This window comes from Salvelinus namaycush, chromosome 7 (assembly GCF_016432855.1).
Source record: "Salvelinus namaycush isolate Seneca chromosome 7, SaNama_1.0, whole genome shotgun sequence".
Lineage (NCBI taxonomy): Eukaryota > Metazoa > Chordata > Actinopteri > Salmoniformes > Salmonidae > Salvelinus > Salvelinus namaycush.
In genome coordinates this window covers 48538703-48607429 of record NC_052313.1, presented here as the reverse complement: position 1 = coordinate 48607429, position 68727 = coordinate 48538703, and the positions used below count along the sequence as shown (strand labels likewise).

Below are 68727 nucleotides of genomic sequence, written 5' to 3'. Positions count from 1 at the left end.
CAAGTTTAATGTCTGTATTGCTTACTTGAATGGGTTTGTTTTGTGTGTCAGTTACCTGGGGCGTTTGGACAGGTTTCTTCCTCGGACTTCTGAGCTTGTGAGCAGGTTCCAAGTGTGTGTCGGTTATTTGTGGAGTTTGAGTGTGTTCTATGTTTGTTTCACTTACTTGAGCAAGTTCCTTCCTTGGCCTGCCTCTTTTGGGCATTTTAATTGGTTCCATGTTTGTCTCGCTCATTACAGACATTTGAGCAGGTTGTACATTTGTCTCACTTATATGAGCACGTTTCTTGTTTGTGTCGCTGAATTGAACGGGTTCCACGTGTGTGTTGTCTACTTGAGACGTTTGAACGGGTTCCACGTGTGTGTTGTCTACTTGAGACGTTTGAACGGGTTCCACGTGTGTGTTGTCTACTTGAGACGTTTGAACGGGTTCCACGTGTGTGTTGTCTACTTGAGACGTTTGAACGGGTTCCACGTGTGTGTTGTCTACTTGAGACGTTTGAACGGGTTCCACGTGTGTGTTGTCTACTTGAGACGTTTGAACGGGTTCCACGTGTGTGTTGTCTACTTGAGACGTTTGAACGGGTTCCACGTGTGTGTTGTCTACTTGAGACGTTTGAACGGGTTCCACGTGTGTGTTGTCTACTTGAGATGTTTGAACGACTTCCATGTTTACCTTACTTATTTGAGAAGTCTCCATGTCTGAACGGTGCGCGCCAGTTGCGTTTACTACTGGAGGCGATTGAGCAGGTTTCTTTTTCGTCATCTTCCTTCTCTTGGGGTTTTGAACAGGTTTTTTCTTTGCCTCCCTTTTGTCCTCACTGTTCTTTGTCCATCGACTCAATGTAGGTCTGTGAAGGCATGAGAGAGATAAGAGCAAATGGTTGAAGTGAAAACCTGTATACACAGGTCCTCAACCGAAATTCATTTTGATTACTACAGCTCCGTAGAGGATCACTTCTATATAACTTACTTCTGAACTTTGTGGTAACCATGTTCTTTGATCAGATTCTGGTACTCCCGGGAGTCAGGCCTCCGAGTAGGGCCTTGGTAGTCGTCGCTCCTGCAGTGGACACGAGAGGGCAAAGGTCAGGGGGCACAAGGAGAGAGGGATCATCATCAAACACAAACGCACACACATCAAAAACACAGACTCTCACCTGGAGTCAGGTCTGGAACTCCGATCGGACCAGGACCTGAGCGCACATAGATAAATAGATGAGAATCTCAAAATTACCTCCAGTCAATACCACCTTCCTGTGCGAGGTAGTTTTATGGACAGACTTTTGTGGTTACCAAAAGAATAGCAACGGACTGCTAATTTTGAGCAACTACACTACTAGAAACCCCTCCCTCCAGGATATGGTTCTTACCCGTCTCTGGAGTGGGATTCGTCCGAGAACGAGTTCAGAGAGTGGGTCGGGGAGGAACTGGAATACTCTTCAGAACAACTCAGAGTCTGACTCTCATCCTCAGATCTACAAAAGGAGTCCTGCAGGGACCACAAATGAATTAGAACCACACCAGAACAAACCAAGGGGAAATTATTTTCAAAGATAATTTAATACACAGACACCAAGAGACATACAAAAGTCAACAAACAGAAGACTTTTTCTGCTGAGGGAATAGAACTTACCCCAGGCTCCTCCACCGCCCCCTCTGTCCGGTCCTGCTGAGTTGGATCAAAGCCGGTTGTCAGCCTCTCTGCGTGTCTCCTGGTAGAGGCAGCACTGGGACACACCCCCAGGGCACTGAGGGCTTTCAACACGCTGAGAGGACAGCCCTGTTTCCAGAACTCGACCCCCAGAGAGGCCTGGATGAAGTTGCACTTCTGCATGGAGGTATAGAGGACGATGGCCAGGATAAGCCCCACCCTCTGGCTGACCATATCACCTGCTGCCTCTTCTGTCCTCGGGCTTCAAAAGAGATCAATGGAGAACATGTTACAACCAATTTATGCCTTCATGCACACAGAGAGCAAGTCATTAATAATGAACAGCAGTCACATAATTCAGCCCTGTGGAACCCTGTTTTCAAGTACAAAACAGAATTTTAAATGTACATTTAAAAAATAAAAATAAACTGTTGTGATCCCCATACAATATAAAACGCTTTGATCATCTGCCTACAATCAATTATTATTAATTGATCATCTCTTATTCTCTCACCATTTCGTTTTCCTTGCTCCCATCATAACCTGTGTCCTGATGGGGTTGGGTTTGGGGAACATGGCCCTAAGACATGCCAGGGTCATAGGGGCCTTTTCTTCCCCCCACGCTAGAACCGCGTCCCAGGAAAATCCACTCACACTCGCCTCAGTCAGCGGCTGACGCAATGGCCCACGTTGGTCCTTCATCAATACCTTACTCTGGTAAATCAGACAAATGGACACATACATTTCTTTGCCAAACACATCTTCAACAACGACACACTCACACCTGATGAGCCATATACTGCTGGTAGCCTATAAACAAATACATTCTTTAAATTAATTATGTTAAAACAACAATTACCTCCTGGGCGATAACCTCTGCGAGGAAAAGGGTCATGGCTTCTCTAGCTTTGGTCTTCATCAGGGACCTGAAGGCCTTCAGGTGCTGGTGGCTGTGCATGTAATGCAGGGCCTTGGCATGAGGTCCAAACCCATAGCTCTGCTTAGTCTTGGAGAAAGAGAGATTCTTCTTCTTGGGCCTTATACCTTTGTCAACGGGGAACGGAGACAGGAGTGTGGAGTGTGTTGTAGATTGGGGTGCCTTCGGACGTCTTTTTGTTGTCCGCTCTCCGAAGGAGAACAGAGAACTGATCTGATTTGAAGTTTGACTTGATAATGTTGAGGAATTTACTTGATTTGATGGTGTTGAAGAGGAGTGTGTGGTTGGGGCTATGGGAGTTTGAGGTCGTCTGATGGTCGTTGAATGGGATTCTGGGGAACGAGAAGTCATGGTGGTCCATTTCTCCCCGTCCCACTGACGAACTGGCCTCCGTTTGTTTTTTTTAGAAGCAATGCACTCCTCTTCTATGGATAAAGAAGATGGGTTGGTTATAATTGGAGTTTGATTGGATAATGTTGTGGATGAGCTTGGTATTTCGGCACTGGGCTTTCGAGGTCTGCCAACTTTTGTTGGCAAATCTGACCAAGTCCAAAGCTTCCCATCCTGCTTGGTTTTCCTTCTGAGCACACCAAGACAGACCCAGCAGAGGAAGGATGAGTCATCAGGAGTGATGTCAAAGACTAGCTGGAAGGTCTTGGGGCTGGTCAGCGTGGTGACTTTCCTCCTGTTGTAACCCTTGGGCCCCCTCACAAACCTCACCCCACAAATGCAACACGTCTCTGACTGAGACATTGTGGTGGAAATGTCAGAGCGCTTCAAAAGGGACAAAAAAGGGCTGATGGTTCTTAATCGAAGAATGATAACCTATTAATAAAATTCACATTGCAATTGTTAAACAATTCTCCTGTGGGGGAGCAGATAAAATGTATGTATGGTTTGAGAAACAAAGCAGACTCACAGCGGATCCTTCCAGTGGGACGATACCATCCAGAAAAAGCCCCGGTGCAAGTACTTTTCTCACATTAATCGACCGTGATTTTCAAAAACAATAAGCGGTGCACGCCCTGGTTAAAAATACACCTTCCATTGGCTAATTGATGAAAATATCGTAAAGAGATAAATATGATAACATTTTCACTTCCCGCCAGCTACACGCCAAATATTGCAAACAAACTACACTACCACAGAACAACGAATTTGCACTAGAGATCACACAAATACGGTCATGTAAAATGACGGCCTTTTGTAAGGTATATCAAACATAGATTAAGGCAAATACATTACATTTCAAACTACTTTAGGTAAGATAACTCTTGAAAGTAATATAGCGTAGAAGTAGGGCTGTTTCGATGGTCCGATTTTTGTGCAGTCACGCATGCGTTGGGCTTCTCCCTCCTACAAACAAATGGTTGACTAGACGTCAAAAGTCACAATACTGCCACCTGTAGGTTTGGAGTATAATGAAACATACCTCTTGGATACGTCTACAAAGGATATACACACACTAAGACAGAACGTCCATTCACACTCATAAATGACATGACAGCGATTAGTCAATAACACAAGCGGATCCATTTCTTTCCTTCTGATCTTTATTACGTACAAAAATATGACTGAGGTTGTCAGCACGGCTCTATGCACACATGAATAACAGCAGCAGAAATACACACAATGTAATGACCAGTGCATAAGCGGTACTAGCCTGGTACCAGATCTGTACGCGCTTTAGCCAACTCAGCTTCTTTTGCCGTCCCATACATGTTAGCTACAGGTTTACCATCACACTGAACACTACAGGGGTGTAATCTAAAGCACATATAGCTTTATGGCCAAGGGCCTTTTGGAAATGGAACCCTATATAGTGTACCACTTTGAGTCATAGGGAGCAATTTCAAAGGCAGACCCAAGCTAAAGCAGTACAGACTCATTAGAAATTCTTCTCTACATGCCTTTTACGAAAACTCACACAATCCAATAGAACTGTTGTAAAGTTCATGGCAAAAACGTCTACACGGATGCTGTTACTGCTGGATTAAATGATATACATGCCATAAAAGAAAAACCTTCCGCATCAAATAAATAAACTATTGTTACACATTTAGGATTTAAATGATTTGTCCCCATCTATTAGTGGTGGTGAAGGATTAAGATGGGGTCCTGCTCTGCTTGAGATGGCACACCTCACACACCAGTCTCTCTTCCAGTTCAGCCAAAATGAAAGCAGCTAAACTCAGCTCCGCGCACCAAAACGTTTGTCAAAAAATATCTATTTACATAAATATAAACGCACACATGCAGCCTTCTTCTGTCTGCCTTCTCCTCGATGATGATTCAACCATAAATTAAGACATTCAATAACACTCATAACATATGCCTCAGTTGTCACTCCACTTTCTACTAGTCATAAAAATAAAGTACCTAATATAGACATATATACACACAACAAACATTACCAAAACACTCTGGTTTCACACAGAAAGCTTGTTTTAAGTTTAAGATAGCATCTACAACAGCAGGGATTTTCAAGTGTGTAACTGCTTCCCCATTTAGTGTTTTCTATAAGTATGACAAGAGACCCTCTCTGGAGTCCAAGGCACTTCAGGATGTATCTGAACACACAATCAATTCCAAACCATTCTTTTGTAACCTCTATTCTTCAGAGAGCACCCACCCTGTCTTCACTACAAGGACTGCACTTCTACCCACTGATAGAGGGTAAGAGGTCCTTCTGTGGTCCATAGCTTTGGTCCTTTAAGTCTTTTTCATTTATTGCTTTTGTGCTTCTTAGTTGTAGTTGTCCTTCCTGTTGTAGTTTGGAGGCTGTGTAGTAGTCATGCCTGATGTCGTTGTTTGTTATCATTTCTGTTGTAATGGTTGTTTTGCAGCTGTAATTTCTTTTTGTGTAGTCCTACAGAAGCCTCTGGTTGAGAATCTCCCAGATCATCAGCTTCCTGAACAGGGGCATGTGACACTGAGAAGAACGAGTGAGAGACATCAGTGTGTGAGTGAAGAAGAGATTGTATGAGTGTACACCGAGTGAGTATGATAGCCTGCGATGGCCTATGTACCTGTCGGAAGTTGAGAGGCCGCCCCTGGGCTATATAGTCAGCATATTTACAGGCAAACACTCCACAATCACTGCCATTCTTCTGTTGAGGGATCTCCTACACACACGAGGGATCCTGGTGAAAAGCAAATCACTAGAGAACGGATGCTATTTCTGACAGCCCTAGACTCTGTATACATTCAAGACAAAATAAGAACGACAAAGATGATTAGATATGTATTTCTGTCTGGGTAATTTACGCTGGCCCTCAAGCTGCCCACTGTCCACTTGCACGCGTCCAGATCTTGGTCCTTCCTGGCCTTGTGCTCCTCTCTCAGGTACAGCCTGGACAGGGTTGGACAAACCAAATACATGTAACAGGATTACAGAATGAAATGACAAAAAAGATGGTCATCAGATTACAGGTAATTTTGTCAAACCAAATGATTACTGGAAGGGGACTGAGGACTCACAGTAAGAGGCTGCAGATGTCATCATGTCTCTGTCCCATAGAGTCATAAGACCTCACGGTCCCCGAGTTAAAGTTTATCACCTAGAGAAGGAGAGAGAAATAAACAAAGTCCACAGGTATCTACAAATGACCACAGAGAAGTACCAGTGGACTTTCTAAAGCAGTGGTCACCAAACTTTGAGTCACGATCACTTTGACTCAAAATACAAGCCAAGATCTACCACTCAGATTTTTAAAATTTTTAACATGACATGAAAAAAAAACGTAAGCCTATGCAACATTAACCAATTAAAAACAATTATGTAGCAATGAGGGTTGTGCTATAGTAGGCTATAGGCCCAACACAACATCACTGCATATTGGCTATGCTTGAATTGCTCTGCCAATGTTCTTCAGATGATTTTTCAATTATCTTTGTTTCAAAACAATCGCATCTACTCACGACCTCTCATGCTGTAAACACAGTCCAGTTCAAAGTGAATGGCACAGATCCATATACGGCAATGGTCTATTTGCATATTGGCCTACTGCATTGCTGATTGGTTATGCCACACCAGTCTGTGTAGAGTATGGGCTGAGTCGTGCATATCAATGCAATAGAATCCTACTACGACGCATTCTGCCTACAACAAAATCACTTGCATAGTTCGTTTTTCCCCCCGGTATGTTGCATTTAAAGTGGCTAGTATTGCATTGATTCAATCACAATTCCCACAGTAAAGGGAAACGTTGATACTGTAAACTCTAGAAAGTTGAGTGAAGTTCAATCTCGTGCTTCTCTGTGCAGGCTGATATTTCAGTGCGCAGCTTAGAGGAAACATTGCCTATAGGTGCACTTGATTTGCTCTATGAGCCTGCCGGGTAGGCGGAGATCTACCTTCAAACACATGAAATGGTTCAAAATGGGAACACAGCCTTCCCAGCGTAGGGCTGCCGAATCAAGTGCAGAAATGTTTGGTGATCGACTAGGAATGCCTTGGAGATCAACCAGTCGGCCGTGATTGACCGGTTGGTGACCACTGTTCTAAAGTGAATGAATCCCCGTCAATTTGGGGCAATTTACAGCCAGTGACCAGTGGACTCCCAGGTGCAGCGGAACCAGGATGATGTCATACTGGAAGAGGTCCACAGCTTTGGTCCATCGCTTCACGGCGACGTGCCCCCCTCCATGTAGTTTGGGGAAGAAGAAAGTATTGAAGGAGTAGACCTTCAGCCCTTGCCCCGCACTACTGCTACGAGTCATTACTAGGGACAGGTAGAAGTTAATCACCTGAGAGACAGAGAGGGAGAGTTTTTTTGTTAAGACTCACACACACACACCAACAACCTCAAACTTAACAGCCAACAATCATACACCTCATCGTTGAGCCAGCTCCCTTCCTGTAGAGTAGCCAGGTCTCTCTGTGTGATGCATAGCTTGAAGGCTGAGCTCAGGACCAGGTTAGGATCCCTCTGGGACAGGGCACGACTCACCTCCACAGCCATCTCCTACACACACACAGTTTGAAATAAACAGAATGAAAACAGACCCATAGAATACATACACTCCTATGTCAACACACTACACAGACATACCATTATAGGGGAAAAAGAACACTCACCTTGCTGAACTTGGGGAGCTCCTCAGCGCTGTTGAGTGTGTCAGTGTGTGTTGGCTTCTCTCTGTCCACCAGGTTGAGTCTTGCTGCTACCTCTGCAGATAGATCCAGCTCTGGCTGCTTCTGCTGGAGGGAGAGAGACTTTATAACGTGCGTTTTGTTGCTGTGCGTTTTGCTGCCAACTTTACTTTGCTAGCTGACAACTTTACGTTTTCTTTTTTTTCTTTTTAATTACCGTTTATATTTTTTGTTTTTCCCTCGCAACTTTTTTCCTCATTCAACTTTTTCACTCCGGACGCTTTATCTGGACATGGTTCGTCAGCACCTTCAACAGCCAAAGCTAAGTAGTAACATTAACATGATGTCTTCTAATTGCAGTCGCTGTACTCATAATATACAGGAGAACGATCGCCTTACGGCGAGGATAGCTGTGCTACAAGCCCAGCTTCAGACGCAATCGTTAGGCAAGGGTAATTTCAGTGTAGGAAAGGAAGAAACAGCGTCTGTGCCACCAGTAAGTACAGATAGTAACGTTAGTATAAATCCCCCCGCACAGTCCCCGCAGCCGGACAACTTTCTCATGGCTCGCGCCCAGGCTCTGTCGCAGCCGGCCGCGACCGGGAGGTCCGTGGGGCGACGCACAATTGGCATAGCGTCGTCCGGGTTAGGGAGGGTTTGGCCGGTAGGGATATCCTTGTCTCATCGCGCTCCAGCGACTCCTGTGGCGGGCCGGGCGCAGTGCGCGCTAACCAAGGGGGCCAGGTACACGGTGTTTCCTCCGACACATTGGTGCGGCTGGCTTCCGGGTTGGAGGCGCGCTGTGTTAAGAAGCAGTGCGGCTTGGTTGGGTTGTGCTTCGGAGGACGCATGGCTTTCGACCTTCGTCTCTCCCGAGCCCGTACGGGAGTTGTAGCGATGAGACAAGATAGTAATTACTAGCGATTGGATACCACGAAAATTGGGGAGAAAATGGGATAAAATTTACAAAAAAAAAAAAAAACTTTCTCATGGCTTCTGGAGGGAAATGCTGTAGGAATGCTCAACTGGTGTCGCTCATTCAGCCGACAGAAACTTTCAACCGGTTCTCCCCATTATGTAGCGAGTCGGAGTCTGAGGCTGAGTCTTCTCTTGTCTCTACTCCTCCCGCTACGGGGTCTGAGACGCCGAAGGCTCCAACCATTAGCTCTGACAAATTGAAAACCCTAGTCATTGGCGACTCCATTACCCGCAGTATTAGACTTAAAACGAATCACCCAGCGATCATACACTGTTTACCAGGGGGCAGGGCTACCGACGTTAAGGCTAATCTAAAGATGGTGCTGGCTAAAGCTAAATCTGGCGAGTGTAGAGAGTATAGAGATATTGTTATCCACGTCGGCACCAACGATGTTAGGATGAAACAGTCAGAGGTCACCAAGTGCAACATAGCTTCAGCGTGTAAATCAGCTAGAAAGATGTGTCGGCATCGAGTAATTGTCTCTGGCCCCCTCCCAGTTAGGGGGAGTGACGAGCTCTACAGCAGAGTCTCACAACTCAATCGCTGGTTGAAAACTGTTTTCTGCCCCTCCCAAAAGATAGAATTTGTAGATAATTGGCCCTCTTTCTGGGACTCACCCACAAACAGGACCAAGCCTGACCTGCTGAGGAGTGACGGACTCCATCCTAGCTGGAGGGGTGCTCTCATCTTATCTACCAACATAGATAGGGCTCTAACTCCTCTAGCCCCACAATGAAATAGGGTGCAGGCCAGGCAGCAGGCTGTTAGCCAACCTGCCAGCTTAGTGGAGTCTGCCAATAGCACAGTCAGTGTAGTCAGCTCAGCCATACCCATTGAGACTGTGTCTGTGCCTCGACCTAGGTTGGGCAAAACTAAACATGGCGGTGTTCGCCTTAGCAATCTTATTAGGATAAAGACCTCCTCCATTCCTGCCATTATTGAAAGAGATCGTGATACCTCACATCTCAAAATAGGGTTACTTAATGTTAGATCCCTCACTTCAAAGGCAGTCATAGTCAATGAACTAATCACTGATCATAATCTTGATGTGATTGGCCTGACTGAAACATGGCTTAAGCCTGATGAATTTACTGTGTTAAATGAGGCCTCACCTCCTGGTTACACTAGTGACCATATCCCCCGTGCATCCCGCAAAGGCGGAGGTGTTGCTAACATTTACGATAGCAAATTTCAATTTACACAAAAAAAAATGACGTTTTCGTCTTTTGAGCTTCTAGTCATGAAATCTATGCAGCCTACTCAATCACTTTTTATAGCTACTGTTTACAGGCCTCCTGGGCCATATACAGCGTTCCTCTCTGAGTTCCCTGAATTCCTATCAGACCTTGTAGTCATAGCAGATCATATTCTAATTTTTGGTGATTTTAATATTCATATGGAGAAGTCCACAGACCCACTCCAAAAGTCTTTCGGAGCCATCATCGACTCAGTGGGTTTTGTCCAACATGTCTCTGGACCTACTCACTGCCACAGTCATACTCTGGACCTAGTTTTGTCCCATGGAATAAATGTTGTAGATCTTAATGTTTTTCCTCATAATCCTGGACTATCGGACCACCATTTTATTATGTTTGCAATCGCAACAAATAATCTGCTCAGACCCCAACCAAGGAGCATCAAAAGTCGTGCTATAAATTCTCAGACAACACAAAAATTCCTTGATGCCCTTCCAGACTCCTTCTGCCTACCCAAGGACGTCAGAGGACAAAAATCAGTTAACCACTTAACTGAGGAACTCAATTTAACCTTGCGCAATACCCTAGATGCAGTTGCACCCCTAAAAACAAAAAACATTTGTCATAAGAAACTAGCTCCCTGGTATACAGAAAATACCCGAGCTTTGAAGCAAGCTTCCAGGAAATTGGAACGGAAATGGCGCCACACCAAACTGGAAGTCTTCCGACTAGCTTGGAAAGACAGTACTGTGCAGTACCGAAGAGCCCTCACTGCTGCTCGATCATCCTACTTTTCCAACTTAATCGAGGAAAATAAGAACAATCCAAAATTTCTTTTTGATACTGTTGCAAAGCTAACTAAAAAGCAGCATTCCCCAAGAGAGGATGGCTTTCACTTCAGCAGTAATAAATTCATGAACTTCTTTGAGGAAAAGATCATGACCATTAGAAAGCAAATTACGGACTCCTCTTTGAATCTGCGTATTCCTCCAGGGCTTAGCTGTCCTGGATCTGCACAGCTCTGTCAGGGCCTGGGATCGGGAGAGACACTTAAGTGTTTTAGTACTATATCTCTTGACACAATGATGAAAATGATCATGGCCTCTAAACCTTCAAGCTGCATACTGGATCCTATTGCTACTAAACTACTGAAAGAGCTGCTTCCTGTGCTTGGCCCTCCTATGTTGAACATAATACACAGCTCTCTATCCACCGGATGTGTACCAAACTCACTAAAAGTGGCAGTGATAAAGCCTCTCTTGAAAAAGCCAAACCTTGACCCGGAAAATATAAAAAACTATCGGCCTATATCGAATCTTCCATTCCTCTCAAAAATTTTAGAAAAAGCTGTTGCGCAGCAACTCACTGCCTTCCTGAAGACAAACAATGTATACGAAATGCTTCAGTCTGGTTTTAGACCCCATCATAGCACTGAGACTGCACTTGTGAAGGTGGTAAATGACCTTTTAATGGCGTCAGACCGAGGCTCTGCATCTGTCCTCGTGCTACTAGACCTTAGTGCTGCCTTTGACACCATCGATCACCACATTCTTTTGGAGAGACTGGAAACCCAAATTGGTCTACACGGACAAGTTCTGGCCTGGTTTAGATCTTACCTGTCGGAAAGATATCAGTTTGTCTCTGTGAATGGTTTGTCCTCTGACAAATCAACTGTACATTTCGGTGTTCCTCAAGGTTCCGTTTTAGGACCACTTGTTTTCACTATATATTTTACCTCTTGGGGATGTTATTCGAAAACATAATGTTAACTTTCACTGCTATGCGGATGACACACAGCTGTACATTTCAATGAAACATGGTGAAGCCCCAAAATTGCCCTCGCTAGAAGCCTGTGTTTCAGACATAAGGAAGTGGATGGCTGAAAACTTCCTACTTTTAAACTAGGACAAAACAGAGATGCTTGTTCTAGGTCCCAAGAAACAAAGAGATCTTCTGTTAAATCTGACAATTCATCTTGATGGTTGTAAAGTCGTCTCAAATAAAACTGTGAAGGACCTCGGCGTTACTCTTGACCCTGATCTCTCTTTTGACGAACATATCAAGACTGTTTCAAGGACAGCTTTTTTCCATCTACGTAACATTGCAAAAATCAGAAATTTTCTGTCCAAAAATGATGCAGAAAAATTAATCCATGCATTTGTTACTTCTAGGTTAGACTACTGCAATGCTCTACTTTCCGGCTACCCGGATAAAGCACTAAATAAACTTCAGTTAGTGCTAAATACGGCTGCTAGAATCCTGACTAGAACCAAGAAATTTGATCATATTACTCCAGTGCTAGCTTCCCTACACTGGCTCCCTGTTAAGGCAAGGGCTGATTTCAAGGTTTTACTGTTAACCTATAAAGCGTTACATGGGCTTGCTCCTACCTATCTTTCCGAGTTGGTCCTGCCGTACATACCAATACGTACGCTACGGTCACAAGACGCAGGCCTCCTAATTGTCCCTAGAATTTCTAAGCAAACAGCGGGAGGCAGGGCTTTCTCCTATAGATCTCCATTTTTATGGAACAGTCTGCCTACACATGTGAGAGACGCAGACTCGGTCTCAACCTTTAAGTCTTTACTGAAGACTTATCTCTTCAGTAGGTCATATGATTGAGTGTAGTCTGGCCCAGGAGTGTGAAGGTGAACGGAAAGGCTCTGGAGCAACGAACCGCCCTTGCTGTCTCTGCCTGGCCGGTTCCCCTCTCTCCACTGGGATTCTCTGCCTCTAACCCTATTACAGGGGCTGAGTCACTGGCTTACTGGTGCTCTTTCATGCCGTCCCTAGGAGGGGTGCGTCACTTGAGTGGGTTGAGTTACTGACGTGATCTTCCTGTCTGGGTTGGCGCCCCCCCTTGGTTTGTGCTGTGGTGGAGATCTTTGTGGGCTATACTCGGCCTTGTCTCAGGATTGTAAGTTGGTGGTTGAAGATATCCCTCTAGTGGTGCGGGGGCTGTGCTTTGGCAAAGTGGGTGGGGTTATATCCTTCCTGTTTGGCCCTGTCCGGGGGTATCTTCGGATGGGGCCACAGTGTCTCCTGACCGCTCCTGTCTCAGCCTCCAGTATTTATGCTGCAGTAGTTTATGTGTCGGGGGGCTAGGGTCAGTTGGTTATACCTGGAGTACTTCTCCTGTCTTATCCAGTGTCCTGTGTGAATTTAAGTATGCTCTCTCTAATTCTCTCGTTCTCTCTTTCTTTCTCTCTCTCTCTCTGAGAACCTGAGCCCTAGGACCATACGTCAGGACTACCGGGCATGATGCCTCCTTGCTGTCCCCAGTCCGCCTGGCCTTGCTGCTATTCCAGTTTCAACTGTTCTGCCTGCGGTTATGGAACCGCCACCTGTCCCAGACCTGTTGTTTTTCAACTCTTAATGATCGGCTATGAAAAGCCAACTGAAAATTATTCATGATTATTATTTGACCATGCTTGTCACTTATGAACATTTTTGAACATCTTGGCATAGTTCTGTTATAATCTCCACCCGGCACAGCCAGAAGAGGACTGGCCACCCCTCATAGCCTGGTTCCTCTCTAGGTTTCTTCCTAGGTTTTGGCCTTTCTAGGGAGTTTTTCCTAGCCACCGTGCTTCTACACCTGCATTGCTAGCTGTTTGGGGTTTTAGGCTGGGTTTCTGTACAGCACTTCGAGATATTAGCTGATGTACGAAGGGCTATATATAAAATAAAATAAACTTGATTGATTGATAACAACCTTATGATGCTTCATAGCAGCCTTATGACTGTTCCTAGCATCCTTACTACAGTTCATAAGTGTGTGTCCTACCGTTGCATTGCTGGCAGGTTGTGTATCCACAGCTGCGCTGAGAGGCTTACTGAGACACAACTCTCCTCTCATGTCTCTGTTTTGTTTGGCTGAGGATGTGTCTCTCCACATATACACACTGGGGTTGGCTGCAGATAGGTGAAGGAGAAAACATTAGCCTAGGACAACAGCTTCCAATACATAAGTAGGGAGGCTGTGATAGTAGTCTACCTCTGAGGGGTCCTGTCTTTGGGGTCACAGACTCATAGGTTCGTCCCAAAATGGCCATTCTATGTCCATCCTGTGTAAATGTTGACCTGTGAGGAAGCGAAGAAACAGAGGTTTGTAAAAGCTAGCTAACCGAACCACTGGAATTAAAACTATAATCTCACACTCACCCCTGGGGTTTGGTGCGTGTGAAGGGCAGCGGTTGGCTCTTGCTGTATTTATCGGACACCATCTCCAGAAGCCGTCTGTAGTGCTCCTTATCACTCTCCTTCAGAGCCTGGAAACAGCACTCACAGAACACCTGACAACTACTGACATACCTGGCGTGGCATTTAATAAAAACCAGGATCAATCACAGGGTTGATTTTAATTTCAAACTCATTCTTAACTCACCTCCTCCACTGCCAAGCACTGTCTGTGGGTGCGGTTAGGGGTGGGCGGGGGTAGGTCTGAGCTGGGGGGTCCTGTCCCAACCCCCACGGTAGGCCGACTGGGCAGGAGCTGGAGGGAGCATCTCTGGGGCTTGTCTCCGTCTCTCCCTCTGTCTGGGTTCCCTGGACCCAGCACTGAGCCACTGAAAACAAGACAGAGGACACAACGTTTAAAGGAAGAACATCTCACATGTAGAACTTTTGTGTTAAAGCCCCAGAACTGAAAGTATGCAGTAGACAGAAGAGGAGATCTACCTGTGTTTTCTCAGAGGGGGTGAGGCTCCCTGGAGGAGGCTCAGCCCCCCTCTCTCCCTCTGTCCTCCTACTGTTGGTTTCTCTGGAGACATGGAAAGAGGGATAAACAAGTTGAAGCAACCACTTGACCTGTCCCCTCTGCTGTTTCACATACATTATATACCATGATGTTGTAATGTACAACACAGCTGTCCTCCTTCCTTATCGATCAAATAATTAGAGGCTTACTCACCCATTTTCCAATCAGAGCTGTTCATCCATGAGGTGTGGAGTTCATCTATTCCCATCAGGCCCACGGGACCCTACATAATAGGAGTGATTTAGGGCGTAAGTCAGATGTGAATATTGTGCAGTTATCGCACAAACATTTTAACGTTTTTGTACTGGTATGTGTCTTTCAGTCAGAGCAGTGGTTTATGAGTGTGTTGCATACGGTACTAGAACGCACGACTGGTACACATTCATACCTGGCTTGCTGTGTACCTTCCGTTTCTCTCACTGGCAGGAGACAGTGGGTTCCTCAGTCTCAGCAGCCCAGCCACCCCTGCTACAGTCTTCTTCACAAAACTAATTATGTCTATGACAATGAGAGAGAGTACAGTACACATGTAGTCAGTTCAAAGCTGACTAACTAGCTAACGTTAGTTACAATGATAATTAATTATAAGAACAGTGGCTAAAAGTTATTGGTAATAAGTTACCATACCCTTTCTCCGTCTCTTGATCACCACGGGTTCACTCTGGCTAACATTTTCTGAAACATGAACGCTGTAACAGAATGTAAACACGTTTACTCAACAACAATTAACAGTAACTAGCCAGGTAAAGTCACATTTTTTAGCAAGTTAGCTACAGTTAGTTTGTTACATTTATTCATTTCTACAGTACCTTACTATTTGGTACGTTAGGAAATAGTTAGCTAATGTCTGGTAAGTGGCGCGATGAAAGAGTTAGCTCGCCTTATTTATTTTTGAAGGAAGCAGCTAACACCAACTGGAATGAATGACAATTGTTGCTAATAATTAGCTAGCTAGGTTAGCGAGCTTGGGTGACAAGTTAGCTGTTAGCAAGTTGACTGGCTAGCGTTTGCCAGCTAGCTTACTAACGCGTTACATAAACAGATACACAGAGCACACTAGCACCAAAGACAGTACATGTGCTAGCACCAAGCCAGTCACCGACCTCTGGTAGTTCCTTTTGGTTGGCCTGGCGTTGCTATCCTGCCGTTGCGAGTCTATCTCCCCGCCAACGTTCAAACCAGGCCAACCGGAATGTTTTTGCCTGGTTATAGGCTCGAAAAGCGACGATAGTCCGTCAACTACCCATCCGTACATCACAGACAGATACGAGAGAATGGAAACGTCCTCGTACGGTCGGGCCAGGACTATCCGCGGTTTAAAATACAAGCTCCGTGGGCACGAATGTTCTACCTGCGCCAAACCACCATTCACCTTCTATCTAGCACAGTTAGCCTAGCATTTAGCTTCGTGTTGAAATGAGTGACGTGATATACACAAACGTGAAGACCGTAAACCGTAGTGGGCGAAACGTCAGAGACTTCCTCGTAGGAACTACTTGGATATCCTACTCTTATGCCGCGTTCCTGTACTAGTTGCAACTAGGAAACTCGGAAATGCTAAGCGGTTGACATAGGCACTTGTATAAATACAATCAGTTAGCAAACATTTCCGAGTTTCCTAGTTCCGACTAGTATTTGAACGCGGCATTAGACTGGATACTGTGGCATGTAAAAACATCGTAGCCAGTTTTTCACTGTCAGTAAGGGCTCCGTTTTGCATATCATGGGTGTTGTGTGATTATGTTTTCGTTGGATTGTCAAACAAATTACTTCAAAAAAGTAGGCTACTTGCGCATTTTGATCCACCATAATAATTGATTTAGCTGATACTCTGTACTGGACCGTAAAGCCTAATGGCTATTTTCACCCCTAATTTAGACAAGTTTCTGTTTAGAATTTCCGACATTGGTAGGCCATATTATAATTTCCAACATTTGGTCTGACCATTTGTTCGTCAACTATAGTTATACATGCAGCTTCTGTCATAACGTGTTGCCCTAGAAGACTAAATAAAATAGTGCTCGCCAGACTCTGACATCGATAGAATGAATGCATTAATCTGGTTAACACCGTTCAAGTTTTCTGTTTCGTTTAGGGACCCGGGGAGAATGCAATAACTCAAAAAATTGGGAATGGTTGGTCCCGTGATGTCCAAATGGCATCAGTTTGACCGGTTTTAATTCAATTAAAAGCTGACAAAACACGTTTCTTTGAAGACTAGTTAGTTTTGGGAGTATATTTGATGTGGTTGAAACACTGTCTGCATGCATAAGTGTCAAAGATAATACATTTGCATTTTCTCAAGAGATGCTGAATAAATCATACACTGTTCATATAAGGAAACAGTTCATATAAGGAAACCAGTCAATTTAAATACATTTATTAGGCCCCCATCTCTGGATTTCACATGACTGGGAATACAGATATACATTTATTGGTCACAGATGCCTTTAAAAAAAAGTAGGGGAGTGGATCAGAAAACCAGCCAGTATCAGGTGTGACCACCATTTGCCTCATGCAACTCTCCTTCACATAGACTTGATCAGGCTGTTGATTATGGCCTGTGGAATGTTGTCCCACTCCTCTTCAATGGCAATGCAAGTTGCTGCATATTGGCGGGAACTAGAACACGCTGATGTACAGGTCGATCCAGAGCATCCCAGACATGCTCAATGGGTGACATGTCTGGTGAGTATGCATGCTATAGAAGAACTAGGACATTTTCCAGGAATTGTGTACAGATCCTTGCGACATGGGCCCGTGCATTATCATGCTGAAACGTGGTAATTGCGGCGGATGAATGGCACGACAATGGGCCATTCCAATTGACAACGATAAAATGCAATGGTGTTCATTACCTGTAGCTTATGTCTGCCCATACCATAACCCCACCACGGGGCATTCTGTTCACAACGTTGACATCAGCAAACCGCTCGCCAACACAACACCATACACTCAACTCAACTCAGTCTGCCCGGAAATTGAAACCGGGATTATGTGCACAATTCTCCAGCGTGCAAGTGTTCTTCGAAGTTGAGTATTTGCCCACTGAAGACGGTTACAACGCTGAACTGCAGACAGTTCAAGACCCCGGTGAGGAGGATGAGCTTCCCTTAGACGTCTTCTAACAGTTTGTGCAGAAATTGTTCGGTTGTGCTAACCCAGTTTCACGGTCTCAGACGATCCCGTAGGCGAAGAAGCCGAATGTGTAGGTCCTGGACTGGCGTGGTTACACGTGGTCTGCGGTTGTGAGGCCGGTTGGACTTCTCGAAAACATAGTTGGAGGCTTATGTTAGATAAATTAATACCAGTTCTCTGGCAACAGCTCTGGTGGACGTTCCCGCAGTCAGAATGCCAACTGCACACTCATTCAAAACTCGAGACATCTGTGGCATTTTGTGGCAAAACTGCTAATTTTAGAGTGGCTTTTTATTGTCCTATGCACAAGGTGCACTAGTGTAATGATCATGCTGTTTAATCAGCTTCTTGATATGCCACACCTGTCAAGTGGGTGGATTATTTTGGCAAAGGAGAAATGCTCACTAACAGGGATATAAACAAATTTGTGCACAAAACTCAGGAAAAATACACTGTGTGTATGGAACATTTCTGGGATCTTTTATTTCAGCTCATGAAACATGAGACCAACACTTTACATGTTGCGTTTATATTTTAAGTATAGTTCTCCACTCCTGTTCGAGGCAAATGTAACATTTCTAATGCAAGACATGCATCATTCTGCAGGAGTTCATATTATGGCACATGTGAGGTTATATGCAGTCAGTGTCCAGATTTCAATTACTCTATTTAAACCATATTAATTTAAATTAGGAATATTCTGCTTATTCATGTCTACAGGGTTACTCGTGAACGGGAAATCAAATGTGCATGTAAACAGTTTATACGGGATGAGTTACCATCTGGAAAACTGTGCTCATGTAAATGGTACCAGTTCCACACTCAACTAACCAATGACCTACCTTGTATGCCCTGAATGATTACATAATTTAATGGGCATCTCAGTGATTTAAGCCTCAGCTGAAATTGTTGCTGATCAACACATTCTAATATAGTATAGAAATGGTTTAATCTATAATTACCAGAGCACCAAGATGTCATATCAGTGATTTGACCCCTATGTGAACTGTCATGATCTGCAGTGTAACTGAAGACATAACTACCAAAGATTTAGCTGGTTATTAAGATTATGTTTGCCCAGTCTGTGAAACTGTCAGTCTCATTTTGAGATGGTAAATACATGTGCGTCCAAAGCGCCCCAGAACTAATCACCAGCGTTAATGAATGATTAACAAAGTAAAATGTAGGGGTGTTTGTACCACCATCAGTTTTTGATCAACCCATAATCTAACAATACTGTTAGTATTGATATAAGTCTGTACATGTCTGATTCTGCCTTAAAAAGATAAACACCCAATGCGCAAGGCAGGTAATCACACAATTCAAATATTTATTGATTTTGTAGAAATGGTATCTATAAAAAAATTAAATTAAAATCATTGACAAAACATGTTCACCAGCTTTGATCTAGCTCAGAATTCCAGTGTGAAACTTGACACATTTATCCACATATGAAACTTTAACAAATATTAACAGCGAACATATATACAGAATCAGATACAAACTTGAATAAAGGTCAGGTAGAAAAATATCGATCTAATACTTTCAAAAACACATGCATTCGGGTGAGAAGACCTCTTAGGATTTACTCGGAGGCCGACAGAAATATGTGGAAAAAAGAATCGTATTTTTTTTTATTCGTCTTAAAAAAAAAAACTTTCTAAATCAGATACTAGACAAACACATTCCCTTGTATATTTGAACACAAAGATGGATCATAAATATGTTGCATTGAAAGGAGGCATTCATACATTGCTTCATTCCTTCCTTCAGCAGTCAGACTTCTTGTGGTAGGAGAGAAGAGATGAAGAGTCTGGAGGAGAGAGAAAACAATGTGTCAGAACCAGATAAAAGGGCAACAAACACACTCCCTCTCACACACAAACATATGAACACTCAGTGTTTTCCACAGACACCTCAGTACAGAAGAAAGCCATTCTAAAATGAACAATGGTCCAATGAATAGTTACGTAGTGACTACCCACACGTGCCTGCTTACACCAGATTGTTCCCTACCCTGAGATGTGCATCCTGGTACTTGTAGTTTGTTCAGTATGGTGAGGGTGATGTGGGGAGATATTAACGAAGAAGTGTATTCTGGTACTTGTAGTTAGGTCCTCACCTGGGCCGTACCGGTAGATGGGGGACAGACAGCTGAGGTACAGCCATGTCCTGTTCTCTTGCAGCCACCGCTGCCGATAGCCAATCATATCAGGGGAACTTGGAGGCGGGGCTAAGTAACCCCTGCTAACTGGGTCAGGAGATGGGATTGGAGGTGGTGAGATTGATTGATCAGTTTGTCAGAGAGGAAGTGTGTCCATGGTAACAATGCCGTCCCCTTACCCGGGGATTGTGGGTAGTGGACTTGCCGTGGTACGATGCCATCACCAAGCTAAAGCCCCTCTTTCTCCCTGTCATCTCTGATCCCCCCCCCCCCATCTCATTCAGTGAGTGCTCAACCATTAAGTGTAACCAGGGTGTGTGTGTGTGTACCTGGACGTGCAGCCCCCAGGCGTTGCTGTACATTCTCCAGGTGGTGGATGTAGTCTGTCAGAGACCGCTCGGCATCCTGGGACAGAACACTGGACGGAGCACGCTCAGAGGACAGGACCGGGTTGGAATACACTCTAGGGGGTACAAGAGGGGAGAATAAGAGAGAAGACAAGAGGAAGAGAGAAAAGGAAAGAAATTAAATCTCAAGCTATGTCGTTAAGAGATTTCCCCTCAAATGAATGGATGTTTACTATGGAAGGAGCAGTACCGGTTTTGCAGCCTGAAGGGTGATTTCATTGGTGAGACAACACCCTTACAGGTGGGGCTGCTGTCTCTAGTAGGTGGAGAGGAGTTGTGATTGGCCAGTGGCTGCTGCTGCCTCAAAACCTCAGTCCTGGAAGCTGAGAGAGAAATAGAAAGGTTACAAAAACTGTCGATGTACCTTGCCAGTGTGTTGGTAATCCGATCTTCATCGCTCTGGATGTCTCGCACACGCACCTGTGCTGTGTCCGTTGACAGTGACAGTTGTAACTCCTCTCCTGACGACTCTCTGCCACTTCCTGGTCAGGAACTTCAGTCTGGAGAAGGACAGGGAAGGGTTAACATGCATGACACAATGACCCATTGCTCTAACATATAACACCCACCCACACGAGCAACACAACACCCAACCCACCGTGAGATGGCGATGACAGCTCGTACTGCAGCTCTGAAGCGTGAGAGGGGAGAGTGTGTGTGGGCGTGGGGGGGCGAGGGGTGCGCCCCCATCCGAGCAATAAGACAGAGAGTTGCCTGTTCACAGTCCTGAAAGCCCCCCAGCAGCAGCAGAAGGTAGCGCTTCTGGTAGACCAGAGACTTCCTAAAGCTCTCAGCCCGTAGATAGCGCTCATACAGTCGCTGGAATAGAGGGACAGACACACAAACACAGGGTTAAAGGGACGTCAAGACAAGGGACTTCACACCAGATGATCCATGGGGACTTTCAACCCAGAGGTCAAGTGTGTGTGCGCGTGAGTTTGTGCGTGTGGCTCACCTTGCTGTTGCTGAGGTCAGTGCTGGGCCGGTTCTCAGTCTCTGCCTGTCGTAGCTGTCGTTCCAGACAGGACAGGGTGCGTTTCAGGTTAACTGTCTCCTGACTCAGCTCCTTCACGCGGGCCGACAGGTCAGAGTTCTCCCTCGACAACCTCTCCCCCAGCGCCGAGGAAGAAGAGGAAGACTGCAGGGAGAGAGAAGTTGGTTATCATGGTCCTTATCAAACTCATTTATTGTTGTCGCAAATCCCCCCCAAACACCATAAATACATTTAAAACACTGTCGTCTAGCTCGTCTCCCAGTGCTTCATGTTGCTATGCATGGGCCAAGCTATGATCAGCCATTTCTGGTACCTGGTGGTTGTATAGGGCTGTGCTGGTCTGGTCTGGCCCAGTTGAGGTGTTATTCTTGAGTTGGAGTAGGCTGGAGTTGTACTGGTGTCGGTTGGACAGTCTCTCTGTGGCCATCTCTCTCTCCTCCCTCTCTAGCTCAGCCAGAGTTTGCTGGAGATCTCTCATCCTCTGCTGGTCCTGCTGCCGCAATAACTCCAATTCACACTGCAGAGAGAGAGGGAAGAGAAAACAGGAAAGTAAACAAGAAAAAGATGGCATACAAGTGGCTGAGACACAGTTGTATTACAAGTCAGACAGGCAATGCTAAAATGTTGTGTGAAAATCTCACCAGTTTGTTGCTGGTTCTCTCGTGTCGCCTCTCTCTCACCGTCTGCTCCTGTCTCTCCTTCCTCCTCTCCCTCTCCCTCTGTTCCTCCCGCTCCCTCTCCTCGTCATTGACCGATCGAAGCCTCTCCCTCAGCACATTGAGCTCCGCCCCTAAGCGACCAGAACGCTCTCTCTCCGTCTCCAATGCTCGACTAGCCTCCTGCTTCTGCTCCTTGAGTGTCTCCATAGTAACTCGGAGGCGGGCTGCAGCATCCTGATCTCTCTGTGCCTCCTCTCTCCTCTTCCTCTCTTCCTCCTCTACTCTCCTCCGTTTCTGCAGAAGTTCCGCCCTCAGCCCATCTGTCACGGTGGCTAGCTCCTCCCCCTGCCTCCTCTCCTGCTCCAGTTGAGAGCGGAGCTCCGAGATGAACTTCCTGTCTCGGGACGCGTCCGCTTCTTGTCTGCGTGTGATGTCATCGAGACGCCAGGCGGAGCGCTCGCGTTCCTCCTCCAGTTCATTCACGTGGGCGTCGGCTAGGCGGGACTCAGCCTCTTTCAGGAAGTGTTCCAGCCGACTCTTTTCCTGTGACTGGAAAGTGTCGAGTTGCCGGGCGGAACGGGCACACTCCTCCTCCAGCTCCTTGTGGGCATCGGCTAGCCGTGTGTCGAGCTGTGATTGGAGGAGGTGGCCGCGGGAGAGTTCTATCTGGAGTTCCTGTCGGAGGTTACTAGAGGTCGTCCTCTCCTGGTCCAACTGACCCCTCAGGGTCACGACCTCTGATCTCTGCTGCTCCTCTTCCTTCTCCCGGAGGTGTGTGAGAGTTCTCTCCTGGTCCAGCTCCTGCTGTAGCTCCTGGACTCTGGTCTGCTCCATCCTTACAGCCTCCTCACAGTCCTCTATACACAGTCTGGGAGAGGACACACACATCAGTATTTTTATTAATGTGTGTGCATACAATAATGTATGTATGTATGTATACCCGAGTTTGCGGATCTCGTTTTGTAGTTCCTGCTGGGTGCTGTGGGAGGAGTTAAGTTGCTCTCTGCTCTCTTCTAGTTCTGCCCTCAGCCTGGATAACACCTCCCCTTTAGATGACTCCTCCCCCTGGGAGTGCTGCAGCTGCAGAGCGTGTCTGTCTGCAGAGAGCAGACGATCCACAACACGCTGCTGCTCCTCCTGGAGAGATGAGGCAGAGCGAGGGAGGGGAGAGCGTTATTTTTTTAACCCTTTCAATTAAGCTAAGCAGATACAGTGAAGCTTTTTTTTTTTTTTTACAGTATACAGGACTGCCTTCGTGTTTGGAGTGGTCTCCACTCTCACGCAAAACACACACCTGTCTCTGTAGCAGTATTTCCAGCTGACGGAGCAGGTGGATGGAGTCCATCTCAGGGTGGGAGGAGAGAAAGGCCTGCAGCTCAGAGCGAAGCCCTGCCCTCTCAGAGTCAAACACACTCCTTACTGCAGCCTGCAGCCCTCTGCTCCAACCAGCATCCACCGAGTTCTCCTGTTAAAACACACACAGGAGGGTCAGTATGCACACATGCAGAAGTTAAGCACACATCTCACACACACACTCACCGGTCTTTGTGCCATCCGACAGAGCAGTTCTCTCAGAGCGATGACAGTTTCCTGTAACGCCCTCTTCTCCTGCTCCCAACTCATTGGAGGAGCTTTAGAGTTTAACTGACAGATCGTCTGGTCCAATGAGAGGTGGTTAGAGGGGGCGTTACGCTGGGAGAGGGCGAGAACCCTGCAGCTCTCCTGGTACACTCTCTTCAACACACCCTGGAAACACACACACATAGTTTGGTATAGGGCTCATTTGTAACATTTAAGGCGTGTGTGTGTGTTCATACCTGTAGTTCAGGAGACAACAGTTCGTCGTTGTAGCTCATACTCCCGGCGGCGCTGCCTGTGTGTGTGTTGGTTGCGGGGTTCATGCCTCGACAACGCAGGTACTCCAAGAACTGTGCGTCCAGCCTCTCTGTCTGCTCCAACTCTACCTTGAGTCTTACACCGAGCTCTGAACTGACATCTACACGACCGAGAGAAAGACAGAGACAGGTTAGACACATGAACACAGACAGACAAGACCAACAAAATGACAGACAAACAGACTTACTGCTGCCATATCCATCACTGGCCCAGTCCGTTGCAGACAGAGAAGAGGCGGAGCCAAGAGATGAGGGAGGGGCCGTCAGGTCCAGGGCTTCCAGCTCATGCACCTGACAGGTGAGAGAGGTTTAATATATGTGTGTGTGTGTGTGACACTTTTCCCAACACTTTTTCCACCCACCTTGTCAGCGTCCATTGAGTCCAACATGGAGAGGTTGTCCGAGCCAGAGATGGACCCAGGGGAGTGGGTGCTGTGTGTGCCCAGCTCTGGGCTGATTGTCCCTGGGCAGGACTGTTCTTGCCTTCCCCTGGGGGAGGCTTTAGCCTGGAGCTCCAGGCCTGTGCCGTTTAAAGCACTGAGGTCAGAAAGTCTAGAACCGTGGAGAACAGAGGGGTGGAACCTGTCCTCTCTGGTTCTCTCCTCAGAACAGTCCAGTCGACGGAGAACCTCGGGAGAACTCAGGGACCCGTTGCGAGACACACCGTCCTGGAATCCTCTGGGCGTGACGTCTGGAGGAGGAAGATGATCACAGTCATCCAACAGCTCTGCACTCATCAGAGAAACACCATTGTCTGTGTAGGCAGCTTGAATGTGTACTCACCCTTCAATGAGTGTGTCTGTCTGTTGTGCGGGTTGCAGGTCTGTCTGAGCTGCAGCAGTTCTCCTTGCTGATAGGCTAGCTCCTCTTCCTGCACGGCCAGGTCTTCCTGTAGGCCCCGGAGCTCCGCTTTCAGATGCTGGTTATTGGTTTCCAGGTCAGCCAGGGCCCGGTCCTTGGTCTGATTGACACGTGAATGAAATAAGAGAAAACAGTGTTATTTACAGTCCTTAAAAACATTTTTTTTTTTTTTTTTTACATGTTCAGTTTAAATGCACACACACACACCGTACCTGTCCCTCCTCCAGTAGTTTCTCAGCTCTCTCTGTGCTGGAGCAAAGACCCTCCTTCACAGCTGCTAACTCTGTCCCCAGGGCTTGATGCTCCGCCCCTAGTCTCTGTAGCTCCTCCTCCCTCTGTCTCAGGGCAGCGTCAGCCTTCGCCAGAGTCTCCTCAGCACACGTCTAAGAGAACAGCCTTCATCATCATCAGTATGATCAATATCAACACAGCACCATCAATTATGTAATCCGTCTTCTTTGCACAAGATCCTTCTTGCAACCTATTATCCAGGGCTTTGATTCATTCAAGAACAGCACTAAAAACCTTGAAAAGACAACAAGAAACATGTGCAAAACGCACACCAACACAAATCCCTTACCCTTCCGACCCACAATGTGCAGAAAATGCTGAGCGACTAACCCTACTCAACACCATCACTATTTTCCCCAAACACAAATCTGTAGCAAACTGTTCACCAAGAGTGTTTAAAATAAAATAGTGCTTGGCAACTCCCATTCCAGAACACATGGCAAGAAAACTATACTCCATTCTCCATGTTCAGAAAGAAAGTAAATGCCAGTGAAAGAACTTCACAACACGGAACTGTTTTCTGACCACTCCTGGCTTCCTCTTTCTGATGAGGTCACTTCCTCTATGTGTAGCACTCTTCTGTTGGGTGCCAACACATCAACATCTTGTAGTTTCTCTCTCTTTTATGCCCACTCTTAGTCTCTCCCCCTCTATACATATACCATTTAGCAGATGCTTTTTCTCCAAAGAGTCAATCTCTCGTTCACTCTCTCCCTCTTTAACCATAGCCAGCTGGGGTAGAGGGAGCTGAGCTGACACAGCAAAATACTTAAATAGTGAAAGCTACTTAGGGTTGGTTGCAAGTTAGGCTTAGAGAGGCTAAATGGAATGATTACTCAAGTTCGAATGAAAACATCAAAGGCAGGCTTTCAAAGCAGACAACTTATCCTTTGTGTCAACCTTTACCTACCAACTAATTCTACAAATAACTAATACTACTAAATATACCACCACTCCTACTTGGCTAGAAAGAAATGTGTTTAAATTGATGCCACATGTTGAGTCAATCTGATTGGATTGACGCTGCCGCCACTTACCAGCACTTCCTTCTGAGCCTCCTCCTGGTTGGCTCGCCTCTCCTCTAGTTGACGGCTGACTTCCTGGAGGCAGGCCCTCTGAGAGGTCACTTCCTGCTGGAGGCGTTCTATTTCCTCTTGGAGTCTGCACTCCTTCTTCCGCAGGGCCTCGCGTTCTGACGAAAGTTCAGCCTTCGCTGTCTCGACAGCCACCACGGTCTGTAGAAGGGCTTCAGTCTCTTTCTCCCGCTCTTCAACCCTTGATTTTAGCTCCAGGACCAGGGAGTCTAGCCGAGTTTTCTCCCATCGCAGGGAGTTAGTCTCCTGGGCAAGAGCCTGCCAGCGACCACTCTCCTCCACAGCTGCATCCCTCTCCTCCTCCAGCCCTTCTTTCCTGGCTCTCACCTCTTCAAGTTCAGACTCTTTTAGATTGAGTTCTCTCTTTACCTCATCCCCTCTCTCCCGCTCTTCCCTGAGCCTCCTCCCCAGCTCCTCCCCCTGTCCTCTGTACTCTTCCTCCTGAGAGAGCAGCAGTCTCTCCATCGCCTCCTTCTCTCCCACCGTCACCTCCAGCTGCCCCTGCAGGGCCTCCACACGAGAACGAAGAGAACGAGAATGAGAAGAGGAGTGGAGGAGACGCATCTCCTGCTTAAGACTGTCGCCCTCTCCTCCTCTCGGTCCTCCTCTCTCTGGTTGGGGGTAGTTGGCAGGTTCCGGGCTGGGAGTAGGCGAAGGGTTAACACTGTCACCCTCTTGTGATAGGTCGCTGACCTCGTGGTAGGCGGGGCCAAGGGTGTTTAGCTCCGCCTGTAGCGTGCTGATGACCTCGTGAAGCCGCTCCTCCTCTTCCTGCTTGTCCTGACGCACCCTCATGATGTCACAGCGGAGGTGCTCCACCTGGGAGCGGAGGTCTTCAAGTTCTGTCTGGAAGGCCTGTAGAGAGACCGGGAGAATGGCTTCCAGTTCAGGCAAAAATAATGACAGTTCCATTGTGTGTGTACTACATTGAGGTCACAGTAGTTTGAATTCTCAGAGATTATGTCATTATATAACAGGGCTGGATTATGGAGGTCTGTGTGTGTATGGGTGGGTGTGTGTGTACCGTGATGTCCCTGGCTGTGTCCAGCTCCAGTTCCAGCTTGTGTATCTCCTGGGTCAGGTGGTCTATCTCGTCATTCTTCTCCTCTAACAGAGCAGATGGGAGACTCTCCTCCTCTTTCTCCTCTCCTATCTCTCTCTCCTCCAGGCGAAAGGTAAGGTCTGAAACGGTCTCCTAAACAGAGACACAGGGAAGAGATTTAGAACACAGTAGGACAATCATTGTTGGCGTAAGAGAGGACTAACAAGTACTAGCATGACTGAAAACTGTAGCAGACCCACTTGGAGAGAAGCGACTTGGTCGTGAAGCTGGGTGATGGTATCCGTGTTCTGATTGGTCAGGAGCTCCAGCTGGAGTGTGAGGTGTTTTAACTCCGCCTCTTTTATGGTCAGGTCTCTCTGAGTCTCCTCCATTTGACCAACCAACACACACACCTAGAACACACACGTTAAAAAATTAATACAACCAAGCAAACTAATCTTTTCTGGCCAAAGATCTCTATACACTAGCCAGCAGGTAGCAGTTAAGCTCTGTTAGGCCTTTCACTAAAGCAGGTGTTGAGGTTGGAAACACACCTGTTGCTCCTTGTCCTGCAGGTCTTGCTGTGCCGTGTCCAACGTGTCTCGGAGAAGCTGGATGGGGTCGGGGGTGCTAGCATTGTCACGGTAACAGTGACGGGTCTCGTCCAGTTTAGACTGCAGCGCTGAAATCTGGAGACGATTTGACAACTGCTGCTGCTGCAATGACTCCTTATCCTGGAGGGGGAGAGAGTAATTTAGTGTGTGTGTGTGTGAGAGAGAGAGTGAGTGAGTGATAGAGAGTTTACCTGTGTGAGCTCCTCTTCTCTCTGCCGAGTTCTGTGCAGCTCCTGCTCCAGTTGACTGACAGCTCTGCTGCTCTCGGAGCTGCTTAGCAACGCCTGTTCCAGCTCCCTAATTCGCCCAGCCAGCTTGTCAATCTCCTCATTGCGCTCAGCAACCTCGAGCTGGACCTGTTGATTGGCTGCCAGCAGGGAGGTGTGGTCTTCTGTCTTGTCCCTGATGAGGGCTTGAAGGCTCTCCACCTGAGAAAGAAACACAGGGGGGTAATGTCGGTTGTCAGGGCTCCAGTTGCCAGGGGTACTATGGGGTTTCCCATGTTAAGCTGTACGACGGGTTTACTAAAGCCATTCCGGGTCTGCAGCCACTACAACTACTGAAGCCATGAGACAGAGCAGCAACACACAGCACAGAGGGATGGAAGGGAAAGGAGGATGATAGAGCGAGATGGAGAAAAGGAGGATGGAGAGATGAAAAGGAGAGAGACGCGGCGGTGCTCTAACGGCAGATGTATCTTCAATGATTATGTATCAGTTATTCACGCAGGTGTGATCACAACACACACGCGGTGGGGGCATGCAGAGGAGTCGAGGTGTAGCTTTAGGAGTCACTGGTGAGATTCCATACCTGCAGAACCAAGTCCTCAATCTAGAGCATTCCATGAAATAAAACAAAACAAACAGTCAGCAACAGGTCCATTCAGGAGCAGGAACTCAAACATTAGAAACATTAAATATCTATAATGACTAAACATCAGATATTGTCTTGACTAAACACTGCAGTATTAAAGACTTAACACACGACAATACACGAAGGTAAGGATGTGTGTGTGTGTGTGTCTTACCCGCTGGCCCTTGCTGGCCCCAGCAGTGTGTCTGGCTGGCTGTCTGAGCTGAGCCTCCAGATTTCTGATCTCCTGTTGGAAATCATCCCTCTCATGCTCCCGCTCCACTGCCTGCTCCTGGAGACACACAGAGATAAACTTGAGTGTGTGCAAGTGTGTGTTTTACACATCCATACATTTCAGCACAGCGTGACACTTACGTCTATAAACTGCCTGTTGTGTTTGAGCTGTTTCTCGAGGGCCTGGACTCGCTGCTGGAGGTCCTCTGATTGAGCCCTGTGCTGCTGCTCCGCCGTGAGGCCCTGGTTCTCCTGTTCCTCTAGCTCGGTCTCCAGAGCCCTGAGGCGCAGAGACAGTGAGCTGCGGTCTTTCTCCGCCTGCCGCTGCACACACAGCCTCTCCTGGGCCAGACGATCTGCCTCAACGAGGAGTCCTTTAGACACACACAACACAGGTGGTTAGGAACACACACAATCCTTCCAAACATTCACTTTCTATAGATAAGGTTAAGTATAGAATTGGTCAGAAAAAAAAACAAAAAAAAAAAACATGGCCACAAGTCATAGCAAACAAATACAACCACACAAAAAAACATTCTGCTTAAATCGAAACGCACACACTAATCCCCATGCCATGGACTCTGTATAAGAAATGAGACGGGGCAGTTTTTAAAATGCACAAACAGACACACACAGAACTCTGAGCGACAAACCTGTGTCCCCCTCTATACTCTGACAGGACCCTACAGGAAGAACAGACAACTAAGAACAGGACTTAACGTGTACACAAAACATATGCAACATAATCAATCCCAGTTAAGCTTAAACCACAATTTCTCTCATCTATCCCCTTCCTCACCCTTTTCTCTCTCTCCCAGTCCGGCGGTGAGATGGACCTTCTGGCGCTGGAGGAGACTGTGCTCCTCGCTGAGCTCCTGCAACTGCACCCTGAGGTCCTCCAGCTCAGAGGTGAGGGCTTCCTTCTGGTGCAGCTGCGCCCGGAGGCCCTCCAGCTCCTCAACAAGCCGTTCTTCCTGAACCTCCTTTTGTTGTAGAGATTCTTCCAGAGTAGCCTTCTCAGCCACATAGCCCTCCAACAGACCTACACACACACACAAAGACAGGATACACACACAGATACATGAATATCACACTTTTTACAAACAAAGATTCTAAAAACACATGGAGACACAGTATCTCTACAGACCCTCGGCCTTGTGGAGCTCCAGTTGGAGCTTGCTCTTTAGCCCCGCTTCCTGGTCCAGCTGATCCAATACGAGCTGGTGTTGGAGCAGCATCTGGGAGGAGTCTGAACGGCCCTGGGAAAATCTCTCCTCCAGAGACAGATGGACAGAACAAGACTCCTCCAACTAGAGAGAGACCAAAAAAAGAGAGAGCGAGACAGAGAGGAACACAAAGATCAGTGGCTGAGCTTCATGCAAATTCAATGCATAGAATGTTGTGTTGACCCCCCACTAACCTCTCAAGCGTTCACTGCATGCCGACAAGCTAGTGTGTGTGTGTGTGTTACCTGTGTGCTAGCGCGTGTGAGGAGCTGCAGGAGTGTGTCCACAGAGTGGCGTAGTTGGCTGCAGGCTCCCAGGGCTGCTTTCTCTCCCAGGGCTGCTTCCTCTCCTCCAGAGTTTGTTTGGGACTCTGTCAGTAGAAGGCTCACACACACACGCTGAGAGAGATCTAGATCACCTGTCGACATGTCTGCGACAGAAAGAGGAGACAGGTCAGGTATTACACACACAGTTATCAGTCCTTTCTTCCCAAGTGTGTACTTGTTCACTTCCTGTCATAAATGTATCAAGGACACAGGTCCAGTTGTTAGATTCCACCCACCTGTCTCCTGATTGGTTGTTTCCTCTCCTGGCCTCTCACCCTGATCATGACCTCTGACCCCGACACAGGCGTTGACCCGGCGGCCAATTAGCTCCTCCATTGCCATGGTGCTCAGAACCACCTCAATCAGAACCTTCTTTAGCCTCTCATTGGCTGACTGGAGAGTGTGCCTAGAGGTCAAAGTGAGACGAGACCAACAAAATCACCCCAAATTTTTTTTAACTCGAAAGCATATATTTTTTAAATGAAGCATACACTCTAGCTGATCATTGTCAGGCCTACATTCATCCAGACAGCCTCACCTCTCCTCCTTCGCAGTGTGTAGGTCCTCAGTAAGCATGTTGAGGAGGTTGCCTCCCTCCTGACTCTCTCGTTCTCGCCGTTGGAGGAGTGTATCCAGGGTCTCCATCTCTGACCTCTTCCCCTCCAACTCCCCCTGTAGATCACCCACCTCCGCTCGCAGCTGGAGAGAGAGAGAGGTGTCATAGCACAGCAGTGCCAATACAGAAGACAGACAGAGACAAAGACAGACACACACCTCCGTGTGCAGCTGAGAGCCAGATAGAAGAGAAACCAGAGACAGGAAACCAGTCATCACTAGACGTGATCCAAGAATTGTCCTCCCAGTCATAGATACCACAGTTGCATTCAACATCACACTCCCTTTACATAACAGGACCAAAAGCAGAACCATGTGTCTTGTAATGTCCAATCAGAGAATGAGAAATGGACAGTTTCCATTTTCAGTCAGCATTAGTTTGAGATTTGCCTGTTTAGCCTTCCAGGAAGCACTCTCACACACAAACGTAGAGACACACAAACAATGGTGTAATCCTGCGTGCCTGGCAGGCAGCAGCTCTCTGCTTCAACACAAACATTTAGTGGGAGTGAGTTGAAATCTGAACTCCCTCCCTCCCTCCACCTCCCATTTCTTCCCTCTCCCCCTGTCCCTCTCAATCCCTTTACCTCTCCAAAGCTTTTACTTGGCTCCTCTCTCCATCTCTTCCGCAGTCTCACTCGTGCTCTTACAATTTCTTCCCTCTCTTTCTCCCTCCGTCTAACCACCAACACTAGTTGCCTTAGCAACAGTCCCCCCCATATCCCTAAGGGGGGGTAGTTGTTGGAGCACAAATACCCCACACTACCTGATCCATGGAAACAAACACTATTAAAAAACACATCCACACCCCTGGTGGGGGGGGGGGTTAAAATAGCATTGGCATAGAATGGATCGTCTGTGAATAAGGTTGGATAGAAAGCAGAACTGTCAGTCATGGTTAGCTTGGGAACTCTGCCGTGATGAACATACTGGGAGGAATGGATGGATGAATAGATGAATGAAAATCATTTTAGAATAAACAAATGGACCAATGTGCATGTAACTGAAATGCCATTATGCATGATGAGATTAGAGATTTACATCCAGACAGCAGAGTGTGTGCACGCCAGACCGCACACACACGGGATTAGTATTGAGATTAATGAGGAAGATAATCCCTTTAGAAGAGCCACAGGACTGTGAGAGTGTGTTTCTAGACGTTAAGAGTGATAAAAAAACCATCCTCTTTTTATTCTCCTCCTGCAAGTCTCCCACCACAACCATCCTCTTCCCTCTGTCTCCTCTACTCATATATCACCATCTTCTCTCCCATACTCTCTCATTTTCCTGTTCTCTCCACTCTTTCTCCCTTTGTGCTCCCCTCCCTCGGTCTGTTGATAGTTGGGCTTGTCTGGTCTTGCCCACAGAATTAATTTCATACTAACAGTGTGGTTGGAAATCCCACTCTTCGCTCATGCTGGCGCTCCACGCGCACCATGTCCTTTCCTACCGCTAAAACCAGCTCTGGCGCACCATGTCCTTTCCTACCGCTAAAAACAGCTCTGGCGCGCAATGTCATTTCCTACCGCTAAAAACCGCTCTGGCACACCATGTCCTTTCGAAAGATTTTAAGGCAAAATAACCCAATCAAAACAAAGCTCTTTGAACGTGGGAATATGCCAGGCATATTGGGACAAAATCAATTATGATCGATTGTATGATTAATAAAACGTTTAAGAAATCCGATTCTTTGTTTATAAATACTTTGCTACAATGACACCTCGATATCTACCCACCTACATTATTCTTTTAGCATGTGCACGTAGTAAGTATACCATCATGCTTTCTCAGATTCTACAATGACTCTTTATTTGTGGACACTAACGTTACATCACCGCACTCCCCTCTATTGCTCCTCATCTTTAGAAGTCACCTTGATTTTGCACCCGTGTGTTTTATCAGTTTGTTTCTGAAAATATTCAGCAAACAGACAGTAGCTAAAGCAAGGGGCTATAGCTGCACACAAGTAGACTACAAATGCATGCCAGGCCGGGCATGCCCTGAGCTGGTGAAGTAAGCGCTACTGGAATGAAGTTGGAGCGGGCGAGAAGGCCGAAGCTCCAGCCTTTGGGAATCTTGCTCCGCGCTCCAGTCATAATGGGCACGCTCACATACTCTGGTGTGTGTGGTGTGGGTTACCTGTGACACCACGGTGTCCAGCTGTAGCAGTTGTGCAGTGAGCTGGCTCATCTTGTCGGTGTAGCTTTGTTCCTTCTGCTTATGCTCAGACATGAAGCTCTGCCTCTGTTCTGCTAGCTCCGCCTCCTTCTGCTCCTCAAACTCCGCCTTCAGAGGAAAGAGATGCTGGTAATGCTGTCCAGACCGCCAGCACTTCTGTTCTAGAACTTGTTCTAAAACTCACACCAAGGTCATTGGGTAACAGCTCTCCCTTTTCCAACGTTCAATGTTAAAACTGCAACCAAAAACTCCCAAGCTGATTCAGACTGACTGACTGCTAGCTCTCACTCAGCCCAAATGCATTTGTTTTTTTTAAGTGTACAAAATAAAACCTTCTGCATCTGAGGCTCAAAAGCTCAAATCCATCCCATTTAGCCACTGTTCACGTGGCAGTAACACACACCCACAGAAATATACACATACGGATACCACCGATACGAAAAACACACACCGTCCTATATGAAGAAAGAATTATGATGGTTGTGTAAATCTCATGGGACACTGGCCAAACATGGGCTAACCCTAGTCTTGCTGGGGTGTACACGCATGCATGCGCGCACACACACAGAGAGAGACAGACCTCCAAAATCCAGCCCCATTATATAATGTAATCTGTCAGAATTCAGTTTCAAAGTGATCTACACATGGAGCACAATGGCAGACTACTGTGACATCAAGACAGGGAAAGGGGATAACTAGTCAGATTGATTATCATTATAATCACAACTGAATGCGTTCAACCCAAATGTATCCTAAAAGACACCCACCACTGTTACATATGTTCCTGTATAGCTCATTGCGATGTTTAAGGCTGATGAAGACCTCAAGCCGTTTTCCCCACCCTCTCTCTTCCTCTTCGGATTTGGTGGCTTCAAGCAATACGATGAATATTTCCTCTAGCCTATCAGACAGCAAGTCCATTCCTCTTCCTCCACCTCTCCTCCTCTCACCTTCAGTTGGATGATGTTGTGCTGAAGTCTCCCCTCTGCTTGGGCCTTCAGAAGCTCAACCTCTTCCAGGAAGTGCAGCCGTTGCCGTGACGATGACTCCTCCAGCTCCTGGCGACACGCCTGTAGCGCTCTCGCAGACGCACTCTTTCGCTCCTACACACACACACACACACAATGACCCCTCGTCTAATACAGTGTGTGAACGCACAATTAGAGAGTAATCCCTTCGCTTTCATATGCCATTAAAGACACAGTCAGCATTAAGACTACTGAGAAGGGGAATGGGATGTTCTGGGATGGTGTGTAAGTGTGTCAGACCTGAAGCTGCTGCTGGTGCTGTGTGTTGAGTTGCTGTGTCTCTGAGGTGTAGGTGCGTGTGAGCTCCTCTAAGGCGGTACAGTGCTGTTGCGCCAACTCCAAGACCTTGGGACAGACACAACCAGATCAAACACACCTGAATGGATGGACAGATGCTCAGATTAATGGATAGACCAACCAAGAGATGAGGGATGAGTACTTTTTTCCTGAGGGCCTCCAGAGCCATGTGGTGCTCAGCTTCTAAGGCCTCTCTCTGGACAGACAACTGAGCTTCTAAGGCCTCTTTCTGGATTGTCAACTCATTCTGAGAGAGAGAGAGAGAGCAAGAAAGAGAGAACAGAACTGTCTAATGAATATACAAGACCCTTTTTTTTACTGTTGTGAATTTGCATCTTTCCTTGACATCAAATGACCACTTGTCTCACCTGGTGGGTGTGGCTGAGCTCTGTTGCCATGGCGCTAAACTTTTCCATGTGAAGCTGAGCCAGCTTCTTCCTCAGCTCCTCCATGACGGACTGCTGCTCCAACCCATCACGCTCCACTTTCTGGTTAAGCCTTGACCTTTCACACTCCACTTCCTGCATATGCTCCGCCTCAAGCGCAGACTTCTGATCGCGCAGAGTCTGAGATATGGGAACATTAAGATAAAATAGATGTGAAATGTAGAATATAGATATACAAGATTTAAAACAGTGTGTGTGTGTATGTTCTCACCTGGATCTCCCTCAGGTACGTGGTCTCCAGTGTGTCCATATTACCCAGCATCCTCTTCTCCAGCTCCTCCCTCTCTTCCTGATGCCAGTGTTTTAACTCCGCCTCCTGTCCCTCTAGCTGAGCCTGGTTGGTTTCCTGTAGGACTGCCTCCAGGAGATCGAGCTCTGCTTTGCGTTTTGATTCAAGGCTGGTTTCCAAGACAACAAGCTCCTCCTTGTGTTTTGTTGCCATCTCTGTTGCCATTGCTTTGAGCTCAGCCTTGTGATTGGCCAACAAGGACTCCAGTTCTGCTTTGTGATTGGTTCGTAGTGTGTCCATGTCCTTCGTGTGGTTGGTCAGTAGCGTGGTTTTCAGGAGTTCCATGGCGGCCATGTGTTCCTTACTCAGCTCCCCGAGAGAAACCTCACCCTTCTGGGCCAGACGTTGCTCCAACTCCCCCCTCTCCTCCTGGAACCTACACACATGCAGAATAGGTCAGCCAGATTCATTTCAAGACGAAAGGACAGATACAGAGCGTTAACTCGCTCTGTGAATGCATTCGTTTACTATGGGCAAACTTTCACTAGCATTACCCTCCAGACCCCCCCAGTCTCTTTGGGTGTTTTACCCCAGCCAGGCCTCACCTGTCCTGGGCTTGGCGTAGCCTCTGGTCTCCCTGCTCCTGAAGCAGAGCGGTCAGCTCCTCGACCTCAGCAGCCATGGTGGACTTGGCCCTGGCCAGCTCAGCTTCGTACTGGGACTCTAGTCTCTGTCTCACTGCCACCGCCTGGGGGTCTGGGGGAGAGACATGTGAGACACAAAGGGCAAAGACCATACAGAAGTGACAGGAGAATAAGGGAGTTGTTGAACTACATAAAACCTTTTCATGTACTTACTCTGGTCGTTGTCCAGTGAGGCTTGTAGACTTATGAGCGCCGCTCTCGCCTCCTCAATCCCTTTCTCCAGAGCTCTCCTTTCCTCCGCCATCCCTCTCTCCAGCTCCTCTCTCAGGGCAGAGACCCGTGCCTCCCCCTCCTCCTGGAGCTCCTGTCTGAGCCTCTGCACCTCCTCCACTCTCCTCAGGGTCATCTCCTCCATCACTCGCTCCCTCTCCTCCTTACGTTCCTCTGCTAGTTTCACACCCAGCTCCTCAGCAACGCTCTGCTTCAGCTAAAAACATCCAGGTCAACATGGTCATTCAGGGTCAGAATTCATTACGCTGTCACACATACTCACACAATAATGTATGTACAGTTGAAGTCGGAAGTTTACATACTCTTAGGTTGGAGTCATTAAAACTCCTTTTTCAACCACTCCACACATTTTCTGTTAACAAATTATAGTTTTGGCAAGTCGGTTAGGACATCTTAGTGCATGACAAGTAATTTTTCCAACAATTGTTTACAGACAGATTATTTCACTTATAATTCACTGTATCACAATTCCAGTGGGTCAGAAGTTTACATACACTAAGTTGACAGTGCTATAAACAGCTTGGAAAATTCCAGAAAAGTATATGATGGCAATAGAAGCTTCTGATAGGCTAATTGACATAATTTGAGTCAATTGGAGGTGTACCTGTGGATGTATTTCTTTTTTTTCTTTTTTATTAAATTGTATCCCCTTTTCTCCCCAATTTTCGTGGTATCCAATCGCTAGTAATTACTATCTTGTCTCATCGCTACAACTCCCGTACGGGCTCGGGAGAGACGAAGGTCGAAAGCCACGCGTCCTCCGAAGCACAACCCAACCAAGCCGCACTGCTTCTTAACACAGCGCGCCTCCAACCCGGAAGCCAGCCGCACCAATGTGTCGGAGGAAACACTGTGCACCTGGCCCCCTTGGTTAGCGCGCACTGCGCCCGGCCCGATGTGGATGTATTTCAAGGCCTACCTTCAAACTCAGTGCCGCTTTGCTTGACATCATGAGAAAATCAAAAGAAATCAGCCAAGACCTCAGAAAAAAAATTGTAGACCTCCACAAGTCTGGTTCATCCTTGGGAGCAATTTCCAAACGCCTGAAGGTCCCACGTTCATCTGTACAAACAATAGTACGCAAGTATAAACACAATGGGAACACGCAGCCGTCATACCGCTCAGGAAGGAGACGTGTTCTGTCTCCTAGAGATGAATGTACTTTGATGCGAAAAGTGCAAATCAATCCCAGAACAACAGCAAAGGACTTGTGAAGATGCTGGAGGATACAGGTGCAAAAGTATCTATATCCACAGTAAAACAAGTCCTATATCGACATAACCTGAAAGGCCGCTCAGCAAGGAACAAGCCACTGCTTCAAAACCACCATAAAAAAGCCAGACTACGGTTTGCAACTGCACATGGGGACAAAGATCGTACTTTTTGGAGAAATTTCCTCTGGTCTGATGAAACAAAAATATAACTGTTTGGCCATAATGATCATCGTTATGTTTGGAGGAAAAGGGTTCTTCGGCTTGCCGGCTTCCATCCCAACCATGAAGCACAGGGGTGGCAGCATCATGTTGTGGGGTTGCTTTGCTGCAGGAGGGACTGGTGCACTAAACAAATTAGATGGCATCATGAGGAAGGAAAATGATGTGGATATATTGAAGCAACATCTCAAGACATCAGTCAGGAAGTTAAAGCTTGGTCGCAAATGGGTCTTCCAAATGGACAATGACCCCAAGCATACTTCCAAAGTTGTGCCAAAATGGCTTAAGGACAACAAAGTCAAGGTATTGGAGGCCATCACAAAGCCTTGAGCTCAATCCCATACAAAATGTGTGGGCACAACTGAAAAAGCGTGTGAGCAAGGAGGCCCACAAACCTGACTCAGTTACACCAGCTCTGTCAGGAGGAATGGGCCAAAATTCACCCAACTTATTGTGGGAAGCTTGTAGAAGGCTACCCGAAACGTTTGACCCAAGTTAAACAATTTAAAGGCAATGCTACTAAATACTAATTGAGTGTATGTAAACTTCTGACCCACTTGGAATGCGATGAACAAATTAAAAGCTGAAATAAATCATTCTCTCTACTATTATTCTGACATTTTACATTCTTAAAATAAAGTGGTGATCCTAACTGACCTAAGACGGAATTTTTACTAGGATTAAATGTCAGGAATTGTGAAAAACTGAGTTTAAATGTATTTAGCTAAGGTGTATGTAAACTTTCGACTTCAACTGTATGTACTTGCTGTGAGTCTGTGTTCCTCCAGTGTGTATGTGTGTGTGTGTGTGTGTGTATTTTCAGTGTGTGTGTACCTTTATAGTGTGTGAGCGTAGCTCCATGTTGTGTGTGTCTGCCACGGCAGCCAGTTGTGTCTCCAGGTTCTGGATCATGGTCGTTCTGGTCTGCAGCTCCTCAGAGTGACACCACATCCTATGCTCCACCTCCACCTGTTCACATCACATTAGCAAACCTACTCCCACTGGAAACTTAACAGAACTTCGATTCACAGAATCTAATTCATTCACTATCATCATTCATACCTCCACCTGTCTGGCAGCCTCCATACGCACTCTCGTCAGCTCTGTGTGGAAGAGATTAGAGGAAAAGGATAAATTGAGGGAAAGAGAAAGAATATTCCAATTGCTTGTGTGTGTGTGTGTGTGTGTGTGTGTGTGTGTGTGTGTGTGAGTCCGTATACCTCTGACATGGCTGTCTGACAGTTTAGCGCGGAGTTGTTCCATCTCGAGGGCGTGGCGAGTCTTCAGCTCCTGCAGGTCGCCATAGTAACGATCAGTCAGGTCCAAACGCACCTAGAGAGAAAACGAAAGAGTGAGGGAAAGACTAGGCCTGATCATAGGTGAGACTGCGCCTGTGTGTGTGCGTGCGCTGTGTTTACGCTAGGAAAATGTGGCGCCGGACATTTGACCGGCAGCATTTTAATTTACCGGACCAATATGCATTGGGTGCGTAACCGGATTAGGGCGTCCACCCACAGTGCTCTGAATTCCAGAATTCCCATGCGCAGTTTGAAGATGTTGGAATCACTGTCCACATGTATCTTTCCTCAGCCAACAAGTGGAGTAACGTACAGCAAAATCACTAGCCTACGTCAATCTACTATTTCACATAGAAGAAAAGTTTGTTCTGTGCAAGAAAGAAATAGCCAACCCCAGACAGACTCTGGGACAGTTGTGGGTTGATAAATACCAAATTCATACAACCAGTAGGCCTAGGATACATCCCAAAAAACATGCAAAAGAAATGAGGCTCATGCGACAGATCAGAACATTTCGCTTAAAATGTTGATCAACTATTATTTATTTACATTCTACACGCAGCAATGCGCACAAGGCAGTAGGCTACGTGCGAATATTCATTCCATAATGCAGTTAGCGGAAAACACTTGTCAATGCCAGTGATTTCAAGAGATGAAAATATCCGTTAGAAACGTAGAAAGAGGGGAGATCTAAAGATGCAACAACTAGCATGGGTTGCTAATATGACTAGGATTGTGCCTTTGGCTACTGGACAATGAAAGTAGTACCAACATAAGAGAAAGAGGCTTCTGGTTTCAATGGCATATGGAAGTCTTTATAAAATAATTGCATGCACATTTGGTTGGATTTTGGCTATGCTAACTTGAAGCAAGGTAAGACATGCCCAATAATATGTAGTTTCAAACAATTAAGTATGTTTTCAAAATGCATACTGCCTCCAGCACATCTCAAAGTGGTGTGTGACTCACTGAAGCCTGCCTAGTTGCCTAGGCACTTGAAATGGTGAATGGGAAGCGTGCTTCAACTACCAAATGAGAAATAACAAGCTATTTTTAAATCATGGCCATCAAAACTGCATTAAGAACTGTTGCGCAATGATTGGGTTTATAAAAGCACGTTTCACTCCAGCAGCAATAAACGAGCTGTTTGATGATCTGTAGCAGCAGCTCTCGAGCTACATCGACAGATGTTTCAATCAATGAATACCGGCATTTGGCCTATGGAATTTAACTATTTCTCCCGGACAATTGGCCGGGGCGAATTTTATATATGTGCTTATCATTATTTTTTGGGGGGGGGGCAAAAGCTGGCTATTACCGGTTAATGGTAAAACCCTGGTGTGTGTGTGCGTACCTGTAGCAGCTCCTCTCTGTAGGACAGGGCCATAGAGGACCGTAGGTTAGACAGTTCCTGAGTGTGTCTCTCCTCCAACTGGATACGCAGCTGGTCAAACGCCTCCTGGTGTTTCTCCAGTTTCAGTGTGATCTCAGCCAGAGCATCGTTCTTCTCCTCCTCCCCTCTCCCTTCAGACAGGAAACTACACACACGACAGCGGTCAGTGAGATGGCCCACCACTGGCCCAGGCTTATAGATTGTGTGTAATTGGCGGCTGGTGGGCAGATTAGCCGAGAGAGGCCTACGAACATTAGCATACCTAGCATCCTGGGTCTTGAGTACAGAGTCCTCCAGGGCTCCCTCCACCAGTCTCAGCTGCAGCAGGGCTATCTCCTCTCGGTAGCTCTCCTCTGCTACTCGCAGACGCTGCTCAAAGTACCTGACCGGGTACACATTAATGGGGTGTAAGTATGTGTTCACTTGCATGGGTTTACATTGGTGTGTGTTCACTTGTATACCTTGTGCATGTACCTACCTATATAGGTGTGTGTAGATCACATTCAGCTGCATAGGTGTGTGTGTGTGCGTGTACCTCCTCAGGTTCTCCAGCTCGACCTCGTTCTGCTCATTGATCTCCCGCCTCTGCTCGTTAAACTCCACCTTCAGACGCTCGATGTCATCCACCCGCGACGAACGAGCTAGCAGCTGCTCCTTCAACTCTGGAGAGCGAGGCGAAGGAAAATGAGAGATGGATAAAGAGAAAATACCTGAAATTCGGTTGGTTGACCAATCAAACCAATTTGCACTACTTAACAAATTATGTTCTAGCATAGGTCCAGTGTGTGTGTGTGTGTATACTCACCTCCCAGTTCCTGGCGGCTGGTCCTCATGTTGTCTAGTTGAGCCCAGAGCTGAGAGACCTCCTGGTCACAAGTCTGTCTCAGAGTCACCTGCTCCCCATGCAGACGACACACCTAGAGGAAGGAGCGAGAGAGAGAGAGTGTTTAGGAAAGGCACCATCCAAAGCATGAAGCAAATCTCAGAAACAGAAGTGTATGTGTGTGTTCACCTCCTGCTGTAGCTGCCGTGTTTTCTCCTCTCTCTCCTGCAGCACCACTTGATGTCTGGACACCAGATCCTCTACTGCACCTGGAGAGTAGCAGTAACACATTCATAGCATCCTTCTCACTTGTTTATAACATCCTTACAACATATGGACAAAATCAATAACACATTCATAACATCCTTATCAGGTGTTTAGAACATCCTTACAATATATGGACAAACTCAATAACAGTTATTAGTTGACTCACGGGCAGCAGCGTCCCTGTCGGTCCAGGCCTGGTTCAGCTCCCCCTCCAGCCTCTGGAGCTCCTCCAGGCTAGCCTGGGCCTCGGACAGATCTGCCCCAGTCTGGGTGAAGGCTGCCTGGGTAGAGGAGAGTGATACCCGAGCCTCTGACAGCTGTGTCTGGAGCTCTGACTGGGCCTTCTCTGACTCCTGCTGCCACCGGGACCTCAAGGCCACTATTTCTGTAGCCTGCCGCTCCTCCATGGACACTCTCTCCTGGGAGAGACGACTCTCACACTCCTGCCTCAGAGCATCTACACACACAAGGACAAACATGGTCACCAATGACAGTTTAATCGATCAGGTCAGATGAAGGTCCATTTGTTAAACAAAGCTATGCATTGGAGCATCTGAGTGATAAGGCCCTATTCTACTACCATCATCCTCACCCATGTTCCTCTGATACTCCTGCTGCTCTCGCTGGATCCTCTCCTCACACTCAGCTCTCAGCCTCTCCACCTCAAATTGCTGTCTGGCCTGCAGCACAGCCCTCTCCTGGGCCCACTTCTCCCTGAGGGAAGCCTGGAGCTCGCTTAGAGAGGCCTCCCGCTCCCGCTGCAGGTTGGCCTGGGAGAGCTCTAGCTGGGTCGTTTGGTGGTTGGTCAGGCTCAGACGCAGCGCCTCCAGCTCCAGGGCCTGTTGGCTCTATAGAGCGATAGATAAAAGAGAGAGGTAGGAAGGGGGCAGGGTTTACATTAGGAAAATGTGACGCCGGACATTTGAAGGAAGTATTTTAATTTAACGGACACATGAGAAATTTACTTGACCCATATGCATTGGGTGCGCAACCTAATTTAGGCGTACACCCACGGTGCTCTAAATGACAGAAAACACATTTAGATTATAGTTATTCATTTTAAAGATCGCTCTGCCATTTCCTGGTGGCTAAAATTAAAATAGTTTGCTTAATTTCAGTTTATGTAACATAGCAAGTAAAGTGTAGAGCATCATCGTACCATCTAAACCACTGAAATATCTGAATGGGAAGCATAGAAATACCGCACATAAAACAGCTCTACCACTTCTTAGACTTGCTTTCAACGACAATGACAGATCTCTAACACACATTTCTATGAGAATTTGGTCGGGTCTCCCAAAAAGTTACATTTTGCAGCTTTAACAGAACACGCAACTTGAGGATGCAACGACATGCATCCTTACCGAAAACCGATGAGCACTTTGGAGATGTTAGATTACCTGCCACAATTACTTTTCCTCAGCCAACAAGACGCGTAACGAAGAGCAAAATCACTAGCGTATGTCAATCTTGACCATAAAAGTTAAGATATTCTATTGGTCAGCTAGTCGTTCTGTGGGAGAAAGAAATAGACTATACCAAGCAGACTGGGATAGTTGTGGGATGATAGATCCCAAATTCATACAACCAGTAGGCTAAGCAACACAAAAATAAAAAAAAACGTTAAAAAGCAATGAGGACAATGCAACAGATCTGAAAATTTAGCGTAACATTTGAATAAACTTATTTATTCAAATTATTAGTGCAGCAACGCACCAAAGCAGTAGGCTACGCATGTCAGTTCCATCATGCAAATTAGCAGGAGAACAGTTGTCAAAAGCACACCACAAATGCAAACAGTTTCATTTGACAGACGAAAATATCTGTTCAAAATTTACAAAGAGGGGAGATCTAAAGATGCAGGAACTAGCATGGGTTGCTAATATGACTAGGATTGTGCCTTTGGCTACTGGACAATGACATAAAGTTGATTTGAGAACCAATAGAACATGTAAAAAATAAATAGGCTTCTGGTTTCAATGGAATATGGAAGTCTTTGTAAAATAATGGCCTCCATGTTTCTATGGTCGGATTCTGCTTTGAAGCAATGCAAGACATGCCTCATAATATGAAGTAAAACGTTCAGGTTTCAAACTACTAACTATATTTTCCCCAAATGCATACTGCCTCCAGCTCATTGTAAAGTGGAGTGTGACGGATTGAAGCCTGCCTACTATTGTACTTGAATGGCGAATGGGAAGCGAGCTACAATTACCAGTTGAGAAATTAAAATAGTAGCTCTTTTTAAAATCGTGGCCATCAAAACGTTTAACACACGATGATTGGGCTTATAAAAGCATGTTTCACTCCAGCAGGAAGGAATGAGCTGTTTGAGGACCTGTAGCAGCAGCTCTCGCCACTGACAGATTTCCCGCTCATATTAGATTCTGTATCTGTATGCTGTGCGTGTGTGATAAGCATAACAACCAACGAAAATACACGCGCTAATTGAATTTCACTAAATAGTCTGGTATTTCCATCAATGAATATGGTAAAAATAATTATTTTGCAATGGGATTATTATTTATTTTTTGGGACAACTGGCCGGCTATTACCGGCTAACGGAAAACCTGGTAGGGGTGGTTGTGTGTGTGTGTGTGTGTGTGTCTAGTTGTCTGTGTACCTGTGTCTAGTTGTGTGTGTACCTGTATCTGCAGTAGTTCTGCTTGGTGGGCTGCCTCCATGCTCTCCCTCTGTTCCCCTGATAGCTCTGCCTTCAAACGGCTAAGCTCCTCCCTCTGCTGTGACATCATCTCCAACAGCATCCTCTGGTGTTCTCTCTCGTTCACCTGGAGACAGAAAACGAGAGAGAGAGGGTGGATGACAAGCACCACACAGGTATGCGTATAGGTTGTTGTAGTGTGTGTGTGTGTGTGTGTACCTCTTTGATAAGGCTGATCTGTCTCTTCTGCTCCTCCTCCAGACTGTGTCTCTGCTCACACAGCTCTCTCTCCAGACGGCTGCTCAGCTCAGACACCTCCTCCTGGTGTTTCTCCTGCAGCTCCTGCACATCCTCACTGTGAGATCTTCTCAGTCTCTCTGTGGCCTCCTCCACAGACCGCATCTGCTGCTCCAGGAGCTCTTTCACCTCCTGCTCCCTCTCTCTCCGCTGCTCCTCCAGCAGGCGTCTCACCCCCTGCACCTCCTCGTCCTTCTCCTGCCTCTCCACCTCCCACTTCTCCCTCTCCTCCTCCACCTGAAAAATAGAATTCATATCATGTATGTTCAGTACTTCCTGAACAGGTTCAAATACATATCATAGTCTAATCATCATCATCCTCCTCCTCACAACCATCCTCCTCCTCACCTCTTCCTCCTTGGTTCGGAGCTGTCTCTGGAACTCCTCCAGCTCCTCCGCCATCACCTTCTCCATCCTCCGTGTGGTTCTGTCCATCTCCTCCTCTCTCCTTCTGCCCTCCTCCCTCTCTCTCGCTCCCTGGCCCTGCAGCTCCTCCAGGTTCCACAGATTCTGTCTCAGACACAGCAACTCAGACTCTACCCCAGTTTTCTCCCTCTCAGTCTGCTCTATCCTCCTCTCCCTGTCCTCCGCCTCCTGCTTCGCTGTCTCCGCCTCCTTCTGGACTCTGTCCATCTCTTTCTGAGTGTTGTCAAGCTCCAGGGTTTTCTGACTGAGGAGGGCGGTGGTGGTTTTGTGCCTGGATTTAGTTTCTTCCAGCAGGGCTAGAAGCTGGTCACGATGGGTCTGGAGAGGAGAGGCGAGGTTATTAGCTTGGACCCAATTAGAACCAATCAAATCCATTAGAGGGAGAGAAGAACACTGGGATTAGCTAGTGGAAGATGAGGAGAAACAAGAGTGAGAGGGAGGAAGAGGGGAGGAGAGGGAGGAAGAGGAAAAAGTGAAAAAGAAACAGGGAGAAGTAGTGAGGGAGGAAAAAGAACGCTCCTAGCTACCTGTAGTGACTGTAGCTGTCGTCCAAACAGAGCATGGACTTCAGAGGAGACAGAGTCTCCTGCCTGTTTCACCTCCTGCAGAGAGGAGACCAGCTGCTCCTGCTGCCTCAACCTGGAGAAGAGGACACTCTTCTCCTCCTCCACCTCCCTCGGCTCCCCCTCTTTCTCCTTGTTGCTTCCTTTCTCAAACCGGACAGAGGAGAGCAGCTCCTCCTGCTGTTTTAGACGAGCGAGGAGGAGAGATTTCTCCGCTTTTAGCTGTTCCATCACTCGTTCCTGGCTGGGGAGGGTACCTCCCTCCTTCTCTAGGAGAGGAGAGGAGTTGAGTCTCTCCATCTCTTTCTCTCTCTCCTCCATTAAGGTGCAGAGTCTGTTCTTCAGATTGTCCTCCTCGTGTGCTTTCAGGCTGACCTCCTCCTCAGCTCTCCTCCTCTTCTCTCGCTCCTCCTCAAGCTCCCAGTGCGCATCCTGCAGCTCCTCGGAGACCTGCGCCCACCTACACACACACCATGAACATGAGCTGTAAGTTCTCCAACACAAAGATATGGTAGACAGGTACACACTAACACTCACCTGGCCCTGGCCTCCTCCAGCTCCTCAGCGCTCCTCCTCAACTCCTCCATCACCACCTCCTTCTCCCTCTCCCTCAGAGCCACCTCCTCCCTGAGGTCTCCACACTGCTGGATGAGCAGCTCCTTGCCCAGGTCTGAGACCTCCTGACTCTCCGACGTCTCACGGAGGCTCTCAGAGGTCTCGCTGGCATCTCGAGAGACAGAGAGGGGGTCGTTCTGCCACTGGGAGGCGAAAGAGGGCACGGTTTCGTTCTCAGGGTCGGGGTGGGGGGACTGTGCAGTGGATTGTGGGACAGAAAAGTGAGTCTGTTCTTCCTGCGAAAAGGACAGCTGGGATTGGTCACCACCGCTGATGATGTCACTGTCCAGCTCAAACCTGTGGTGGGATGGAGGGAGAGAGGGACGAGAGGACTGAAATGAGAGATTAGGAGATGTGATTTGTATGGGGGGAAAATCCACCATAAGGGCAAAAACACACATACAGTAATTTCCCTCTGACCTGTAGCTGCCAGAGTTGTCCAGCAGGTGCTCTTCCAGAAGGCTGCACTCCTCCAGAGTTTCATCGGCCCAGGACAAGTGTGTGTGTGAGGGGAGAGCCGAGGACAGGTAGATCTCCAACAGCGGGGTGCCATCAGTGGGGAGGGACAGGTCCAGAAGGCACTCCTCTCTCTCCTCCTCCCTCTCTCCATCCTCCTCCACACTAGCCTTTGCCTGGTTCAGTTTGTCTTTAGAAGCCTTGAATCCCAACTCCTCTCTCGTTCTCCCTCTCTCCCCCAACAGCTGTCGGACTCTCTGCACCTCCTCTCCATGTCTCCTCTTCTCCTCTTCCCGTCTTTCCCTGAACTCTCGCTCATCCTCCCTCTCGTTCCTTCTCTCCCTCTCCTCCTCCAGTCTCCTCCTTAGCTCATGCAATTCCCTATTCAACACCTCCTTCTCCTCCGTGTACTGGTGTATCTCTCTCCTCTCCTCCTCCCTCCCTTTCCGCTCCTCTTCTAGTTGGGAAAGAATGAGCTGGTTTTTCTCCCTCTCCTCTAGCAGCTCTCTCCTCAATGTGTGCATCAGTACATCCATCTCAGGATCAATACATTGTTCTGGGCTCACACACCCAGCTCCAGTCTGTTCATGTTCCAATCTGAGTGTGCGTATTTGGTTCCCTGGTTCTGTTACTGGGACCTCCAGGTGGTTGGGGAGTGAGGGAAGGTAGTGGGAGCTGTGGCCAGGCCGAGAGGCCTGCCGCTGGGCTAGGGAGAGCTCTGAGCCCCACTGGGTCCTGGATCGAAAGAACTGAGAGGTCTGGAAAAGACAACAGGGACATCGAAGAGCTTACATTCAGTATTTCATTAATAGCAGTAAAAAAAAAAAAAAAAGTTTTAATTTTGTCAATCACAATCATGTGTACTGTACTTGTTTAACATTTTGAAGTGTGTGTGTGAGCGTGTACCTGCTGTAGCTGCATCTTCAGGGCCTGTATCTGTCCAGTGAGGGAGAACGCCTCCTGCTGTACCTGGTCTCTGCTCTCCAGCGCCTCCTGCAGGTTACAGCTCAGTCTGCTGATGATCTCATTACGTTTCTCTACTGCTGCCTGTAACTGCTGCAGAGAGAAGAGAAGAGAAGAGAAGAGAAGAGAAGAGAAGAGAAGAGAAGAGAAGAGAAGAGAAGAAGAGAAGGAGAGAAGGAGAGAAGGAGAGAAGGAGAGAAGGAGAGAAGGAGAGAAGAGAGAAGAGAGAAGAGAGAAGAGAGAGAGAGAGAGAGACCATAGTCAGACACACGTACGCGCACACAAACGTAAACACACATTTTATTCATAACACCTTAATTACATTTTATTCTGATGACTTTAAAAGTTTCTGCTAAATGCCAAATATATGATTGCCAGGGGAATGCAAAGTATAACAGAGTGAGAGAGGAACAGGCAGAGATAGAGAGAGCAGAGAGAGGGAGTGAGAGCGAGAGGGTGACTAGTAGAGAGGGAAATTGGGAGAAATGGGGAGGGAGGAAGTTAGGGAGGGAGCAGAGAAAGAAGCATGGATGAGAAAGATGTACCTTCAGAAAGTATTCACTAAACTTTGTTGTTGCGTTACAGCCTGAATTTAAAATGGATTATATTGAGATTTGTCATCACTGGCCTACACACAATACCACATAATGTCAAAGTGGAGTTATGTTTTTCTAAATGTTTTTCAAATGAAAAGCTGAAATGTCTTAAGTCAATAAGTATTCAACCACTTTGTTATGGCAAGCCTAAATAAGTTCAGGAGTAAAGATTTGCTTAACTCACATAATAAGTTGCATTGACTCACTGTGTGCAATGTGTTTAACATGATTTTTTAAATGACTACCTCATCTCTGTGCCCCACATAATTAACTCTAAGGTCCCTCAGACGAGTAGTGGATTACAAGCAGAGATTCAACCACAATGACAGGGAGGTTTTCCAATGCCTCACAAAGAAGGGCACCTATTGGTACAGAGTGTAATGGCTGTGATAGGAGAAAATGTAGGATTGTAGATTTAGTTACTTCACAATACTAATCGAATTGACAGAGTGAAAAGGAACCCAAAAATATGTGCCCAAAAATACTCCAAAACATGCATCCTGTTTGCAACAAAGCACTAAAGTAACACAGCAAAAAATTTGGCAAAGCAATTCAATTCTTGTCCTGAATAAAAAGTGTTATGTTTGGGGCAAATCCAATACAACAGATTACTGAGTACCACTCCATATTTTCAAACATAGTGGTGGCTGCATCATGTTATGGGTATGTAATTATTAAGGACTGGAGAGTTTTTCCAGGATAAAAAAAAATACATGGAATGGAGCTAAGCACTGGCAAAATCCTAGAGGAAAACCTGGTTCAGTCTGCTTTCCACCAGACACTGAGATATGAATTCATCTTTCAGCAGGACAATAACCTAAAACACAAGGCCAAATCTACACTGGAGTTGCTTACCAAGTTAAATCTGCTTGAAAATCTATGGCAAGACTTAAATGGTTTTCTAGCAACCAATTTGACAGCGCTTGAAGAATTTAAAAAATAATCGTAGGCAAATATTGTACAATCCAGGTGTGTAAAGCTCTTAGAGACTTATGTACTGACTCAGGGGTGTGAATACTTATGTAAGTTAGATATTACTATATTACAATTTCAACAAATTTGCTAACGCTTCTAAAAACATTTTCTCACTTAGTCATTATGGGGTATCGTGTTTAGATTGGTGAGAAAAATAATCTATGTAATCCATTTTGAATTTAGGCTGTAACAAAATGTGGAATAACTCAAGGGGTTTGAATACTTTCTGAAGGTACTATCTCTAATTATTCAGAAGCAGCCCCGGATTCTTATGGGTAAAAATGCATGAGAACAAATGAATCCAAACGAGAAAAAACCCAACCCAGTTAGGAGTGGTGTGTGTGTGGTGTGTATGTGTGTGTGGTGTGTGTCAAACAAGTGCATCTAACCATAAAGTTATTTATATAACTACTGTTCCCTGAAGGAGGGAAACGAGGTACAACACACAAGTGAAGTGTGCGTAACTTTTGTTGCAGGGCATGCATATGAACACACGTCTAACCCATTTCTCCTGGTACATATTTAGAACACGTTTACGTCATTTCTCCAGCAATAATGAAAATAGAATTCAAGCTGTTTCTCTCCCATCCATCCCCTACAATAGGAAAAGCTTTCCATATTTCCTAATTCATAGACAAAGACTGAATGTTGATTGTCTGAAAGACGTGGTATATCAGACCGTATACCATGTGTACAACAATTTTTTTTAACTTTTTACTAGTCTAATTATGTTTGTAAACAGTTTATAAATGCAATAAGGCACCTTGGGGGTTTGTGGTATATGGCCAATATACCACGGCTAAGGGCTGTATCCAAGCACTGTATCCTTAGCCGTGGTATATTGGCCATATACCACATCTCCTCGGGCCTTATTGCTTAAATAAACCGTGCGTGTAGGTACAGTTCAGTACCTTGAGCTGATCTTTTCCAGAGCGAACCACTAGGACCTCCTCTCCCACAACCACTATCTCCTCAGGATGTCCACTGACCGCCTGCCTCCCCAGGACACTGCTTCCCTCCTGGGGATGGTGTTGCTCCAAGTGCCCCTGGCTCCACTGGACCTCTGGAAGATGGCTCTGATCTGTGTCCCCAAAACATTGTGGTTCCTTAAGGGTTAAAAAAAAAGTTTTGGGTAAGTAAACCTTGTCATATTCATAGACAAATACTTGGTTATCTATAAAATCAGACAAGCTTGATCATTTGGGTGAACTATACCTTTAAAGCAGCGTGACTATCTAATCTTAGCCATTGAGAGCTATAGGGTGACGCAGATGGTACAGGCTTTTGTTCTAGCATTGCACAAACACACCTCATTGAACACACTTGCTTTATTACTTCCATGAAATTAGGTGGACTTCCCCTTTAAAGCCTGTACATAGAGTTCACAGTAATCCCATTCACATTGCTATGACAACCAGCCGCCACAAGCATCTTTGTGTTTAGCAACCCATTTCTACCTTGTGCGTGTTTAGAGGACTGGGGGGACGGGGGGGGGGGGGGGGGTTCTTAAAGCATAGGAGGCTGCCGAGTGGACATCCATACGTTGAGACATATGGAGTCAGACACCGTAGCCAATCTGTCTTGTGAATCATTTTCATTTTGATTCCACAGAGAAACGAATGACATGTTCGGACCCATGGAGAGATACATGCTCATAGAGTTGGGATTGGATTGGCATACAATCAAATCTGACAAAGACCTTATGATCGAAATGCTGCCTTAAACTACAGAGTCAGCCTATGCAACAGCGTGGATATTTACATTCCTTTCATTCATTCGGCCAGAGGCTCACCTCATGGTTACACATGCGGTCCTGCTGTGTGGCGTTGTCGTCTGTCTGGAGGTCCATCCCTAGGGGGCGACCTTGTGCTGGGCCGTCATTCTGCGTTGGAGACGGGCCCTTCCTCTTCTGCGTCTTTTTCTGCGCGACTTGACCGTCGCCTTTCGCCCTTTTCTGTCGGAAGCTAGCAAGCTACGCAGGAAGGACAGGGAGAGGTAGAGGGAAACGTAGGTCAGGAGGGCCGAACACCACCACACTATCAGCATGTTAGGGGTTAGAAGTCAGAGGTTAGAGTTCACCAAAGTCCATCAAAGTTCAAATCCATCATTCCGATCAAGGAATAAAAGGTCAAAGTTCCAATCATCCCAGTGATTTAAGAAGTCAGAAAAGGATAGAGGTTTAAGGGGTGAAGGTTTTCATCCGCCCAATGAACAAGAACAAGAGTTTGATTCAGATAATCTTCCCAGCACTCAAGTAACATCCCTGATTGAACCAGCAGGGAGAATGAAAGCACCAGCACATTGCCAGTCCAAAGCAGTCAACCAACCACAGTCTCCACTTAGTCCTAACAGTCAACCTCCCAGCATCTCTCCGTAGATCTCCCAAAACCACTATCACTGGTTCCCAACAAAGCGATAGGAAAAACCTCCTGACATTTTGAAGTCCAAGTGCACTGATTTAGTCAGTGTAATTGTGCAACCAATCTCTCTTTGCATCTCTTTCAACATCCCTGTCTCTCCCTCTCTCTCCTCTTCTATAAGCAGCTTAAAATCAGATTACAGTGGTTCAGAGACCCTCGTATAACGCTCCACCTCTGACGCTTTCTCTCCCCCACGCAGCCTTTCTCTCCCTTTCAAACCGTCACACCAATCTATCAATCCCAAACAGATAAGACAACACACACACGGCAGACAAGCACACTAGTCTCAATATGACACTTCAACCTCCCGCCGAGGGTTGGGATGGCAGTGTAATGCAGAGAACGCAGGAGGAGCTTTGTCTCGAGCCCAAAGTGTGTGTCAATGTGGTAGCACGTGTTTTGTTCCAACCCAAGCAAACCCGTAACAAGCCGACCCATGCCATGTCCACCCCCAGGACTCATGTTGCATTGAGCAGTGCTACTGACCCACAAGAGTGTGTGTGTGTGTGTGTGTGTTTCAATGCCTGATCTCTACATGTGGGCTGTTCTACTCGATTGAAGTCTGCCCAGCTTTCAGTAGATACTGTACACACCCACTCAACACCCACTCACCATCCTCAGCCTCCTGTGTCTGTCTCTGTGATAAAGTGAGACTTGGCTGTAGTCGAACATGCTTCTCTACACACTAACACTATCAGACAGGCAGCTGTGTGTGTGTGTACGTATGTAGGCTATGTGTTCAAACTGAAGACAGGAGCTTGGTTTGCCTCAAATCAAAAGACAACTGATGCAGACGTGGCACGTCACCATAGCAACAGCTGCCATAAGTGGCTCACTGACAATTTCACAATTCAGTACAGCATGAAAAAGCCTACTGTAGCCTATGTCATGCCCATTTCTTTTCAACTTTTCTAATACTGTTGCTATATTTGAGGGCATACTAGCTCCCTCAGAAGTGCCATGTAAGGGTTGGGACGCTAACTGCAAGAGAAGGCCTACTGGGATCCAATGTGTTCTGTTGTCTGAAACTGCACCCTTTTTTCTATACTATTTCAGACCAGTGTTTCCCAACCCTGGTCTTCGAGTACCCCCAACAGTACACAGTTTCGTTGTAGTCCTTGACAAACACACCTCATTCATCTCATTGAGGGCTTGATGATTAGTCGTCAAGTTAAATCAGGCATGCTTGTCCAGGGTTACAATAAAAATGTGTACTGTTGGGGGTACTCGAGGACCAGAGGCCAGGTTTAGTGTCATGGCGCCATCTGATGGTGTCTGTTCACAATAACACACCTGCCATGATATCAGAGAGCCCTCCACTAATTCAACCATTAGGGGGGGACAACTGAAGACTGATTGTGGATCAGTGTCTAGGGGGCCAACTTCAATCATGTAGAAATAAATGAACAGAAGTCTCTGTGTGGTGCATTTCTATCTGTCCCATCCACAAAACAGAAAACAGACAGACGCAAGACAGTGATGAGTCAACAACATCCCAAAACAGATCAATAGATCCCAAGGATAGACCAGGGGGTGGCCAAACCCCCACATGCAGAGCTGGAGCTACCACAGGCTTTTTGCTGCTAATCAGCTGCTCCCCAGGACCTTGATAAGCTGAATCAGGTGTGTTGGAGCAGGGCTGGTGAAAAAGCCTGAATAATACTCAGTATCTCTCCTGGAGGAAGGTTGGTCACCCCTGTTCTAGATCAATAGACAGAATCACCACAACCCAAGAGCCATGCCACCCCTCACTTCACTTACCAACTGACTGTGCTGCATGTTGGTGGATTTCTGTCATAATAACAATGGTTTATCAATTAAGGTACTGTGAACAAAGTCATCATACCAACACCTGCTGCGTGAGCATCACCCAGGTTTGAGGTGTGCCAAAAATAGGTAGATCACACATCCTTTCAAGACTCGGGTGAGCCTGTCATATCTCATATTCTATAGCACATGCAAATCTAAAATAACAACAGTTGGGAGAAAGCCACCCCAAGCAAAGGTCATACCCGAAGCGATATAGACACCATTGTGGGGAATGGCAGGGTTGATGCTCAGGTGACAGGTCAAGACATTTTCTCTAGGTCTGCGTGGATTATAGGGTCGTTATATTACATTAACCTGCCTGGTTTTGAGATTTTAAACCTCAGTGGTAGTGTTTCACACCTCTCCATGCATTGCAAATATCGGATCACCTGCGTAGAATTGTGCATATAATGTGTCTCAAACGCAACCACATACACAGACGAACCATATCCTGGATGCCATCACCTGCATCGACTTGGGAAGCAGGGATGATACTCTCCCAGTAAGGGGCCCACACTAATTAGTAAACATAAGGGGAATATATTTGGGCTAGGTAGCAAACTGAATAAGAACCCGTTTCTACAACAACTAGCCAAATGTTAACTAAGTTAATAATCAGTAGTAAACTGGGTGCATTTAGTAAAGTCATTCATCAAGGTAAGTTATTAAAACAGTAGATGAGACAATAGGGTAGTTCAAATAGGCAGTATAACGTCAGCTGGGTTGTTGAGTCAACGGTAGAAAAATACTAACATTTGTTTTAGCAAGCCACAAATTGTGTCATTATAATTCATGAATAACAAAGGGTTTAGTTAGTTAACTTACTATACTGTAGCTAGTTTAGATTCTGCTAACCATAGCTACATGTAATGCAGTTAGCTAGCTTTTTTAGCGATTCAATTAGTTGCTAAAACTTGAACTTAAGGCCCTTTATCAAGCAACTGCAACCTATTACTTTATTGTACGACAATGTTGTTGATACATTTAGCTAGGTTAGCTTGATGGCTAGACAGCTACTTTGATGCATTACCCATAAATCGTTACAAACCTTTGCTCTTCCAGCATCTAGTTTCCTCTGTCGTTCATCTTCGTCCATGTCTTGGTTGAAACACAACCAAGGACAAATGTCCTGAAATCGCTGATTATTCCATTAATAACTTTCACTTTCTTGTACCTCGGATGCAAAATCTTTGGAACAACTGTCAATATGAAATTCAATATGGCCGCCATGTCGTTTTAGCACCGCCCTTATCAAGTTTCCTCCGCTAATATGGCCAATCAACACACTCGGAGCGAATTTCCCAGCCAATGGAAATCATGCTCTCTAAGTGTTTACATGCACAGTCAAAAACTCCTTCCCATATTCTACAGATCCCTGACTGACAAGTTGGAAACCAATCAGAGGACTAAATTGTGAAGCTAAACTTTGATTGATAAAGGAATTAGCCAATACATATAGAGAATTACAAAAATAGTCCATCCATACAATTTTTGTAAATGTGTGCGTGTTTTTGACTGGATCAATTAAGCTTTTTAAACCAACGGCTCCACCTTTGCAAACGGCGCGCTAAATGCCCGGGGGAAATTAGTTAACCAGTAGCAGCATAGCCTTGTGTTTCCCAAACTCAACTGTCAACTGATGTATCTTGACTACGGATTTAGTCCGCTAACTACATATTAGAGCTCTTCATGGGTCCATCCGAACACGATTACCCGGTCCGGGTCCAAAATTCAAACTTGTGCAGGTATGGTCCGGTTGAGTTGCATTTACACAGGCAGCACAATTCAGATATCTTTTCCTCTAATCTTTTCAGTGAGATCTTTTTCACAGCTGACCCTTTGAGGAGGGTTGTGTATTTTTTTAAATTGGACACATGGGAGGGTGGTGCGTTTTTAACCTGGTTTACATTTGCTCTTCTGCTCATACTTTCCCTATAAATAATGGTTAGACTTACTTTTGATATTACCCTAATAAAGTTTAGAAATGTTTGTGAAGGTTTGGTATGGTGTGGCTATTATTAAGCTTTAGCTACTGCAGGCCTATGATATGATAGCAGTGCACCCCAGCGTTCCAACTGACTCCGACAGTTGAATTTGAGGGGAGGAAGACTGTTTCAGGCCTACCAGAGTTTTACTCCTGTAATCTAACAATATAATGCTTATCTTTATACAAAATATTTTGATTAAAAAAATATATGAATTAGCCTCCTGTATGTCTATATCTGTATAGCAGATGTAGCATACCACTGGCATTTCTCTATCTCTCTGGGGTTAGGCCTAAGCTTTTCTTCTTTTATATAGGCTATATATATATAGATATATATTTAAAATATATATATTTATTTTATTTGTTATAGGCTGTTTTTAAAGACATGTAAATGTGGCTCATTTGGTCAATATCTCTAATTTATTGATGGCGGGTCTGAATGCATATGGATGTCCGATACATTTTCTCAAATGTCTGGTAAATTAAAATCTTCCGTATCATGTCCGGTGTCAAATTTTCCTAAAAGAAAATCTGAAATGTCATATTAATACTTTTTTGTTGTTGTACTTTTACCGCTTTTTCTCCCCAATTGGTAGTTACAGTCTTGTCCCATCACTGCAACTCCCCTACCGACACGGGAGAGGTGAAGATTGAGAGCCATGCGTCCTCTGAAACACAACCCTGCCAAGCCACACTGCTCACTTAACCTGGCCACACAAATATGTCAGAGGAAACACTGTCCAACTGGTGACTGAAGTCAGCTTGTAGGCTCTCCTCCACAAGGAGTCTCTAGAGTGTGATGGAACAAGGAAATCCCAGCCAGCCAAACCCTCCCCTAACCCAGACGACGCTGGGCCAATTGTGTGCTGCCTCATGAGTCTCCCGGTCACAGCCAGCTGTGATACAGCCTGGGATTGAACCCGGGTCTATAATGACGCTTCAAGCACTGCAATGCCTTAGACCGCTGCGCCACTCGGGAGGCCCTAGGCATATTGTTTTTATGAAGATTTGTGAATATTGGCATGACAATCTGTCGCCAATTGGATGGAAACCTAGCTAATGTGCTAGTCCAGTGTCACTTTGAATATGCCTGCACATCATGGTTCACCAGCAGCCCCAAACTTAAAAAAAATAAGCTACTGTACCAGCCAAACAAGCTTGCAAGAATTGTACTTAAACTCCCCCCTCATACTCATCTGGAGGTTGAGCATTTTTTCATGTCTATCTCTGTAATGTGTCTGTATCTATGTATTTATGTAAAAAGAATAGGGACAACAATATGTTTGTTTTTTTACCGACAAATAAAATCAATCAATAAATTCAAACTGTGCAGCAGCCAACTGATGAATGGAAAGAGACATCTGTTACAAAACACCAAAAAGTCAAGCCCTACATTCTATACTGGGTAAGCCTACAAGGTAGGGAGGAAGGTATTTTCTGTTTGTCAAGATTGACACTTGGTATTTATTAGGATCCCCATTAGCCACTGCAAAAGCATCAGCTACTCTTCCTGGGGTCCACAAACATGACATAGTACAGAACATTATTAGTCAAGGACTGAAATACATTTAAAATGTCACACACAGCCTACATATCAGTACATACACAATATCTAGGACTTATACAAAGTACAGTACAATATATATATATAAAATGTCTGTGTCTCTTCTCAGTCCACTCTGTGCGGTAAGGTGTTCTTTTATCTTTTTTTTCAAACTTGAGTTACCTGTGGTGGCAGAGAGTTCCATGTAGTCATGGCTCTATTTAATACTGTGCGTTTCCCAGCCTCGGTTCTGGACCTGGGGACTAGTCTATTTATTGTGGTTTTGAAAATGCAAACCATGACATTGAAGTGCACGAAGTCGGCATGCATCGTTTATTGGTTGTGTGGTGCATTGGCACCGAAACCAGCCCCTCTCCCCCAGTAAATGTTGATCAGAATTGGGCTGCCTGTGTGAACACAACCTTTGATTGTCATCTGGTCTTGGGTCTATGTAACTACAGCCGATAGACCAGAGTGAGCCCAAATGGACACAACCACGGCTCTATATAACCTATAGCCTTCAAACTCAATGCTGGACCTCAAAGCCCGTTCCAATACTTTTTTTTCATTGTTCCCCTCCAATCAGGCACTGATTTAGACCTAGGACACCAATTGGGTGTAATTAATTATCAGATAGAACTTCATGGGGTAAGAGTTGAATACCCCTGACCTATAGCATATTTATTTTAAGCTATTAAGGTGAATGTATCAACTTATAGAAGGCCTAACCAACATATAATGATCTATTCGTTAACTAGAAGAGCAGCTTGGCTGATAAACATCATTTTTTTGTCACCCTGGTATGTTAGGGTATGGGTCGTGTCTAGCTCGGGTTGTCCTCGGGTCCATTCGGGTATGGGTCTGATTGTTTTCAGGTCCGGGCACTGACGGACTTACCATTAAACAGAAATAATGCCTCTGCTTGAGGCATAAATAAATAATACAAAAATTGCAGTAAGGCCAAATTCGATGTTTAATCAAAAACATTTTTTCATATAGATTGTTGATACCTACATGGGTCCTAAAATTCAAAAGTAAATAGCTAAATGATCCTTGGTATGACCATCTTAAAACAATTCCATAAGTTAGCTTAATAGAAACCCAGCCCGGGACCTTAGACTCTATGGGGTTAAAAGGTAATATATTTTTTAAGTTAAATTATATGTCTTTACTATAAATCCCTATTTTTAAATGAGGTGGGGCGGGGGGCCTCAGACTGGCCTCTGCCTGGGCCTCCAAATTACGAAACTCGTCCCTGGGTCCGGGTCCAACTCTTTGGACAGGAGAAGACCTCCAATCCCTCCAATAAAGACTCAATTTATACATTTTCAGCACAGAGCTTCTCATTCCAGATCCTATTTGGGTGCCAATCTGGTATGATTGAATGACCACCCAAGTTTATAGCAATTTCTAACTTTCTGTGTGTTGACTGCATATATTACTTTCTATTCTTATCCCAATCAATTTCACTGACCCTTACTTTTACATTTCTTTAATTGCCTTACTGGGTTGTTGTTCAAGAGAAATACACTGTTTGTGTCGGCTCAGATGGTAAACAGTAACCTAGGATCAAGAACAAAACCAGGAACGGTAACCAAACAGTAGGCGTGGCTTGGTTGACAAACAGTTGTGTCCCTTAGTAACCAGGTTAGTGGTCTCAGTTTGGCGTAGAAACTGAGAGCTGATCGATAGGTGTGTGACATACGGCTAAAGAGCTACAGGTAAATTGGGGACAGGAGAGTGGGGGTGTGTACAGCGGTGACCCTCAGTCACTTATTGCTGTGTGTGTGTGTGTGTGTGGACAACTTCACAGTGTGGAGAAAACTACTCTCAGAATGACTGATCCCATGCTTGACCAGATGACCAGACTCAAACTCAGGCTGCTGGAGAAGGTCATTGATTATTTGATTGATTGAGTTTTTAAAGTTTTGGATATCAAATAATCATCTGATCATTTACTTCGATAGACAGAAATGCCACGTTTTTAACTTATGAGTGTAACAAAGAGTAGTTAAAGAGATAATCTTTTCTGATGTTGCGAGTTCTGGCTGCACATGGCCTCTTGTTGACTACTGACTACTCACCTCCTGCTTGTCTTCATGTCCACAGAGACTGGAGAATGAGAGGGACAACAAGGACGGCAGAGCAGAATCTGCCCTATCCACCAGTAAGACTACAAAATGTTTGAAAACAAATATTGTAATGAAGCGTTGAAGTACAAGCAAACCCTGATTGTTCCTTTTTGTATGTGTAAGTTTTCTGACGTTACTTTATTCCTATTTCTGATTGGCCAGGGAGTTTTGATGGACAGGTGGATGCGCTGCACAGTGTGCTTAGACGAAAAAAGGACCTGCTGCAAAGACTGAGGGTATGACATCATTATTATTAAGATATTTATCACCATCATTATCATCAAACTCACATGGTAATGTCTGTGTGCGTGTTGCCTGCAGGAGCAGCACATGTTGGAGGACCTGAGCAGACCTCACACCTGGGGTGGGACAGGGAGACGGTACCGCCCAGACCTCCTCCCTCCTCCTGTCCCTCTGCCTCCTACTCCGGCCCCCATCCATATCTACCAGCCTGCCCTTGCAGCCCCCGCTCCACCCCCACCACAGCCCCCACGCATCATCCAGCAAATGGTGAGACAAAAATCGTTCTCTTTCTCTCCCTCTGTCTTCCTCTCCATCTATCTTCCTGTTGCTCTGCTTTTTCTCTTTCTCTCTTACACACAGACAGCTGATGCTATTCGTCTCTTGGTCTGTAGTTGCCCCAGCAGCCTACTACCTTCATACAGCAGTTACCACAGCAACAGCCCCTCATACAACAGATACCCCCTCCTCAGCCTTACCCTGCACCACGGTCTGGGAGCATCAAAGAAGGTAAACACACACACAAATGCAAAATGCAGCTACTGGTGTGTGTGTATATAACGTTCATTTTCATGTATGTGTGTGTGTGTGTGTTAGACATGGTGGAGCTGATGTTGATGCAGAATGCTCAGATGCATCAGATCATAATGCACAACATGATGCTGAAAGCAATACCTCCCACGGCCCTGTCACCACCTAACCCAGGACAGGTCAGTATCACACACACCCACATCATTTATGTCAAATCGTATTTGTCACAAGCGCTGAATACAACAGTTGTAGACCTTACCGTGAAATTCTTATTTACAAGCCCTTAACCAACAATATAGTTCAAGAAATAGAGTTAAGAAAATATTTACTAAATAAAATAAAAAGTAACAGAATAAATTAATAACGAGGCTATTTAAAGGGGGTACCGGTACAGAGTCAATGTGCGGGGGTACAGGTTAGAAGAGGTCATTTGTACGTGTAGGTAGGGGTAAAGTGACTATGCATAAATAATAAACAGTGCATAGCAGCAGTGTAAAAACAAAGGGGGGGGGGGGGGGGGGGGTCAATGTAAATAGTCCCGATTGCCATTTGATGATTAATTGTTCAGCAGTCTTATGGTTCCAGTCACCCACATACCAAAGATCATGCCTTTTTGGAATTCTTAACATCTTATATTTGTTACTTTGTTTTCATCTTGATGTTGACTTCATCCAGGATGTTGTTGTGAGGTCAGCGGTCAAACCAAGAGGAAACTCCGTCCACCACCATCACTACGGCCCCCAGGCCCAATTGCTACCTCCCATTGGCTATCCCATGTGGCCCTCAATGACGTCATCGCTACCTGAAGGGCAGGGCGGGCCTCATATGCCGTCCGTGCAGCATGTGACCGGCCCCATCTCATTGCCCCCACTCAACATGTATTAGCCTAGCCCTGAACAATATTCCCTAACCCCGATCTTGAGATATTGTCTTCATATTTCAAAATATATACAGATAGATGATTGATTGTAAATGTAAAATGTATACATTGATATTATGTTTGATAAGCATCGTTTCAGTATAGCCAAATACACTGCTCAAAAAAATAAAGGGAACACTTAAACAACACAATGTAACTCCAAGTCAATCACACTTCTGTGAAATCAAACTGTCCACTTAGGAAGCAACACTGATTGACAATAAATTTCACATACTGTTGTGCAAATGGAATAGACAAAAGGTGGAAATTATAGGCAATTAGTAAGACACCCCCCAAAAAGGAATGGTTCTGCAGGTGGTGACCACACACCACTTCTCAGTTCCTATGCTTCCTGGCTGATGTTTTGGTCACTTTTGAATGCTGGCGGTGCTTTCACTCTAGTGGTAGCATGAGACGGAGTCTACAACCCACACAAGTGGCTCAGGTAGTGCAGTTCATCCAGGATGGCACATCAATGCGAGCTGTGGCAAAAAGGTTTGTTGTGTCTGTCAGCGTAGTGTCCAGAGCATGGAGGCGCTACCAGGAGACAGGCCAGTACATCAGGAGACGTGGAGGAGGCCAACAACCCAGCAGCAGGACCGCTACCTCCGCCTTTGTGCAAGGAGCTGCACTGCCAGAGCCCTGCAAAATGACCTCCAGCAGGCCACAAATGTGCATGTGTCAGCATATGGTCTCACAAGGGGTCTGAGGATCTCATCTCGGTACCTAATGGCAGTCAGGCTACCTCTGGCGAGCACATGGAGGGCTGTGCGGCCCCACAAAGAAATGCCACCCCACACCATGACTGACCCACCGCCAAACCGGTCATGCTGGAGGATGTTGCAGGCAGCAGAACGTTCTCCACGGCGTCTCCAGACTCTGTCACGTCTGTTACATGTGCTCAGTGTGAACCTGCTTTCATCTGTGAAGAGCACAGGGCGCCAGTGGCGAATTTGCCAATCTTGGTGTTCTCTGGCAAATGCCAAACGTCCTGCACGGTGTTGGGCTGTAAGCACAACCCCCACCTGTGGACGTCGGGCCCTCATACCACCCTCATGGAGTCTGTTTCTGACCGTTTGAGCAGACACATGCACATTTGTGGCCTGCTGGAGGTCATTTTGCAGGGCTCTGGCAGTGCACCTCCTTGCACAAAGGCGGAGGTAGCGGTCCTGCTGCTGGGTTGTTGCCCTCCTACGGCCTCCTCCACGTCTCCTGATGTACTGGCCTGTCTCCTGGTAGCGCCTCCATGCTCTGGACACTACGCTGACAGACACAACAAACCTTTTTGCCACAGCTCGCATTGATGTGCCATCCTGGATGAACTGCACTACCTGAGCCACTCGTGTGGGTTGTAGACTCCGTCTCATGCTACCACTAGAGTGAAAGCACCGCCAGCATTCAAAAGTGACCAAAACATCAGCCAGGAAGCATAGGAACTGAGAAGTGGTGTGTGGTCACCACCTGCAGAACCATTCCTTTTTTGGGGGTGTCTTACTAATTGCCTATAATTTCCACCTTTTGTCTATTCCATTTGCACAACAGCATGTGAAATTTATTGTCAATCAGTGTTGCTTCCTAAGTGGACAGTTTGATTTCACAGAAGTGTGATTGACTTGGAGTTACATTGTGTTGTTTAAGTGTTCCCTTTATTTTTTTGAGCAGTGTATAATGGTTGAATGGAGAATTTGCTTCTTGGCACTGGCAACATGTTCTAAATTCAAATGTGTTGGCCTACTATGATTCGTGGTTGCAAAAGAGTGTGCAAATGACAAAGGTCTGTAAACATGCATCAGGACTTCAAAATAAATAAAACAAGATTTGCAAACATGCTTCTTGATCGGTTTTATTCTGTATTTAATCCAAATCACAAAACTCTTCATCTATCTGTCCTTGCTTCTTGGCACTGACCCACACCACAAGTAGAAGTCATACAGTACTCAAAACTCACTTAAGTTATTCTTACAGCAAATGCAAAAATAAAAACATCAGATTAGTTAGGAAATCAAATATTCTCATAATCCAAAAACAAAGTCACTCGCATTCATTGTCCAACCGTCATTTCTGAAAGTCACGTATGACATATTAGTCAAATGATCCATTAATTATTTTAACTCCCTGAAGTCCATCCAAACACACCCACTGCATGCACATGAAACAAACATAATTATAGTATGATTAACATGATCAACTCTGGTGCAGAGGCATGATGGGATACAGAGAAAACACTTGGACTCTTTCCCATGTAAGGAAAATGGCGAGAGGGTGAGACCACTAAGCGAAGATGAAGTTAGGAGGGAAAGAAAGGTAGAGCGAGAGAGGGCGCAACAGAGAGACAGAAATGAGGTAGGGGGGACTATTCCGGACTGAGCTGAATTGTGGCTCGTCCATGTTAAGGCATGGATATAAACCCACTAACTCTTATTAGAAATATAGGTGTATATATTATCTATAATCTACTGGTACATATCTATACCTCTGTGGTGTGTACCATTGCAAACTAGTCAGCAGATACTCTAAATACATACCAATATATATGTAATACACCCAGTACTATGAGTGGAAAAACTGGTTCCTATTGGAACTCATTTAGAAATACTGGTTCCTATTGGAACTCATTTAGAAATACTGGTTCCTATTGGATCTCATGTAGAAATACTGGTTCCTATTGGATCTCATGTAGAAATACTGGTTCCTATTGGATCTCATGTAGAAATACTGGTTCCTATTGGATCTCATGTAGAGGGGAGAAGGGATCCAGATGTAGTGACAGAGAGATGGAGGGAGAGTTAGACTGCAGCTTGTAACATTGAGTAGACAGAGGTCTGTATAGCGAACCAGTAAGACCTACACTAGCAGAAGATAGCAGATCTATGGGGGGGGTCAAGCTGTGTGAACACATTATCAAAAATGTTTGGCACACAAACAGATGTCCAGAAGATTGTTCATGATGTTGAGCGATGCCACGGTGAGAAAGTCTGTGTGTGCGCGCATGTGTACTGTATGTGTTTGTTTGTGTGTGTGTGTGTGTGTGTGTGTGTGTGTAAGGTGAGGCTATCTGAACACCCCCACGTTGATTGACAGGGCCACCTCTGGCTTCCTGGCCTTGATTGGCCCCATCTTCTTCTCTGGTCCCACCCCTTGGTTGGTCTCAACTTCAGCCCCCGCACCCTGCCCTCTACAGGAGTAAAGAGGAAATAGTATCAATGTAAACCGTAGACATTTACTTATTTATTTATAATAACTTTGTAACTATAAATACACTTTCTTGTAAAGCTAATGTCATACACAAAAAGCAGCGTCAACACTGTGACCTGAGTCTCATTGGATATTTTAAGAAGCCCCACCCTTTCCTGCGTTGCTCCTTCTCTTCCCTCAACCTCTGCTCATCCTGTTGGGTGCTAAAGTCCCGGTTATTGTCAATCAACAGGTTCTGTCCAATCAGAAAACACCATGTTACTGTCAAAGTATTATCCAATCAGAAAACCATGTCACATTCAATAAGCAAGTTCTGTCCAATTAAAGCAGAATAGGCTGGAACGCAACCAATACGATGAACCACAGAGCTGCGTTTGTTACCTTGACACCGACGATGTCACCGTCTGTAAGGTGGAAAGGCGCTCCAAGCAGAGACTCCGCCTTTTTCTTCTTCTTCCGTTTGGACACCTGCTGGCTCTGTGTGCACGCATCATCAACAAGCGCCAGGAAGAGTCATAAAATAAACCATAGGAGAGTGACAATAAAACATCAGGCTCCCTCCCTCCCCATCTCTTACCCAGTTGGAGAAAGTCTCCCAGGTGTGTGTGTGTGGCTGGTGCTTGGCCAGTAGCAGGGAGTCAGGAGAGAGGCCGTATGTTGAGGCCAGGGCAGAGCGTAGCGATCTGGGGGAAGGGTCTCGAGAAGCATCCCAGACCAGGTCCTCTGGAGGGTAGTAACCCCTCTCCCCTGGCACCCCCATCTGGACACGCAGCAACACCTCCTTAGGACTGGGGGAGGGTGGAATGGGGCAATAAGATGGAGGGAGAGGAAGAGAAGAGCGAGGGATAACAACAGATCCAGAAATCATGTTTCCGATATCTGCTTAACTGACCAATGAGTAGAATAACCCCAGGCTTACCCAAGATCCTCTTCTCTCAGTAGCTGCTGCACACAAAACTCCACCCCACTGCACAACTTCAACTTCCTGTGAACAGATACTTGTTGTTGAGAAAAGGAAAGGGATGAGAGGAGAAAGACAGGAGTGAGAGGGAGGAGTGTGTGTGTGTGTGTACCTGAGTGTGTGTTGTTGTCCTCTGAGGATACGTGTCAGTCTCTGTCCCTCCAGCTGCCACACACGCAGAAACGCAGGAGTGGGCACACACACATACTGCAGCGCCGGCAGAGTCAGCACCTAACACACAGAGTATTAACACACACAGCATGGACATACACACGCTAGAAGGAGCAGTATCAACACACACACACACACACACACACACACACACACACACACACACACACACACACACACACACACACACACACACACACACACACACACACACACACACACACACACACTACCTGAGTCTTCAGCTCTTCCAGTGTAGCCTCCTCTGAGATCTCTACCTGTCCCACAGTCCTCAGCTCCACCATGGCCCTGCCCACTAAACACACACATTTTAACCAGTGGACATAGTTTCATACCTTCATACCTACTTTCATACTGTGTGTGTGTCTTACCTGCAGTCATGACCTCCAACCTCTGACCCTCCGTGGACCCCTCGGCTGTGCCGCTGACCTCTGTTTCCATAGAGACCACAGGATAGGCTCTTGGCTCCACATACAGCCAGACTGACAGCTTCAGAAAACCCTGAGAGAGAGAGGGGGGACGTGAGAGGGGGAATACGTGTCTGTAGAGAGTGAATGGGGTTGTAAGAGAACAGGAAGTTGAGTGTACCTTGGGAGGAAGTCGTCCCTCAGTAATCACAAGAGCGTCTCCATGACTCATCTTCAGCTCTGAGAGAGACGCCTCCTGGGGAAGAAACGAGAGAGAGAGATTGTGGCAGTGAGTGAAAAAGAGAGCGGAAAATGTATCCCACTTCTTGATTTCGCTTAAGCAATAATTTATTAGAACCCAGGGATTATCGTGACAATAACACCCGACTATGGTCTGTTCTTAAAACCGACGCGGAGGTACGAGGAAACATCCCTTAGGAGGGTGTTATTCACGATAATCCCCAGGTTCGAGTGCCCTTATTGCTTTAACAAAACAATTGCCAACATATAAAAAAAGATTAACAATCTGTTTTCATAAAAATGAGTACATTTGTTTTATTTCATCCTTCCACCAGACAATATAGTCAGAGCAAAAGCCAGTCGTTAGTGCTGAGATTCTGAAGTTGCTAGCCAAGCGGGCTGGTTGTCTATTCTATTGACATGGTTGTCAGCCAAGCGGGCTGGTTGTCTATTCTATTGACATGGTTGTCAGCCAAGCGGGCTGGTTGTCTATTCTATTGACATGGTTGTCAGCCAAGCTGGCTGGTTGTCTATTCTATTGACATGGTTGTCAGCCAAGCGGGCTGGTTGTCTATTCTATTGACATGGTTGTCAGCCAAGCTGGCTGGTTGTCTATTCTATTGACATGGTTGTCAGCAAAGCTGGCTGGTTGTCTATTCTATTGGCATGGTTGTCAGCCAAGCTGGCTGGTTGTCTATTCTATTGACATGGTTGTCAGCCAAGCGGGCAGGTCGTCTATTCTATTGGCATGGTTGTCAGCCAAGCGGGCTGGTTGTCTATTCTATTGGCATGGTTGTCAGCCAAGCGGGCTGGTTGTCTATTCTATTGACATGGTTGTCAGCCAAGCTGGCTGGTTGTCTATTCTATTGACATGGTTGTCAGCCAAGCGGGCAGGTTGTCTATTCTATTGACATGGTTGTCAGCCAAGCGGGCAGGTTGTCTATTCTATTGACATGGTTGTCAGCCAAGCGGGCAGGTTGTCTATTCTATTGACATGGTTGTCAGCCAAGCGGGCTGGTTGTCTATTCTATTGACATGGTTGTCAGCCAAGCGGGCTGGTTGTCTATTCTATTGACATGGTTGTCAGCCAAGCTGGCTGGTTGTCTATTCTATTGGCATGGTTGTCAGCCAAGCGGGCTGGTTGTCTATTCTATTGACATGGTTGTCAGCCAAGCTGGCTGGTTGTCTATTCTATTGGCATGGTTGTCAGCCAAGCTGGCTGGTTGTCTATTCTATTGGCATGGTTGTCAGCCAAGCGGGCTGGTTGTCTATTCTATTGACATGGTTGTCAGCCAAGCTGGCTGGTTGTCTATTCTATTGACATGGTTGTCAGCCAAGCGGGCAGGTTGTCTATTCTATTGGCATGGCTGTCAGCCAAGCGGGCTGGTTGTCTATTCTATTGGCATGGTTGTCAGCCAAGCGGGCTGGTTGTCTATTCTATTGACATGGTTGTCAGCCAAGCGGGCTGGTTGTCTATTCTATTGACATGGTTGTCAGCCAAGCGGGCTGGTTGTCTATTCTATTGACATGGTTGTCAGCCAAGCGGGCTGGTCGTCCATTCTAAGCAAAACACTTTTTGCATTGCAAGTTGGCTTCTTCTCCTTGGTCAACTAGTCAACTAAAGCAAACCCACAATCACGACAAGCAGCTGAACTGACAGCAAACTATGTGCATTTTCGTTTGTTTTACCTTTATTTCTATTGCCATTTCTTTGGATATATCCATTATAATGAGTCTCCTCTGGACACGATCATTCTCTATGGCACGGTGGAGATCGTAAAAAAAACCTGCAACATTGTTGCACAGGTCAGCTTGGCAGGCAACAAGGTTTAGACAAACCTCAACTGTTGCAAACCAAATGCTAGGATGGAAGCATAGGGAAATCCTGTCGAGACATTTCTCTCCAGGGGAGTTTATTAATTGCCTGGCTGGGCTGTGGGACGCTGAAGGAGCTTTGATCATTCAAATGAAAACTGTTAAGAAGCATTACCCGGGGGATTGTCATGAATAACTCCCTGTATCAACCAATCAGCATCCAAACAACCCGTTTTATAATTCTGGTTACTGACCTCGTCCATCAAAGCCTCTCCCACCTCCTCACACCAGTCCAGCCTCCTTAGATGCCAACCGTTCCCTGTACACACACACACACCATTAACCCACACCATTAACACAAATGCACACACAGGGGAGAAGAGACACACTCTATAATCTAGTAGTTTTACCTTCAAGTCTTGCTGACTCCAACATTGTCTTGAGACACTACAATAGAATGTATAGATAGGATTAGCACTCATTAGCAGAGAAGCAGATACACTGTCTGACAGAGAGACAGACACAGGCAGGCAGGCAGATAGACAGACCAGCAGACCAAACAATACGCAGTCAGTCCCCACCTGTTTAACCGTGCTGGACTGCTCTACAATGACTTCCCCCTCCAAGCCAGAGGAGGGTGCTGTCCCCACACTGAAGTACAGGAACAGCTGTGTGTCTTTGGGGGCCGTTCCAGGACAGAGGGACAGGGAGGTCATCAGCCTAACCCCAGCGTCACGGACACTCAGCTCCTCACACACTGTGGGAGGCAACACACACGACAGGGCTTGACATTCAGGTAAATTTGCCAGTGGCACACCGGGCCATCGCCAACTGAAAGCTACTGCCCCCCCCCCCCAAATGTTTGAGATCAGGTGATTTTATCTTTAGTTTGCGGGCTGAGCAAGTTAGCCGATAATACCTACCCTCCATACAGAAATGATGACATTTTACTTGACAATATCACATTTACATTTACAGGGGAAAATAATACTTTGCGTAATCTCAAAAAGGGTGTTATTGTTAGCGATTTTGAACAGTCAGCAGGCTACAGGGCCAATACAATATGTTTTATCTTCAGCTACAGTTTGTTTTCCCGGTTTCCCAGTTCTCACTATCAAAATCACACTTTTTAAAAATGATTTATAGAAAAACAACAACAATTGGATGTTCCAAGTCCACAACAATGCTTAAACCACATCTGGAGACCCCTTTTAAGGTCTGGGAATAATCACAAATAGGCCTACTGTGTAGTCAACATTTAACTGGGAAGGTTATGGAAAGCCTTTAGAAGCGTTCATTCAAACAGAGCATGATGACAAAACTGTGCATCGCAAAGATTTAACCACGACTTGGGCCAAACATCGTAAATACCTGTTTTACATACCCACTGTTGCCTTATAATATCTACCAGTTGAAACATCTTC

At 46.1% G+C, this 68727-nt stretch overlaps 5 protein-coding genes across 10 annotated transcripts in view; 1 reads left to right on the top strand and 4 right to left on the bottom strand.

Annotated features, from left to right (window-relative positions):
- The window catches only part of LOC120051337, a 5918-nt gene extending 2016 nt beyond the window's left edge, over window positions 1–3902 (bottom strand). Inside the window, exons 1-8 of the mRNA XM_038998161.1 lie at window positions 3511–3902; window positions 2514–3365; window positions 2169–2368; window positions 1637–1916; window positions 1374–1492; window positions 1161–1196; window positions 974–1063; window positions 1–851 (exon numbers count right to left, since the gene is read on the bottom strand). The exon at window positions 1–851 is cut by the window's left edge and continues 2016 nt beyond it. Of these exons, the coding sequence (XP_038854089.1) occupies window positions 1–851; window positions 974–1063; window positions 1161–1196; window positions 1374–1492; window positions 1637–1916; window positions 2169–2368; window positions 2514–3344 (2407 nt within the window). The 5' untranslated portion in view covers window positions 3345–3365; window positions 3511–3902. The remainder of the gene's footprint in view (window positions 852–973; window positions 1064–1160; window positions 1197–1373; window positions 1493–1636; window positions 1917–2168; window positions 2369–2513; window positions 3366–3510) is intronic.
- Window positions 3903–4122: 220 nt separating this feature from the next.
- Window positions 4123–16066, bottom strand: LOC120051336 (sentrin-specific protease 2-like). Of its 6 annotated transcripts, none has more exons than XM_038998159.1 (16): window positions 15724–16066; window positions 15248–15309; window positions 15009–15118; window positions 14774–14843; window positions 14542–14623; window positions 14249–14429; window positions 14026–14132; window positions 13859–13944; window positions 13649–13776; window positions 7672–7794; window positions 7544–7558; window positions 7134–7340; window positions 6072–6151; window positions 5859–5943; window positions 5621–5716; window positions 4123–5523 (listed from the first exon to the last, which is right to left on the bottom strand). In XM_038998159.1, exons 1-16 carry the CDS (start codon window positions 15873–15875, stop codon window positions 5461–5463), a joined length of 1647 nt encoding a protein of 548 aa, XP_038854087.1. In that variant the 5' UTR covers window positions 15876–16066; the 3' UTR covers window positions 4123–5460. The 6 variants fall into 6 exon arrangements, 4 of the variants coding, with proteins under 4 accessions (XP_038854087.1, XP_038854085.1, XP_038854086.1 ...); XM_038998157.1 differs by having other exon boundaries at window positions 7427–7558; window positions 15724–16065; XM_038998158.1 differs by having other exon boundaries at window positions 7427–7558; window positions 7672–7791; window positions 15724–16065.
- A 3540-nt stretch (window positions 16067–19606) lies between these two features.
- LOC120050773 (pericentrin-like) lies at window positions 19607–54291 on the bottom strand. The gene is made up of 56 exons (XM_038997325.1): window positions 54190–54291; window positions 50705–50884; window positions 49824–50018; window positions 47285–47434; window positions 46343–47136; window positions 45845–46219; window positions 45272–45767; window positions 44667–45062; window positions 44241–44555; window positions 44005–44148; window positions 41952–42207; window positions 41526–41816; window positions 41282–41361; window positions 41075–41186; window positions 40805–40931; window positions 40532–40651; window positions 40231–40414; window positions 38799–38910; window positions 38641–38681; window positions 38413–38547; window positions 36068–36341; window positions 35816–35966; window positions 35193–35646; window positions 34904–35101; window positions 34678–34782; window positions 34479–34583; window positions 34161–34313; window positions 33172–33318; window positions 30956–31116; window positions 30654–30823; window positions 30337–30521; window positions 30013–30175; window positions 29665–29907; window positions 29007–29239; window positions 28807–28923; window positions 28590–28610; window positions 27971–28207; window positions 27720–27899; window positions 27426–27578; window positions 27148–27318; window positions 26067–26978; window positions 24951–25121; window positions 24661–24838; window positions 24240–24568; window positions 24066–24168; window positions 23800–23978; window positions 23522–23728; window positions 23277–23447; window positions 21965–23119; window positions 21637–21840; window positions 21285–21467; window positions 20928–21148; window positions 20750–20829; window positions 20520–20652; window positions 20252–20385; window positions 19607–20009 (listed from the first exon to the last, which is right to left on the bottom strand). The coding sequence occupies exons 1-56, from the start codon at window positions 54235–54237 to the stop codon at window positions 19771–19773; spliced, it is 12771 nt and encodes a 4256-aa protein (XP_038853253.1). The 5' UTR covers window positions 54238–54291; the 3' UTR covers window positions 19607–19770.
- Window positions 54292–54725: 434 nt separating this feature from the next.
- LOC120050501 (uncharacterized protein C21orf58-like) lies at window positions 54726–60630 on the top strand. The gene is made up of 8 exons (XM_038997090.1): window positions 54726–54886; window positions 58485–58563; window positions 58781–58838; window positions 58966–59039; window positions 59125–59313; window positions 59439–59553; window positions 59641–59753; window positions 60250–60630. The coding sequence occupies exons 1-8, from the start codon at window positions 54831–54833 to the stop codon at window positions 60457–60459; spliced, it is 894 nt and encodes a 297-aa protein (XP_038853018.1). The 5' UTR covers window positions 54726–54830; the 3' UTR covers window positions 60460–60630.
- A 1690-nt stretch (window positions 60631–62320) lies between these two features.
- usp40 (ubiquitin specific peptidase 40) overlaps window positions 62321–68727 on the bottom strand; it is a 30637-nt gene continuing 24230 nt past the window's right edge. Inside the window, exons 20-31 of the mRNA XM_038998156.1 lie at window positions 67885–68060; window positions 67714–67750; window positions 67558–67622; window positions 65430–65504; window positions 65213–65342; window positions 65054–65136; window positions 64762–64880; window positions 64608–64673; window positions 64266–64476; window positions 64070–64165; window positions 63838–63923; window positions 62321–63668 (exon numbers count right to left, since the gene is read on the bottom strand). Coding sequence (XP_038854084.1) covers window positions 63545–63668; window positions 63838–63923; window positions 64070–64165; window positions 64266–64476; window positions 64608–64673; window positions 64762–64880; window positions 65054–65136; window positions 65213–65342; window positions 65430–65504; window positions 67558–67622; window positions 67714–67750; window positions 67885–68060 — 1268 coding nt within the window. The 3' untranslated portion in view covers window positions 62321–63544. The remainder of the gene's footprint in view (window positions 63669–63837; window positions 63924–64069; window positions 64166–64265; window positions 64477–64607; window positions 64674–64761; window positions 64881–65053; window positions 65137–65212; window positions 65343–65429; window positions 65505–67557; window positions 67623–67713; window positions 67751–67884; window positions 68061–68727) is intronic.

Coding starts and splice junctions, on each gene's coding strand:
- LOC120050773 (XM_038997325.1), bottom strand. CDS start 54,237: ATGGACGAAGATGAACGACAGAGGAAACTAGATGCTGGAAGAGCAAAG. Junction 26,979..27,147: donor ACACAGCCAGGGACATCACG/GTACACACACAC, acceptor GTCTCTCTACAG/GCCTTCCAGACAGAACTTGA. Junction 20,653..20,749: donor TGTCAACGGACACAGCACAG/GTGCGTGTGCGA, acceptor TTTCTCTCTCAG/CTTCCAGGACTGAGGTTTTG.
- LOC120051336 (XM_038998157.1), bottom strand. CDS start 15,875: ATGTACGGATGGGTAGTTGACGGACTATCGTCGCTTTTCGAGCCTATA. Junction 14,133..14,248: donor AGTGCTTGGCAGTGGAGGAG/GTGAGTTAAGAA, acceptor TGCTGTTTCCAG/GCTCTGAAGGAGAGTGATAA. Junction 7,559..7,671: donor AGCTCCCCAAGTTCAGCAAG/GTGAGTGTTCTT, acceptor GTGTGTGTGTAG/GAGATGGCTGTGGAGGTGAG.
- LOC120050501 (XM_038997090.1), top strand. CDS start 54,831: ATGGGTCCATCCGAACACGATTACCCGGTCCGGGTCCAAAATTCAAAC. Junction 54,887..58,484: donor CAAAATTCAAACTTGTGCAG/GTATGGTCCGGT, acceptor ACAACTTCACAG/TGTGGAGAAAACTACTCTCA. Junction 58,839..58,965: donor AGAATCTGCCCTATCCACCA/GTAAGACTACAA, acceptor CTGATTGGCCAG/GGAGTTTTGATGGACAGGTG.